Source organism: Haliotis rufescens, unplaced genomic scaffold (assembly GCF_023055435.1).
Source record: "Haliotis rufescens isolate VD_foot unplaced genomic scaffold, xgHalRufe1.0.p SCAF_14, whole genome shotgun sequence".
In the NCBI taxonomy this organism is placed as follows: domain Eukaryota; kingdom Metazoa; phylum Mollusca; class Gastropoda; order Lepetellida; family Haliotidae; genus Haliotis; species Haliotis rufescens.
The window spans coordinates 22,472,495-22,544,583 of NW_025963824.1; the positions used below are offsets into that span (position 1 = coordinate 22,472,495).

Sequence of the window (72,089 nt, forward strand, 5' to 3'; positions counted from 1 at the left end):
AGTCACTTAGACATTGTTTAGCTTCATAAACTGTTCATAAGAAACATGTCAGACAGCTTTGACATGATTGACTTAGTCTTATGAGATGTGTAAACCTTAGGGGAAATGAGCTCAAGTAAATACAGAAACAGAGGGTCTAAAATTGCCACAGTGTTAGGCCCGAACGTCTGTTTAGGATTTAAATTGTGATTAAGGAAGTAGAGGGTAGAGAGAGAACAAGATAACAAATCTTAACAAAACCTACCTGCCAAACAAGTGCTAGTTCGTTCGTATCCGTAATCCGTCACAAACTTGGATGAAGGCATAGTGTGTTCGATGAAGGAAATACAGCCCTTCAGATCTTTGTTTACTGAATACACCTTGACCTGTGTCCAGTGATATACTTTATAAGATATTGAAGCTACATGGCCGCCCATAGTTTCGATGAAATGTCCTGGCCACACTTCAAGGTTTCGTGCTCAACAAATCTATATGAATGTATATGATGTCTCATCTTGATGTACTTTAATAATGCAATTCGACAAAGAAGATGTACAGATGCCTCGACAGCATTTTTGGCAGTCAACTACAAGTACAGGTAAACATGGCTATTAATGCTCATGTGTGTCAGGTTGCCCTTACCTCGCCGTCACATCTGTACACAAAGCAAGTGCATAGTCTAAACTAGGCTACATTTGCATTTCTTTAGCCGTTTACAGATGCCTCGACAACATTTTTCACACATGAATGACTTCAACCTTGGCTCTCAACTAGTATAGGTAAACATGCCCCAACCTCGCCGTCGTATCTGTACACAAAACAAGTGCATAGTCTAAACTAGGCTACATATGCATTTCTTCAGCCGTTTCAATGATGCAGTGCGCTGTCACAGCATGCTGCGTAGGTCTGTACAGCACAATGTATTTTATTAGTAATTGGTCGATCCTTCATAAATCATATTTTTGCCATTCATTTCACACATGCCTCGGTAGAATTGAGGTAGGGGAAGGACTTCTGGTCAGATAACAAGGTATTCAGATATCCAGAAACTCGTTTATCCGGACAACATTTTAGAAAAAGCAATTGTCCGGATAAGCGAGGTTCGACTGTATAGCGCGTGATACATGACAAAACAGATGTGTTAGGACCTGATTCGCACTTGCTGAAAGGATACCAATGGACCCTGATCATAATACATGAAAATTAACAATTTACAGTTGAAGCATCACATTGTGGAAACATAGTGCGCAATATAAATTTATATACAGTGATCATATGAAGGATATGTACAATGTGCTGGAAAGTGAAGACAGTGTGCATCTCATACATATGCTAATATTATACATGTTAGTGTTGTATATAGATTTAACAATATTAATGATTAACAGTTTGGAAACAATAATATGCTAGCTACTGAATCTGTTAGTCGTTTCTATAAATTTGTGTACAGACAAGAATATTTTTGTATTCAGGAAAACATCTAAGTTTGGATCACAAAAAAAGAATACTATTTAGAGTTTTTTGTCCTCCAAGATTATCGATAGCTGTCAGTAATGTCTCCCTAATATCATCATATAAAGTACATTGGAAGAAGAAATGGAATACATTTTCACAAGGAGCTCCGCATTTACAGGAAATAGTATCAGATAATTAACACGAAACAGGTTGGAATTTAGTGTGCTACAATTGTGTCTCAATCTAGTGTGCAATATGTTTGTAGATCTCTCACCGCAATTATAGTGCATAGGTGGTGATGTAGGCTGCTCAGATGCGACAGCTTTAAAATAAGATATTGACGGACTATCCCTGATTCCTGATGATAGATTATTCCATTGGCCTAATGTATCTATAATATAAGACCTTTTAAACGTAGATGTTCGTGCAAATGGAACTACAAAATCATGGCGGTTTCTGAGATTATAACTGACCTTCTGTGACACAGCTGGTGGTATAAGATCAGTTATATATGAAGGACATGGCTTATTTATTATTTTATACATAGTTACAAGTTTGTTGACGTTTCTTCTATTCGCTTATATATATGTATCCACGTCACACACACCTAGAACAAGTAAACTTATTTGAATATTACTAATATTACATGAATGTTACTGAGCAGTCAGTGAGAGTTTATATCTTTGCGCTTAATCAGCAACATTAAGCCTTTCACGTACATTACAACTTTGTAAGTTAACTTTCCTTTCCAGAAATACCATAGCATGGTGACAGAGATGACCTTCTACCCCAAGAGATGTGTCATTGACTAAAATCTGCTTTGTTAATTTGATTTTAAGTGATGGCCTTCATCTGGAAGGAATTTATATTTGTATTATTTCAATTTTTCTTTTCATATATATCCCTCTGAATTTTGGGTTTTGAAATAGCATGTCGCAGAAATAACTCCAGTTGGACCCTTAGACTTGCAAGAATACTCTAATCATTGGCCGAAACATGCCCCATTTGTGCTTCTTGCTTTGTCAGACCAAACCCATACTGTTGAATTTCTTTAAAAGGGCTAAAGCTATTTTTGGAAGTATAAATGGGTTGATTGGTGACTACCACAGAAGTAGCAAATGGAGTTATGTCCGATGAAATTCTCTGTTTTGACTGTTGCTAATCGTTTCCGTGTTTTTCGGGTTTCACAACTAACTTGCCTTTGCGTGTGTTTGTCCACCGGTGGTGCAGGATACGCTCATCTCTATGCAAACACCTGTTATCCTCACTGTTTGATAGTAGTTTATACACGTAAGTATGTATAAGTTGTATGTCATCTTAATATATCACTTGTGTTATCCCTCTTTTTGGGGTGTACTACAAACATAAATCAAAGGTTTTTTTTTAGCTATCATGAATATCATAAAATACTTAGCAAGTCTATGCTTATCATTCCCTCTACTCCTACCAAAGGCTCTAATTGTGGCTAATTGTTACATATTCTTCACGAATACTGTAAATCATGAAACGTGTAACCAAATTAATGCGAGTTTAGACCGCTGGCTAGACTAACATCTAGTTTCTGAAATGAACATATTTTACAAAAATAAAAACAATTGTTTGATTATATTGATAAAATATATAACTGCAGTAATCTAGTCTTGCCAAATATGATTGACTTGCATCTGCTGTATTGGATATATTTGTTTCAGGAACTGTATGACAGGCCTAAAATGCGTCACGAAACTTTGCTTTTGACCTGTAAAAGCTAACCAGAAAACGAAAACACGGCGCCGTTGTTTACAATGAACGCATGTCTAAACAAACATCCTTTTTTTATATACTTAAGTAGAAGTATACAACTGTTTGGCAAACAATATCAAGCAATATTTTAGATTCAGAATCAACATACCATGACATAACAGAAACATATATATTAAATTGTATATATATTCATATTTGCCGCTATTCACGATAAATTTATTTTACCGTCACTGTTTAAAACTACTCTGAACTACTTGTATGCATAGATCATCTTATTTGTAAACAGTAGGCGGACGTATTATATATCTAACAGTTACAAAAGTCTGCTGAAATCTTCTATTTCTTTAATTGTGTAAAACACTCCAAATGTATTTGTCATAATGAACATAGTTTAAAAGTATATTTGTCACATGCAATAATACTGTCCGGTATTATTAGTAATATTTTCAATATCAACCACATATTGTGAGAATCTAGTAAAAAGGAACTGAGTAAAGCAATGGTAAAATCTATCCATATATACAAAATTGTATATTTTTGGATATACCATATATATACAAAATTGTATATTTTTGGATATACCATATATACAAATTGTATATTTTTGGATATACCATATATACAAATTGTATATTTTGTATATATTGGAATTTTCCCTTGTGATACTTTCACTGGCCACTGACAAAGATTAGCAGTATTAGAATAAGAAACTAAATTAAATCCAGTATGACGTGATGATGTGTAAGCATACAGAATACTAAGAGAGCCCAACTTACCTCAGTTTCTGTACCGTACTTGCGCTTACCTCCTTTTGCATCCTGCGTATCATTCAACCTGTCGGATCGACTTGTCCCGGGTAGTTAATAATCTTAAACATCACGACTGTAAAACAAAGTTGCTTACTTACTTACTTTGGAGATTTAACGTGCGCTTTCCGACTGATGTGTATTTCGCACACGTGCCCGGCCAGGCCATTTAATGTGTTTCCGAAAGGTGCGAAAGTGGTGTGTGCAAACCAACAGGGGGCTTTAGGGGTTGCTTATATACAAAAAGTTGCTAGATATATAGAGAACTTAAATTTATGGCGTCTTTTAACTATCACGACAATAATACTGAGTGGTCCAAGTCAGGTTCAGGAGAAGTGTGTTTTCACAGAACGAGCTGCTCGGAGATGCAGCACGTATTCTCGCGGTATGGCAGATTACAACTGTCTCAGATAATCCTGTTTTCCTAAACACACTCATAGATAATAGAAGCATTAAGCAGGGTTGAGGGAGAGGTTTATCCTGAAATGCAAAGTGTCTCACCTTACCTTCTCCAAGTGTTACCCTGTGAGTATGATCCTTGAAAAACCCCACGACGGATTAGGTAAAAGCAAGGGATTTTCCGACCAGACACATACCATGAAAAAAGGGCTTCACTTTAAAGAGTATACTTCACTCCAACACATTTGGTGAAATTTTCTTGAGAAGATACAGTGAAAGTGCTCGACTTTAACAGACCAGTTTTCTTTGAGTTATCGTGCGCCATTATTAAGTGTTATATAGGTAGATATAATACTAGTCATGTTGAGAATGTAGAGGAATGTGAAGGGCTTCACTTTGAACTCATGGTTTTCTTTAAATGCGATAAACTGTGACATTATAAAGTGGTACATAGGTAGATATAACACTAATCTTAAGATGTAAACACATTTGAAGATAGATCTGTGTGTTTAAAGTTGCTTTTGACAGCCCGGGCCAAGTCGGACCCAACACTTCTGACAGAGATTTTCTTAAGAAAATACAGTAAAAATGCTTGACTTTGAGCCCCTTGTTTTCTTTAAATACGATGTACCGTGACATTATAAAGTGGTATATAGGAAGATATAACACTAATCCAAAGAAGTTAACACATTTGAAGATACATCTGGTGTGTTTAAAGTTGATTTTGACCGCCCGGGCCAAGTCGGACCCAACACAAGCCAAACACTTCTGATAGAGACTATGTTGAGAATGTAGAGGGAAAAGGGCTTCACTTTGAGCCCCTTGTTTTCTTTAAATGCGATCAACTGTGACGTTATAAAGTGGTATATAGGTAGATATAATACTAATCTATAGATGTGAATCCATTTGATAATACATCTGTGAGGTTTAAGATGATTTAGACAGCCCGGGCCAAGTCGGACCCAACACTTCTGACAGAGATTTTCTTACGAAAATACAGTAGAAATGCTTCACTTTGAGCCCCTTCTTTTCTTTAAATACGATGTACCGTGACATTTTAAAGTGGTATATAGGTAGATTAAACACTAATCTATAGATGTAAACACATTTGAAGATACGTCTGTGTGTTTAAAGTTGATTTTGACCGCCCGGGCCAAGTCGGACCCAACACAAGCCAAACACTTCTGATAGAGACTATGTTGAGAATGTAGAGGGAAAAGGGCTTCACTTTGAGCCCCTTGTTTTCTTTAATTACAGCGATCTGAGACACTATAAAGTGGTATTTAGGTAGATATAATACTAATCTATAGATGTGAATCCATTTGATAATACATCTGTGAGGTTTAAGATGATTTAGACAGCCCGGGCCAAGTCGGACCCAACACTTCTGACAGAGATTTTCTTATGAAAATACAGTAGAAATGCTTCACTTTGAGCCCCTTCTTTTCTTTAAATACGATGTACCGTGACATTTTAAAGTGGTATATAGGTAGATTAAACACTAATCTATAGATGTAAACACATTTGAAGATACGCCTGTGTGTTTAAAGTTGATTTTGACCGCCCGGGCCAAGTCGGACCCAACACAAGCCAAACACTTCTGATAGAGACTATGTTGAGAATGTAGAGGGAAAAGGGCTTCACTTTGAGCCCCTTCTCTTCTTTAAATACGATGTACCGTGACATTATAAAGTAGTAAATAGATAGATATACTACAGCCCGGGCCAAGTCGGACCCAACACAAGCCAAACACTTCTTATAGAGACTATGTTGAGAATGTAGAGGAAAACAGTTATTAACACGTGTGGCACGGGTGGCCCAGTCGTGTAAGGCGCCGCGATTCGCTGGGCAGAGTTGCGTCCCTTAGGCACGCCAGAAACCTATGATTGTGGGTTCGAAACTCGAGTGACTAGACTTACATCTAGTCTCTGAAATAATAATATTTTACAGAGACTTTCTTCCTTAAGGAATATTCTTCTATATAAGGATTATTCTTTTACGACAGTCACATGGGGGTCTTAGATGTGAACTGTGAAGGAATCGGAAACAGAGTCCATGTACAATATATTTACCCCGCATTAATTCTCCAAGACGCAAGGAATTACTTCCCCTCATCGTTGAACACCCAAAAACAAGGATGTTACGTTTCCAAGATTCTCATCCTAAAACTGATGTAGAGATGTGAAAACATTTTTGTACAACTCGCCTTTAAAACTGTGCTGACCCCCGCTGTAGCCTGTGTCTACACCTACCATATCCGTCTGTCAATAAAGCTGGATCGTGTGTTGACCTGTCACACTATCGCCATAGAAACCCTTCTAATACAGTACTATGAAGAGGGTGTGTATAATATCACCAAGTGACATTTGCCATAACGAACCCCTTTCTAAATTATGTTTTTGTATGTGGAAGTGTTGTTTAATGTTTTTGTTTTAGCCAAATTGCCAGTACTCATTTCCTCATTTATACGTAACAACGTATGCTGCTTCATAAACACTTATGCCCAGTGTTGTTTGCAATTAACATTCGAAAGAGCTCGTGTTTTTACACAAGGTTGAGCCTTGAAATCTCTTGTCTCACGTACAAGCCGAGAGGGTTTCTATTTTTAGCGTAGCATCTGGTTTAACGACATTCTTGCACAAGCACAATGTACAAACCGCATGCAAAGGTTATCCAAGTGCATAAGTGAATTGAAACTGTTACATCGCATTGGCAATATTACAGAAACGAAGAGACGACAGAAAGCAATATGAAATAAAAAGTAAATATCTTCAAGGCATGATATCCACCGGCATGTGATTCACATGAAACGACAAGTATGTCCAAAACAGTAAACAGACATATTCATATTAATGAGTGAGTGAGTATGATTTGACGAGATTCTGAGCAATATTCCAGCAATATCACGGCGGAGGACACTAGAAATGGGCATCAGACATTGTACCCATGTCGGGAATCGAACCCGGGTTTTCCGCGAACGCTTTAACCACTAGACTCCCCGACCGCCCCTCATATCATAGAGAAATATTAAGGCATCATACTATGAACATCCGTGTTCAGATAAGATCAATGACAAGCATAAGGAATACACTTGTTTATCCTTGTTTGTTTATTTATTTGTTTGTTTGTTTGTTGTTTAACAACGCACTCAGCAATATTACAGCTTTATGACGGCGGTCTGTAAATAAACGCATCTGGCCCAGACAATCAAGTGATTGACATCAAGAGCATCGAGCCACGCAATTGGGATCGATGACATGCATCAACCAAGTCAGCGAGCCTGACCACCCGATCCCGTTAGTCGCCCTTTACGACAAGCATAGTCACCTTTTATGTGTTACACATCGCGTCGTGAACAAATATCTCGGTACGCACCAAGACGGAGTTTGGCGTCTGTTCGAGTCACGCACGCACGCACGCACGCACGCACGCACGCACGCACGCACGCATACATACATTCCTATGAAGATTTATAAACAAACTATTGGAGAATTCATATTTCACACATCGCAATTGAACCCACGTTACACATTGCAATACCAGCCCTGTACATTGTGCCCTGGAGCGCAACATACATGTACCTTGCACACCGACGGCGGGGACAATACTAAATGTAAAATCTCATGTGTCACATATTCAGTCACGTGACATGTTGCGCAATAGAGGCTATACACCACCAGGGCCGCATTTGCCTGTTCTTTGTTTCTGAACTAGCACATGTTTGCACGTTTTAGACCGGAATAGTTTTCTTCAACCAGTAAACAGGTCCGGTTCTGGGAAAACCTTGATCCCGCTGTACACCACACGTGACGTGGAGGACATAGCATCAGACCAGGGGCAGAGTTCGGCAGTACATCAACATGGCGGCTACCACAGCGGTTCTCGTCATCGTGATGGCTAGTTACCTGGCAACAGCCGAGGACATAAATGGTTAGTGCGTACTCTCTCTCTCTCTCTCTCTCTCTCTCTCTCTCTCTCTCTCTCTCTCTCTTCTGTCCTGTAGTCAACGCTCACAGTTTACTATGATGTAGATTGTTTTCACTTTCATGTTTTGGGGGATGTGAACAAGGGAGAAGTTTTTCATGTTTGTTTTTGGCAAGAAATAAGGAATATTTGGGAGAATTGCTTCTAATGGTCTCTTTGAAAGGTATCGAGGTGCTTCATTGCCATTCTAAGACAACGCATGAACACACAATGCCATTTAGAAAGTGGTCATACGTAACAAATATTTATTTGGGATAACACACACACACAGCCTGGCGATTAGGTGACTCATTCTGGCAGTGAGGGTTCGTATCCCCCCCCCCCCCCCCCCACACACACACACACACACCACACACACATCCACACACCCACACAAAAAGTAGGAGAATATATCCATATATATGCAACAAACAATTATTTTAAAAAATAAACCCTAAAATGGCGCGGCCTACAGAAGTCACGAGGGACATGATATATGTAATCTTCTAAAGAAATATAGTCTCCACTCCCTACCATTTCAGTTTTGAAAAAAAGGTCCAGAGTATAAAAGCGACAAAACACTTTCAATATTCCGACTGTATCAGGAGAATGTGTTTACTTGTACGAGGGCTGTCTGATACATTCTGCGCCCCACACGGAGGGAATTGCGTAATAGTGTACTCTTTTGTTGTGGATAGTACATGATGTCATAGATGTTTATCAACAATACCTTGACAAATCAGTTAAATAAACAGATTGCTGTTGACCTTTGGAAAGTGAACAAACTTGGAAACGTGTATTGATCAAGTACTTCCAGAAAAGGGGTTAACGCCGACAGATATGAGAACAACACAAGAGGAGGATGCTCCTACCAATGCCACTGTAAAGAGGTGGGCAGGAGAGCTTAAGTTGTTGCAACGGTCTGTGCCTATGTACGAAACCCGGGTTTACCACTTCCAGTCCAAACAACAATCAAAACAGTGGAAGCAGTTGACATCACCGCCACCAAAGAAGGCAAAGAATGTCCATCAGCTGAAAAGGTTATTACCTCTGTGTTCTGGGATGCAGAGGGTGGTATCATGGCGTCATCATCTTCAAAGGGCAAGGCAATAAACGGAGCATAGAAAGCTGCACTTGTGAGGCAATTGCGGGTTTAAGACTACGAGACGGGGGAAGCTGGGACAATCTATGCTCGTCCATCAGGACAATGCACCAGTGCACAAGTCAATCATTGCCCTGGATACAATCTAGGAGTGTTTCTTTGAACTCCTTCAGCATTCACCGTTATTCTACAAACACGAAGAAAGCTCTCACCGGAACCCATTTCGACTCGACCGATGACGTCATAGCAGCTGTGGGAAGGGCTCCTACTATACTGGGATAAAGTCCCCCAACATCGTTGGCAAAAAATGTATCAATGTGGAAGGAGATTGTGTTAAAAAATAAATAATTTAAATGTCTTTAGGTCAAGCCTTTTTATTATTTCAATCGCCTCTGGTATACATGTATTGGTTTAACTATGTTCCCCTTTTCAGAAAAGACAAAACAAATAATGACATATCAATAACAGAATATTACGAAGACGAACAGACAATTATATTGACTATTGTAATGTAGAAACTGCATATAAGAAACATACTGAGCACGTGAAAGTTCCTTAATACGTTTCATATTTCTTATTGTTGTGTGCAATTTTTTATTTACTCTGAAGTCAGCAATATTCCAGCTTTTTTGCTGGTGGCGTACATAGTTAAGTCTGAGCCAGACAAGTCGGTGGTTAAAGTACTAGCATGGTCGAGGTCCAACTGCTTCGGCTGCTACAGTATTAAATCAGCCACCCAATGCCAATACAAGTCTGTGGTAACTGCGACATATTCTGGATAGCCACTGGGTAGCAATAAGTGAATATTTAAATAGCATCATAGTGTGTATCGGAAAATAACATCCGGACTCAAAGATAGGAAAAGACGTGTGCAGCTTCAATGTCTCGCTCAAACATTTATGAAAACCTTTTAAATTATATCACGCTGGGACTGGCTGTAATATCCGTACATCCGGGTCGTTAAAGTGTTTATGAGGCTGAACGCTTGTGGCACTTGTAAACTGATATTGTCAAGACCGCGAGGTTGTCCCGACCTCGTGTGTGTGTCCTATGTCACTAGATATATTCAACATTCGTCAGCCGACGCGAAAACAAGGAAGTTCTGCTGGCAGTCACGGGGCTTCGCGGACATTTTTTCCCTTGTTCTGCATTGCGTAATTCATGTTTTGGATGAAATGTGCCTTGATTAAACAAAGCCTACACATCGAAAGTAAACCCGCTACAATACGTCAATAGTAAATTGTTTGGACACAAGAAGCCATGGTCAAACGCAAAATTTAAACTCAGAATTTGAATCTGCACTGTTGACCTAAGATTGAAAATACCGATGTCTTTGCGGACATTTCATGTGATTATCTGCCATTGCGTGAGTAAAGTGAGTGAGCGAGTTTCGTTTTACGCCGCTTTTAGCAATATACCAGCCATATCATGGCGGGGTACACCAGAAATGGGCTTCACACATTGTACCCATGTCGGGAATCGAACCCCGCTCTTCGGCGGAAGTAAAGCGAATGAGAAATTGGTAAAGTCACGTTACCATGAGAAAGTATGCTGCACGACAGTGCATCTTGCAACACTTGGCTAAAAATTGCCTTCGACAATAATGCAACCATCAGTTCAAATCTCATTGTTCGTGGTCAAAGTTTAAGCTAACAAATTCCAAATCAAGCTATAGCATTCTGCAGGATAGCAGATCACAATGATATGCAGCCAGACGGTTCGGGGTGTCCCAAAAGGTTATGGAACCTTTGGATTCGGTTCAAACAGACAATTCCGTGAGTGATCTTCCTCGATCAGTTCGCCCAAATGCCTCCACAAGAAAGGATGACTAGTACCAGTAGACGTCGACTGCGTTTGCAGGACAAGACATCATCTGCAATGGGAGCATCACAGGTGGTCATAAGTTCTCTTTTCGGATGAATCCCGTTTCAATTTCCTGTTAAAAGATAGACGGAGAAGGGGTTATTGACGCCAAGGTGAACGTTACATTGACACTGCAGTTAACGCTGGAGCACAGCACACACCCCCAGCGTCAGATCGGGATGCTAATTCGCGGGATGCAGAGGCGATGTAGAGCTTGCATCTTGGCCAGAGGTGGTCATACCCGATGTTATGTTTGTGGTACCACCACCTGTTGTTTGGCATATTGTCCGTTCTGGATAAACTGTCTTTTGCCTTTTGATTTTCGAGCCTGTGACTTTGTCACATTGTGTACAGTTAATATCATGTGTTATGTTCATCCTATTCCCAGACTGTGATCATAAACCCTTAGTTGTGTCACTGAAACGTGTTTTGTGTCATTAAAGATCCATCTAGTCAGTTGGCCACCAGCGGAAAAGAGGCTTAGTTTAGATTTTCGTTCCCACATTTTCCTGTATACCTTAAACCTTTTCTATTGCATAAAGGAGGTATCTGTACACAATTTTCATTGGGTAGTAAGCTTGCAAGTGTGGGCGTGAATTTTCAGGGGGGTCAAAATTGCATAAATTGAAGGGAAAATGCATAATTTGACAAAATTGGCTGTAACATATTTATTAAGTTATTAAACTATCCAAATTATGTCTTTGATTACAGGTAATGTGTTCAGTTATCTGAAATTGGCAAACATTTTGTTTCATTTAACTGTTATTCTAATTCTCAGTGGAAACATTGATAAAAATATGGGTTTTTTTACTTCATTTTCAAATCTTGTGAGTAGGTAAAACACTAATTCCATTGAATTGTGACAATAAAACCACTATAACTGGTTATTAAGATTTGCCTGAACCATGGTTGTTCACCATGAGTAACTATACTTGAGTCTAAACATTGGACGCCAAGTACAAATCCAGTATTGTTTTCAAACAGTGTGTTTTCAGTGTGGTTGGATGTGACACCGAATAGAAAGACTATCTCCACATGCATGTTGCGGTCCCAAGATAATCAGTATAATTAGGCACCCGGCTTTGCATTTATTGGAACAGAAGGGCGCACATGTCACGCACTACAACACCGTACACTATTATGTAAAACCACGTTGGTCACACCTCGAGGCTGCCCTGACATCGTCGTGAATATGATGACAAATGGTGTTTAGATTAACACAGAATTTGCTAACTGACTCACCGCGTTAGTGTTCGTGAAGTCTCTAATGTTGTTATATACAATGGGAGCAGGTTACATAAAAAATACATAACATGTCTTATGGTTTGTATGATGTGATGTGGTGTGTGGTGTTGTTTGGTGGTGTGATGGTGTGGTGTTGTGTAGTGTAGTGGTGTGATGTGTGGTGTGTGATGGTGTGATGTGTGGTGTGTGATGGTGTGATGTGTGGTGTGTGATGGTGTGATGTGTGGTGTGTGATGGTGTGTAGTGTAGTGGTGTGTTGTATGATTGATGTGGTGTGGTGTTGTTTAGTGGTGTGGTGTAGTGGTGGTGTGTAGTGTAGTGGTGTGTTGTGTGGTGGTGTGATGTGTGGTGTGTGATGGTGTGGTGTTGTTTGGTGGTGTGGTGTAGTGGTGGTGTGTAGTGTAGTGGTGTGTTGTGTGGTGGTGTGATGTGTGGTGTGTGATGGTGTGGTGTTGTTTGGTGGTGTGGTGTAGTGGTGGTGTGTAGTGTAGTGGTGTGTTGTGTGGTGGTGTGATGTGTGGTGTGTGATGGTTTGGTGTTGTTTGGTGGTGTGGTGTAGTGGTGGTGTGGTGTAGTGGTGGTGTGGTGTAGTGGTGGTGTGGTGTAGTGGTGGTGTGTAGTGTAGTGGTGTGTTGTGTGGTGGTGTGATGTGTGGTGTGTGATGGTGTGGTGTTGTTTGGTGGTGTGGTGTAGTGGTGGTATGTAGTGTAGTGGTGTGTTGTGTGGTGGTGTGATGTGTGGTGTGTGATGGTGTGGTGTTGTTTGGTGGTGTGGTGTAGTGGTTGTGTGTAGTGTAGTGGTGTGTTGTGTGGTGGTGTGATGTGTGGTGTGTGATGGTGTGGTGTTGTTTGGTGGTGTGGTGTAGTGGTGGTGTGTAGTGTAGTGGTGTGTTGTGTGGTGGTGTGATGTGTGGTGTGTGATGGTGTGGTGTTGTTTGGTGGTGTGGTGTAGTGGTGGTGTGTAGTGTAGTGGTGTGTTGTGTGGTGGTGTGATGTGTGGTGTGTGATGGTGTGGTGTTGTTTGGTGGTGTGGTGTAGTGGTGGTGTGTAGTGTAGTGGTGTGTTGTGTGGTGGTGTGATGTGTGGTGTGTGATGGTGTGGTGTTGTTTGGTGGTGTGGTGTAGTGGTGGTGTGTAGTGTAGTGGTGTGTTGTGTGGTGGTGTGATGTGTGGTGTGTGATGGTGTGGTGTTGTTTGGTGGTGTGGTGTAGTGGTGGTGTGGTGTAGTGGTGGTGTGTAGTGTAGTGGTGTGTTGTGTGGTGGTGTGATGTGTTGTATGGTGTGGTATGTGATGGTATGGTATTGTCTATATTGCCTTGTGTGATGTAGGTAGTTGTTATCTGGTGTTATGTGATGTGGTGTTGGCTGGCGTGGTGTGGTCTGGGCTGGTGTGGTGCTGTGTTGTATGGTGTGGGCCGGTGTGGTGTGTTGTGGTGCTGTGTTCTATGATGTTGGCTGGCGTGGTGTGGTCTGGGCTGGTGTGGTGCTGTGTTGTATGGTGTGGGCCGGTGTGGTGTGTTGTGGACTGCTGTGGTGTGGTGTGGTGTGGTGTGGACTGCTGTGGTGTGGTGTGTTGTGGACTGCTGTGGTGTGGTGTGGTATGGGTGGGCTGGTGTGGTCTGGTGTGGTGCTGTGTTCTTTGGTGTGGGCTGGCGTTGTGTGGTCTGGGCTGGTGTGGTGCTGTGTTGTATGGTGTGGGCCGGTGTGGTGTGTTGTGGACTGCTGTGATGTGGTGTGTTGTGGACTGCTGTGGTGTGGTGTAGGCGTGGTATGGTGTGGGCTGGTGTGGTCTGGTGTGGTGCTGTATTGTATTGTGTGGTGTTGTGTTGTATGGTGTGAGCTGCTGTTGTGTGATGTGGGCTGGTGTGGTGCTGTGTTGTATGGTGTGGGTTGGTGTGGTGCTCTGTTGTATGGTGTGGTGCTGTGTTGTATGGTGTGGGCTGGTGTGGTGTGGTGTTTTGTGGTGTGGTGTGGTGTGGTGTGGTGTGGTGTGGTGTGGTGTGGTGTGGTGATGTAGTGTGGTGGCGTGGTATGTGATGGTGTGATGGTGTGGTATTGTATGGTGGTGTGCGGTGTGGTGATATGGTGTGGTGTGGTGTGGTGTGGTGTGGTGTTGTGTGGTGTGGTGTGGTGGTGTTGTGTTTTGTGGTGTGGTGTGGTGGCCTGGTGTGGTGGCCTGGTGTGGTGATGTGGTGTGGTGATGTAGTGTGGTGATGTGGTGTGGTGATGTTGTGTGGTGATGTAGTGTGGTGATGTGGTGTGGTGATGTAGTGTGGTGGCGTGGTGTGTGATGGTGTAGTGTGGTGTTGTGTGGTGTGGCGTGACGTGGTGTGGTGTGGTGTGGTGTGGTGTGGTGTGGTGTGGTGTGGTGTGGTGTGGTGTGGTGATGTGGTGTGGTGTGGTGTAGTGGTGTGGTGTGGTGTGGTGTGGTGTGATGTGGTGTGGTGTGGTGTGGTGTGGTGTGGTGTGGTGTGGCGTGGTGTGGTGTGTAGGTGTGGTGTGGTGTGGTGTGGTGTAGTGTAGTGTGGTGTGGTGTGGTGTGGTGTGGTGTGGTGTGGCGTGGTGTGGTGTGGTGTGGTGTGGTGTGATATGGTGTGGTGTGGTGTGTAGGTGTGGTGTAGTGTGTGATGTGGTGTGGTGTGGTGTGGTGTGGTGATGTAGTGTGGTGGTGTGGTGTGTGATCGTGTGATGGTGTGGTATTGTATGGTGGTGTGTGGTGCGGTGTGGTGATGTGGTGTGATGTGGTGTAGTGGTGTGGTGTGGTGTGGTGTGGTGTGGTGTGGTGATGTGGTGTGGCGTGGTGTAGTGGTGTGGTGTGGTGTGGTGTTGTGTGGTGTTGTGTTAAATGGTGTGGTGTGGTGTGGTGGCGTGGTGTGTGATGGTGTGGTATTGAATGGTGGTGTGTGGTGCGGTTTGGTGATGTGGTGTGGTGTGGTGTGGTGTGGTGTAGTGGTGGTGTGTAGTGTAGTGGTGTGTTGTGTGGTGGTGTGATGTGTGGTGTGTGATGGTGTGGTGTTGTTTGGTGGTGTGGTGTAGTGGTTGTGTGTAGTGTAGTGGTGTGTGGTGTGGTGTGTGTGGTGTGGTGTGTCGTGGTGTGGTGTGGTTTAGTGATGTAGTGTGTTGGCGTGGTGTGATGTGGTGTGGTGTGGTGTTGTGTGGTGGCCTGGTGTGGTGGCCTGGTGTGGTTTGGTGTGGTGATGTGGTGTGGTGTGGTATTGTATGGTGGTGTGTTGTGGTTTGCGGCTGTGGCTGATCCATGTTACCCGTTAGCAGATGCTTCCAACCATGACCCTCATTCAATGTGAACAGCGTCTCACCTCCTCGATCATAGTGTCTCAGTAGCTGTATATGCATTTGTTTCAGCGCGGTTCTGTGTAACCTCCGAACCAGCCATGACTAAATGTGCGGACATGAAGAGTGCCTTTGCTGACGCTGGACTAGGCAATATCGGCTGTGTGAAGGTGAGTGAGTGAGTGAGTGAGTGAGTGAGTGAGTGAGTGAGTGAGTGAAAATTTCATGATGCATGATACCTGTGCATATCAAGTATGAAAACGGTGCCATGGCAAAATAAAGTCGTCAGTCAACAACAATACACCGTAAAACATATGAAGTATGGGGCACGCCCACGTCACAATAATCCTGAACACGACGGTAGCCACGTTTATGCGGCGTTACCGCGTGACTGGCAGGAAGACCCTGCGAGACAACAGCCGCTGGGGACCGCTACCTGCTGCGACTTCGCTTTGACGTACAATCCGTCGAATGATAGCGGAGTCTGTCGTCCCTGAACAGAACCTGTGCTTTTTTTCTGATGAGAACATGTCCCAGCTGCTCCGAGACGACGTCAGGACACATCTACCGACGTCGCCACAGAATTCGACGCTGCCCCAATCCTCGAATGGGCAGAGATCTGATTGTACAGGCACTGAGAGTGGACATTTGCACTGATTCATTGACATTCATTTTGTGATGATTTTCTTGATAGTGCTATGTGAAATCGCATATTTTCCACTTGTGCCGTTTGTGAACAGGCGTTGACATTTGATTAGAGTTCTTGTGTATACAGTGTAACACTTTAGAAATACAACGTTTGCTCAGCTTGTTTGTGGCAACTTTTATCGTTTCGATGCTATGAAACTGTGGAGGTTATCCTACGAAAAGCTAGATTGTACAATTTATCAAGTACCCAACAGGAAGCTGTTTGATGCCATTGTAACACCTGTATTAACATACGGTTCAGATATTTGGGGCTTTGAAATCTTAAGAATGATTGAAAATGTTCACTTGACCTTCATAAGAAAATTACTTCGTGCAAAGAACGCGCACCTCTATATATGATGTATGGTGAAAGTGGAAGAAAACCTTCAGATATTGATGTGTACTCCACAGTGATCACATACCGGGCTAAATGTTTAAGTAAAAATACATTTTTTTTACTTTAAGACAATTCAAACTTTCAAACCACCGACTACCAGTGGAGCTTGGTCGGTGGCACCATATAGCTCTGTGTTTCTTCTGCCAATCAGATGATATTGTATCACTATTTATTTGTTTTTGCGAATATTTTGTAGATACACATGTATAATAGAGAAATTATTCCCATTATACTGTCTGAAGAACCCTTCTATGTTCACAATGATAAATGAATTTAAAAGTAAAAATACTATTTTATTAAAGAAGTTTTTTTTAGATTTTGCTGTCAAATAATAAATAAGTGTAAGTATAATTAACTCTGCCGCCATATGTCTGTATACTGATCTCTGATAACTGCCGCCATATGTCTGTATACTGATCTCTGATAACTGCCGCCGTATGTCTGTATACTGATCTCTGATAACTGCCGCCAAATGTCTGTATACTGATCTCTGATAACTGCCGCCATATGTCTGTATACTGATCTCTGATAACTGCCGCCGTATGTCTGTATACTGATCTCTGATAACTGCCGCCGTATGTCTGTATACTGATCTCTGATAACTGCCGCCATATGTCTGTATACTGATCTCTGATAACTGCCGCCGTATGTCTGTATACTGATCTCTGATAACTGCCGCCGTATGTCTGTATACTGATCTCTGATAACTGCCGCCATGTGTCTGTATACTGATCTCTGATAACTGCCGCCATATGTCTGTATACTGATCTCTGATAACTGCCGCCGTATGTCTGTATACTGATCTCTGATAACTGCCGCCGTATGTCTGTATACTGATCTCTGATAACTGCCGCCATATGTCTGTATACTGATCTCTGCCGCCATATGTCTGTATACTGATCTCTGATAACTGCCGCCATATGTCTGTATACTGATCTCTGATAACTGCCGCCGTATGTCTGTATACTGATCTCTGATAACTGCCGCCGTATGTCTGTATACTGATCTCTGATAACTGCCGCCGTATGTCTGTATACTGATCTCTGATAACTGCCGCCATGTGTCTGTATACTGATCTCTGATAACTGCCGCCGTATGTCTGTAAACTGATCTCTGATAACTGCCGCCATATGTCTGTATACTGATCTCTGATAACTGCCGCCATATGTCTGTATACTGATCTCTGATAACTGCCGCCATGTGTCTGTATACTGATCTCTGATAACTGCCGCCATATGTCTGTATACTGATCTCTGATAACTGCCGCCGTATGTCTGTATACTGATCTCTGATAACTGCCGCCATATGTCTGTATACTGATCTCTGATAACTGCCGCCGTATGTCTGTATACTGATCTCTGATAACTGCCGCCATATGTCTGTATACTGATCTCTGATAACTGCCGCCATATGTCTGTATACTGATCTCTAATAACTGCCGCCGTATGTCTGTATACTGATCTCTGATAACTGCCGCCATATGTCTGTATACTCATCTCTGATAACTGCCGCCATATGTCTGTATACTGATCTCTGATAACTGCCGCCATATGTCTGTATACTGATCTCTGATAACTGCCGCCATATGTCTGTATACTGATCTCTGATAACTGCCGCCGTATGTCTGTATACTGATCTCTGATAACTGCCGCCGTATGTCTGTATACTGATCTCTGATAACTGCCGCCATATGTCTGTATACTGATCTCTGATAACTGCCGCCATGTGTCTGTATACTGATCTCTGATAACTGCCGCCGTATGTCTGTATACTGATCTCTGATAACTGCCGCCGTATGTCTGTATACTGATCTCTGATAACTGCCGCCATGTGTCTGTATACTGATCTCTGATAACTGCCGCCGTATGTCTGTATGCTGATCTCTGATAACTGCCGCCATATGTCTGTATACTGATCTCTGATAACTGCCGCCATATGTCTGTATACTGATCTCTGATAACTGCCGCCATATGTCTGTATGCTGATCTCTGATAACTGCCGCCGTATGTCTGTATACTGATCTCTGATGACTGCCGCCGTATGTCTGTATACTGATCTCTGACAACTGCCGCCATGTGTCTGTATGCTGATCTCTGATAACTGCCGCCATATGTCTGTATACTGATCTCTGATAACTGCCGCCATATGTCTGAATGCTGATCTCTGATAACTGCCGCCATGTGTCTGTATACTGATCTCTGATAACTGCCGCCATATGTCTGTATACTGATCTCTGATAACTGCCGCCGTATGTCTGTATACTGATCTCTGATAACTGCCGCCGTATGTCTGTATACTGATCTCTGATAACTGCCGCCATGTGTCTGTATACTGATCTCTGATAACTGCCGCCATATGTCTGTATACTGATCTCTGATAACTGCCGCCGTATGTCTGTATACTGATCTCTGATAACTGCCGCCATGTGTCTGTATACTGATCTCTGATAACTGACGCCATGTGTCTGTATACTGATCTCTGATAACTGCCGCCATATGTCTGTATGCTGATCTCTGATAACTGCCGCCGTATGTCTGTATACTGATCTCTGATAACTGCCGCCATATGTCTGTATACTGATCTCTGATAACTGCCGCCATATGTCTGTATACTGACCTCTGATAACTGCCGCCGTATGTCTGTATACTGATCTCTGATAACTGCCGCCATATGTCTGTATACTGATCTCTGATAACTGCCGCCATATGTCTGTATACTGATCTCTGATAACTGCCGCCATATGTCTGTATACTGATCTCTGATAACTGCCGCCGTATGTCTGTATACTGATCTCTGATAACTGCCGCCGTATGTCTGTATACTGATCTCTGATAACTGCCGCCGTATATCTGTACACTGATCTCTGATAACTGACGCCATATGTCTGTATACTGATCTCTGATAACTGCCGCCATGTGTCTGTATACTGATCTCTGATAACTGCCGCCGTATGTCTGTATACTGATCTCTGATAACTGCCGCCGTATGTCTGTATACTGATCTCTGATAACTGCCGCCATGTGTCTGTATACTGATCTCTGATAACTGACGCCATGTGTCTGTATACTGATCTCTGATAACTGCCGCCGTATGTCTGTATACTGATCTCTGATAACTGCCGCCGTATGTCTGTATACTGATCTCTGATAACTGCCGCCATATGTCTGTATACTGATCTCTGACAACTGACGCCATGTGTCTGTATACTGATCTCTGACAACTGCCGCCGTTTGTCTGTATACTGATCTCTGATAACTGCCGCCGTATGTCTGTATACTGATCTCTGATAACTGCCGCCATATGTCTGTATACTGATCTCTGATAACTGCCGCCATATGTCTGTATACTGACCTCTGATAACTGCCGCCGTATGTCTGTATACTGATCTCTGATAACTGCCGCCATATGTCTGTATACTGATCTCTGATAACTGCCGCCATATGTCTGTATACTGATCTCTGATAACTGCCGCCATATGTCTGTATACTGATCTCTGATAACTGCCGCCGTATGTCTGTATACTGATCTCTGATAACTGCCGCCGTATGTCTGTATGCTGATCTCTGATAACTGCCGCCGTATATCTGTATACTGATCTCTGATAACTGACGCCATATGTCTGTATACTGATCTCTGATAACTGCCGCCATATGTCTGTATACTGATCTCTGATAACTGCCGCCATATGTCTGTATACTGATCTCTGATAACTGCCGCCATATGTCTGTATGCTGATCTCTGATAACTGCCGCCGTATGTCTGTATACTGATCTCTGATGACTGCCGCCGTATGTCTGTATACTGATCTCTGACAACTGCCGCCATGTGTCTGTATGCTGATCTCTGATAACTGCCGCCATATGTCTGTATACTGATCTCTGATAACTGCCGCCATATGTCTGAATGCTGATCTCTGATAACTGCCGCCATGTGTCTGTATACTGATCTCTGATAACTGCCGCCATATGTCTGTATACTGATCTCTGATAACTGCCGCCGTATGTCTGTATACTGATCTCTGATAACTGCCGCCGTATGTCTGTATACTGATCTCTGATAACTGCCGCCATGTGTCTGTATACTGATCTCTGATAACTGCCGCCATATGTCTGTATACTGATCTCTGATAACTGCCGCCGTATGTCTGTATACTGATCTCTGATAACTGCCGCCATGTGTCTGTATACTGATCTCTGATAACTGACGCCATGTGTCTGTATACTGATCTCTGATAACTGCCGCCATATGTCTGTATGCTGATCTCTGATAACTGCCGCCGTATGTCTGTATACTGATCTCTGATAACTGCCGCCATATGTCTGTATACTGATCTCTGATAACTGCCGCCATATGTCTGTATACTGACCTCTGATAACTGCCGCCGTATGTCTGTATACTGATCTCTGATAACTGCCGCCATATGTCTGTATGCTGATCTCTGATAACTGCCGCCATATGTCTGTATACTGATCTCTGATAACTGCCGCCATATGTCTGTATACTGATCTCTGATAACTGCCGCCGTATGTCTGTATACTGATCTCTGATAACTGCCGCCGTATGTCTGTATACTGATCTCTGATAACTGCCGCCGTATATCTGTACACTGATCTCTGATAACTGACGCCATATGTCTGTATACTGATCTCTGATAACTGCCGCCATGTGTCTGTATACTGATCTCTGATAACTGCCGCCGTATGTCTGTATACTGATCTCTGATAACTGCCGCCGTATGTCTGTATACTGATCTCTGATAACTGCCGCCATGTGTCTGTATACTGATCTCTGATAACTGACGCCATGTGTCTGTATACTGATCTCTGATAACTGCCGCCGTATGTCTGTATACTGATCTCTGATAACTGCCGCCGTATGTCTGTATACTGATCTCTGATAACTGCCGCCATATGTCTGTATACTGATCTCTGACAACTGACGCCATGTGTCTGTATACTGATCTCTGACAACTGCCGCCGTTTGTCTGTATACTGATCTCTGATAACTGCCGCCGTATGTCTGTATACTGATCTCTGATAACTGCCGCCATATGTCTGTATACTGATCTCTGATAACTGCCGCCATATGTCTGTATACTGACCTCTGATAACTGCCGCCGTATGTCTGTATACTGATCTCTGATAACTGCCGCCATATGTCTGTATACTGATCTCTGATAACTGCCGCCATATGTCTGTATACTGATCTCTGATAACTGCCGCCATATGTCTGTATACTGATCTCTGATAACTGCCGCCGTATGTCTGTATACTGATCTCTGATAACTGCCGCCGTATGTCTGTATGCTGATCTCTGATAACTGCCGCCGTATATCTGTATACTGATCTCTGATAACTGACGCCATATGTCTGTATACTGATCTCTGATAACTGCCGCCATATGTCTGTATACTGATCTCTGATAACTGCCGCCATATGTCTGTATACTGATCTCTGATAACTGCCGCCATATGTCTGTATGCTGATCTCTGATAACTGCCGCCGTATGTCTGTATACTGATCTCTGATGACTGCCGCCGTATGTCTGTATACTGATCTCTGACAACTGCCGCCATGTGTCTGTATGCTGATCTCTGATAACTGCCGCCATATGTCTGTATACTGATCTCTGATAACTGCCGCCATATGTCTGAATGCTGATCTCTGATAACTGCCGCCATGTGTCTGTATACTGATCTCTGATAACTGCCGCCATATGTCTGTATACTGATCTCTGATAACTGCCGCCGTATGTCTGTATACTGATCTCTGATAACTGCCGCCGTATGTCTGTATACTGATCTCTGATAACTGCCGCCATGTGTCTGTATACTGATCTCTGATAACTGCCGCCATATGTCTGTATACTGATCTCTGATAACTGCCGCCGTATGTCTGTATACTGATCTCTGATAACTGCCGCCATGTGTCTGTATACTGATCTCTGATAACTGACGCCATGTGTCTGTATACTGATCTCTGATAACTGCCGCCATATGTCTGTATGCTGATCTCTGATAACTGCCGCCGTATGTCTGTATACTGATCTCTGATAACTGCCGCCATATGTCTGTATACTGATCTCTGATAACTGCCGCCATATGTATGTATACTGACCTCTGATAACTGCCGCCGTATGTCTGTATACTGATCTCTGATAACTGCCGCCATATGTCTGTATACTGATCTCTGATAACTGCCGCCATATGTCTGTATACTGATCTCTGATAACTGCCGCCATATGTCTGTATACTGATCTCTGATAACTGCCGCCGTATGTCTGTATACTGATCTCTGATAACTGCCGCCGTATATCTGTACACTGATCTCTGATAACTGACGCCATATGTCTGTATACTGATCTCTGATAACTGCCGCCATGTGTCTGTATACTGATCTCTGATAACTGCCGCCGTATGTCTGTATACTGATCTCTGATAACTGCCGCCATATGTCTGTATACTGATCTCTGACAACTGACGCCATGTGTCTGTATACTGATCTCTGATAACTGCCGCCATGTGTCTGTATACTGATCTCTGATAACTGACGCCATGTGTCTGTATACTGATCTCTGATAACTGCCGCCGTATGTCTGTATACTGATCTCTGATAACTGCCGCCGTATGTCTGTATACTGATCTCTGATAACTGCCGCCATATGTCTGTATACTGATCTCTGACAACTGACGCCATGTGTCTGTATACTGATCTCTGACAACTGCCGCCGTTTGTCTGTATACTGATCTCTGATAACTGCCGCCGTATGTCTGTATACTGATCTCTGATAACTGCCGCCATATGTCTGTATACTGATCTCTGATAACTGCCGCCATATGTCTGTATACTGACCTCTGATAACTGCCGCCGTATGTCTGTATACTGATCTCTGATAACTGCCGCCATATGTCTGTATACTGATCTCTGATAACTGCCGCCATATGTCTGTATACTGATCTCTGATAACTGCCGCCATATGTCTGTATACTGATCTCTGATAACTGCCGCCGTATGTCTGTATACTGATCTCTGATAACTGCCGCCGTATGTCTGTATACTGATCTCTGATAACTGCCGCCGTATATCTGTATACTGATCTCTGATAACTGACGCCATATGTCTGTATACTGATCTCTGATAACTGCCGCCATATGTCTGTATACTGACCTCTGATAACTGCCGCCGTATGTCTGTATACTGATCTCTGATAACTGCCGCCATATGTCTGTATACTGATCTCTGATAACTGCCGCCATATGTCTGTATACTGATCTCTGATAACTGCCGCCATATGTCTGTATACTGATCTCTGATAACTGCCGCCGTATGTCTGTATATTGATCTCTGATAACTGCCGCCGTATGTCTGTATACTGATCTCTGATAACTGCCGCCATATGTCTGTATACTGATCTCTGACAACTGACGCCATGTGTCTGTATACTGATCTCTGACAACTGCCGCCGTATGTCTGTATACTGATCTCTGATAACTGCCGCCATGTGTCTGTATACTGATCTCTGATAACTGCCGCCATGTGTCTGTATACTGATCTCTGATAACTGCCGCCATGTGTCTGTATACTGATCTCTGATAACTGCCGCCATGTGTCTGTATACTGATCTCTGCCGCCATGTGTCTGTATACTGATCCCTGATAACTGCCGCCGTATGTCTGTATACTGATCTCTGATAACTGCCGCCATGTGTCTGTATACTGATCTCTGATAACTGCCGCCGTATGTCTGTATACTGATCTCTGATAACTGCCGCCATATGTCTGTATACTGATCTCTGATAACTGCCGCCATGTGTCTGTATACTGATCTCTGCCGCCATGTGTCTGTATACTGATCTCTGATAACTACCTCATTATGTTATGCTATGTGGCCTTGAGTGAATAAAGTTCTGTTCTGAAAAACTGATCGGTATACTTTACTTTTGTCCTGAATTTTATCAGGACCACTCAGTCGTGAAGAAAACCTTTGACCATAGATATTGATTTCACGCGTTCAACTCAACACGTTTCTTTATGAGGGTGGAAAACATATCATGTGTGCAAACCTGATGTATCTATGCACACAAATACTCAAAAAAAATTATTGATGAAATACCGCGCTTCTTTAAAGTTCAGTTACGTATTGACGTATGAGTAGATACCACCTACCTATATATAACACAGGTAATAAAGAACTCTAAACGTGTCTCTCTTGGTGACCCAACGGAGGGGCTGGATATTGGGACTTGATGTTTTTAAAATCAATAGTTCATTTACATTGAATCAAGCAATTAAATATTACCGGTGCCCCAATTTGACCGCAAGTTATCAAACCTCAACAGGCAGATGACCGGTACCAGTGTATGAAGAAGGTGAAGGACGGGCAGGCGGAGGTCATGCGCGTCGACGACACAGATATATACGCAGCTGGGAAATATTTTGGATTGGTCCCGATCCTCAAGGAATCCCACAGTCTGAGTAAGTAGTTGAGAGAGAGAGAGAGAGAGAGAGGGGGGGGGGGAGAGAGAGAGAGAGAGAGAGACCAATATTCGGGTTCACACTAACCATTTACGTCCTCGGCTGCTGCCAGGTAACAGAGAAAGAGTTAGAGACTAAAAGAGAGACAGAGATGGGAGGGTGTGTGTGTGTGTGTGTGTGTGTGTGTGTGTGTGTGTGTGTGTGTGTGTGTGTGTGTGTGTGTGTGTGTGTGTGTGTGTGTGTGTGTGTGTGTGTGTGTGTGTGTGTGTGTGTGTGTGTGTGTGTGTGTGTGTGAAAAAAGATATTACCTTCAAGAACAAAACAATACATTGTTGAAATGTTCTTTTCTTACATAAATTCCGGTTCATAGTTTTAAATAAAAACATATCTGGTTTTGTAGCTGTTGCTGTAAATATATCTTTACAAAATCCTCGATACAATATCCCAGCCACTTGTCGAAAGTGACGAGACTTTGGTGTACATTTCAGGTGCCAATGATGGGTTGTTTCTGTACAAGGCTGTGATCGTCATCCGCAAGGACAGCCGTATCACGTCACTGGAGGGGCTGCGGCAGAGGAAGTCGTGTCACACGGGGGTGGGGCGGACGGTGGGGTGGACGGTGCCGGTAGCCAACCTGCAAGCAAAAAAGCTCATCACAATCCAAGACTGTGACAACACTGTCAAAAACGTGGCCAACTACTTCCGCGAGAGTTGCGCCCCAGGCGCGTTCGACACGAAAAATAATCTTTATGGTAGGTACTCCGTGGGGATTCTAGGGACGGTAATGTCCCAAATACCAACGCTTGTCGCTAGACCCGACTAAGAGAATTGGTTGTTTACCATGGGTGAACTGGTTGATTGTGTGTCATCGTACATCCTTGGTGCGGATTGAATGGTTATAATGTGTGAGCTGGTTGATTGTGTGTCATCGTACATCCCGAGTGCGGATTGAATGGTTATAATGTGTGAGCTGGTTGATTGTGTGTCATCGTACATCCTTGGTGTGGATTGAATGGTTATAATGTGTGAGCTGGTTGATTGTGTGTCATCGTGCATCCTTGGCGTGGATTGAGTGGTTATAATGTGTGAGCTGGTTGATTGTGTGTCATCGTACATCCTTGGTGCGGATTGAATGGTTATAATGTGTGAGCTGGTTGATTGTGTGTCATCGTACATCCTTGGCGTGGATTGAGTGGTTATAATGTGTGAGCTGGTTGATTGTGTGTCATCGTGCATCCTTGGTGCGGATTGAGTGGTTATAATGTGTGAGCTGGTTGATTGTGTGTCATCGTACATCCTTGGCGTGGATTGAGTGGTTATAATGTGTGAGCTGGTTGATTGTGTGTCATCGTCCATCCTTGGCGTGGATTGAATGGTTATAATGTGTGAGCTGGTTGATTGTGTGTCATCGTGCATCCTTGGCGTGGATTGAATGGTTATAATGTGTGAGCTGGTTGATTGTGTGTCATCGTGCATCCTTGGTGCGGATTGAGTGGTTATAATGTGTGAGCTGGTTGATTGTGTGTCATCGTACATCCTTGGCGTGGATTGAGTGGTTATAATGTGTGAGCTGGTTGATTGTGTGTCATCGTCCATCCTTGGCGTGGATTGAATGGTTATAATGTGTGAGCTGGTTGATTGTGTGTCATCGTGCATCCTTGGCGTGGATTGAATGGTTATAATGTGTGAGCTGGTTGATTGTGTGTCATTGTGCATCCTTGGCGTGGATTGAGTGGTTATAATGTGTGAGCTGGTTGATTGTGTGTCATCGTGCATCCTTGGCGTGGATTGAGTGGTTATAATGTGTGAGCTGGTTGATTGTGTGTCATCGTGCATCCTTGGCGTGGATTGAATGGTTATAATGTGTGAGCTGGTTGATTGTGTGTCATTGTGCATCCTTGGCGTGGATTGAGTGGTTATAATGTGTGAGCTGGTTGATTGTGTGTCATCGTGCATCCTTGGCGTGGATTGAGTGGTTATAATGTGTGAGCTGGTTGATTGTGTGTCATCGTCCATCCTTGGCGTGGATTGAGCTGTTATAATGTGTGAGCTTGTTGATTGTGTGTCATCGTGCATCCTTGGCGTGGATTGAGTGGTAATAATGTGTGAGCTGGTTGATTGTATGTCATCGTGCATCCTTGGTGTGTGTGTGTGTGTGTGTGTGTGTGTGTGTGTGTGTGTGTGTGTGTGTGTGTGTGTGTGTGTGTGTGTGTGTGTGTGTGTGTGTGTGTGTGTGTGTGTGTGTCGAGCGCCAGGCAGGGTAACAATTAGTACCATTTTTTAGGGTGTGGTAAGACGCGCCGGAGATCGACGCCCCAAACTTCCACTCTCTGGGCAGGCTCTCTACCAGTAAACCACGGAGCCGTTAGAATAACGTTAATGAGTACATGTATCAGACACTAGATCTCCAGGACTAGTATTTCGGTAAACCTACACCAACCCCTGGGTTTATGAATGATAGGAAACGTCCGCTGGTGATTATGCATGTTGCTGTTCATTGAAGACGTTGTATCATAATAGTATGTGGTATACTAGTATTTATTTGTATATATTTTGTTTGGATAATGTTTCATAAAAAAACAAACAAATTAAACTTATATGTTGCTGCATTTAACCCTGTTCGTACTTGCTTCTGTAATGGCTTGGTCTCGCGGTCACAGCTCTCGCTCGTCACGCTGGAGGCCAGGGTTTGATTCCCCAAATGGTTGTAATGTGTTTAGTTAGTGTTCCCCGCTCTGATATTGCTGGAATATTACAAAAGGCGTAAAACCATACTCACTCACTCACTCACTTACGGTACATACTGGTCGTATCAAACATACTCTATGTCGATTGAACCTGTACATTTCCCCCCGCAGGAGACAACCCTGACAAAGTGTGTAAGATATGCGGCAACCCTCGGTGCCCGTCTAACGACACCTTCAGTGGCTACACAGGCGCCGTACAGTGTCTAGTCCAGAACAGAGGCGAAGTAGCTTTCGCCAAACACTCCACCATCGATGAACTTGCTCGCGCGAGCACAAGTATCAGGAAGGATGATTTCCGTCTTCTTTGTCCCGACGGTCGGGTTGTACTTGTTGACGAGTGGGAGTCCTGCTCCTGGGCAACGAGACCTACTGACGCCATTGTGACGTCGCCAACGTTACCCCGGGCAACGACAGACAAACTACGGGACATCTTTGAAAATGGCGCCAGACGGTTTAATGGATCTGGATCGTTCAAAATGTTTACTTCTACCGGAGGAACTGACTTGTTGTTTACAGATGGAACAAAGAGACTGCTGGGAGTAAGCGAAACTAACTACAAAGATTATTTAGGTAAGTGATTAAGCATGGTGGAGTGTACCCACTCTTAATATTTTTTGGTACACGGAAGGCTAACGTCATGCAAGACAAGACAAGGCAATTTATTCAACATATATGCAGAGGCCACTGTCCCCAAATACAGAAATATAGAGGGTAGTTTTCTTACCGCTGCAATTTATAGATACACGGAGAAAGTACTTGGGGTGTAGTCAGTATTTGTCTTTGTACGAGGTACACAAATATACACACATACAGCACAGACACACATATCATTTGTATTTTTCTAGACAATTCAGAATTATAAATGGTATTAAACTTATTTATTTCTTTTTTGCAGATTATATAGGAAAATGTGTGTTTTCAGTGTTCATTATGTTCATGAATGTATTTACTGCTCTGTTACCCCGGACATTCCCCCACATATTGTTTATGCAACACACACAACACACACATGAATTTCATCTTCCACGTACTTAGTGTCAACAGTCACATATGTGTTGAACATGCTATTTCCAGGTTAAATAGTCAAACTGCCTAAAACAAGTTTGTGTTAACCTCTCGCCCACAAGATAGTTCCGAATGTGAAGCACTCGTTGGTGCCTTCTCTGATGATTTACTAACCTTCAACACATTATCAACATCGGGGTTAGACAAGAATGTATTTTGTCTCCTACATTATTTAATATACACCTCAATGATCTTCCACATTATAACAAATCTCATAGTAATAATATAACACTTTATGGTTTATGCATTTGTCATTTGTTGTATGTCGATGCCTTAATACTATTTGCCGATTCAAAAACAAACAACAAGTGTTACTTGATGGTCACAGTGTATTTTGTGCAACAAATAACCTAAAGATTAATGGTGACAACACAAATGATGTAGTGTTTGGCAAATCAAGTAAAATTAAAGAAATGAATACCTGGACGGTGTGTGATGCAAAAATACTAGTTACGGATAGATATAACTACTAAAAAAATACTTTTGAAGCAAATTGTAAACTTCTAAATAGTGCTAAACGTCTCCTGAAAATGTAAAATGGCCTACCACACGCTTCAGTCTACCATATTTTAACCATACCTATTGCTCTTGCTTGCAAATTAATCGAAACATTAATCGAGCCAGTGAAATAATTAATACTGAAATCTCGGGTCCTCCTGAACAACTGTGATTTATTCATCATTGAGAAACTGCAGCACAGATTTTGTAAATCCATGTTAGTCAAGTCCAGCAGAACTAGGATTCTATCCTCTCATCTACACAGTACAAATAAAAATAAATGAGTTCCTATCACCATGCATCTTCCCGAGGCAAGGGTGTGAACTGACCATAAAAGTATATTCAGTCCAATCAAAATCGCGCAACAACAAGGATTATTTCAACGATTTCGGTCGACTGACGGATTTGCAAAGCATGTGTACCGCCAACTGGGCGTCGGCAGATATCTTGCAATCCTTTAATCAAGGTGCTCAAGTGAGTTCATGTACTTCGCGAGGTGAGGCCCGTTTTATTACAATATTGTTCCTGTTAAATAATCATAACAAGCAGAGACACTGCTTACCCATGCACGACCAACAACAGTCGTAGTGAATACTGAATAGATAGCACTGCTCATTAACCTCACATTCATGGGTGACCTCTGCCGTCATGGCAGTTCTCAAAGTCCCTTTTCTATGTTTCGTGGTGCATTCCGCATCTCCAATACAATAACCCTCTCCTGTCTTTATCTTGCTGATTGTATACATGAAACCACAATCACATCAGTAACTGCAACCTCTTGACGTTGGAAGAGATATTGAATGTGAGGCACATAACTTCAACAAATTATGTATCTAAATTAGAATATATATACATTAACGTTTTCATTACACAGATTAAGGTAAGGTGAAGGAAGTTTAGTCATCAGTTCTAAAAGTTCTAAAGTTTTGGACACGCAGCTAACACCGGTGAGCGCAGGTCAGTTGTTCACACCGCCCCTCAATCATAAACCCTTAAATAAACACAAGCAAAACAACAAAAAACTTGATAATGCACCGCAATTCACCTTCATGCGAATACCTAAAATTAAAAATTCACCTTTATACGAAGACCCAAATACAACACATGGCTTCAGACATGGTAGAGGCCTTGGATAACGTTAGCGCTTGGGGGACAAGATGGAGGTGAAGGAGAGCAGCGCTCTGATTGGTTAAATGGCTCCCGGTCGGAACTGTGTGTCACTTGGCGCCGCCATTTTGTTAGAAACAATTGCAAGTGATAGTAAGGGTGGAATCTGATTGGACAATAGGAGAGACATAGACGGGATGTAACTCGTAATAGCCATTGGTTGCGCAACGATCGAGCCAGTAAAGTCAAGCCTAGTTCGGCAAGGGTGGAAATTGGACTTTTATAGTAAGTTAACGCCCTTGCCTCGGAAAAATGTCCAAAAATGTAATACTTCAGAATACTTTAGCTGAAAGTAAATCTTTGGTGAATAAACCAATAGGATGGGTATACCATCTCTCTCTATTCTGAGAAAAACAAAAATTATAAGTACATTTATAAGATTTCCTATGACCAACATTCAAAGAGACAATAGAGTCAAAATGCGACCCCCTCTTCAAGGAACCTCTTCAAGATGCTAATTAACAACTAAAGGCACAAGAAACAGACTTAGGGTAGTTAAAAATGAAATTAAATTAGAACCTCAGTCACCGTAAAGTAAGAAAATATCGAGTGCACTTTGCTAAACTAAGATTAAGTAACTATAAATTAACTATAGAACTTGGAAGACATACACAACCAACCACCCCACTGCATGTTCATCAACTAATGATGAAACATATATGGTCCTTGGAAAATTGTCCACACAAAAAGTAAATGTCATAATAATGAAAACACATTATTTCTCTTCATCCTCTCAAGGAATGAAGCCATCAACATCAATTGCAAAAGTTTTCATATCTATAATTTCAATAAATACCCATTGATCATAATCAACCTATTTTATGTATATCATCAAATCTGTAATACTGATTTTTTCTTTAAATGATCCCTTTGTGTTTACATGTTTGTCTGTATATATGTATGTATGAAGCATAATGTTTTGGCATCTAAATATTGCATCTGGAATGTTTTCTGCAATAAATATTATCGTATCTTATCTATCTTATCTTATACCAAGTACATACATGGTGAATAGTACAATATACAATGACAGTATGTGGACGAAAGGGTGTTTATGATTTTGTTTCTAATTATTAGAGAGGTAAAAGATTAATATGTGCATTGTTTGCAAATGCTTAAATATTACCAAAGTAAAGTAGAGTACACACGCAGAAGGAGACCAGGCGATGTATAGACTAGACAAGTACAATTACGCAAACAAAAGGTTCAGGTGTGAACAAAATATCACTTTGTTATTTTACGAGCCCTATATAAGGTATGATAGAGTGTATTCATTCCTATCTGCTATTGAGTGAGTACTGGCGCGTTTAGCAATATTCCAGCAATATCACGGTTGGGAACACCAGAAATGGGCTTCAGACTATGTGTTATTTGTTAATGTTAGTTATCTGTTAAACTACCTCGTGAATCAGGATACTTAGTAATCTCCATCCTCATTGTCTGCATGTGATCCCGGGCCATGTGGGCTATGTGGGTGGGTAAAGCACTGGGGAACACTTTGTTTGTTGATAGTAACATTATATATTCTGTGGCTAGTTCCACACTTAGAGTGATGTCTGGAGAGTGGGAGGCGTCCTACAATTACTGGATGACACTTTCACTGTTTCTGTCATATTCTACAAGATAGGCACTTTCCTTGCATTTGGTCTGGGACTAGGACATTTTGAATAATCTGAGACTTACATTATATATTTAGAAATGTAGGCTGGCACCAAACGTAATTGTGCATATGTTCCTATCAAAATATCTCTGGTCCATACCCCTTTTCAACAGCAGGAATATGTACTTCCGGATTACGGCGTAAACAACATGCAAACATAACCGCGTCGGACAAACCAGTGGTTGATAGTATGAGCACCAAGCAATGTCTCACGACAACAACCCTATATTAGTCGGCTCAGAAAAGTTTAAGTCTCCTGCCGCCCTGGACTTAAGGCAATATGAATGGTTCCGTTATATCACGGTGTTTCATCGTAAACCCCATAATGGGGGCAGTGTTATGATGCAGACAAACCAAAGATCATGTTTTGGATTCGTACACACGATCATCGTATCCTGGCACACTAGGCGCCACAATTCGCGGCGTCTAACATGGTTGGTGAATACCTAACCCCGACTTCACACATTGTGGTACATGCAGCCTCGGCTTTACATGTCTTTACATGACTTTACATGTTTCCAGGGGATGGCTACCTGAACACGCTGGAGAACTACGTCAAGTGCAACTTCACCAACAGGTGGTGTGTTGTCTCTGACGCGGAAGCAAACAAATGTTTACAAATGAGTGCAGCGTTCGCCGCCGGGCGGATCAGCAGCCAGCTGACGTGTGTGCGCGCCGAGTCACACAGAGAATGTATGGAGAAGATTGAAGCGGGGGATGCTGACCTCGTCACCTTGGATGGAGGAGATGTGTACACGGGCGGGAAGTAAGGACACTTATTTTTTCTCTTATGCTAGACGATTTTCTGCTTTCCATTTAACTTGGGTCGACATAACAGTAATACAACTTGACAAAATATTGTATGCTAAAGGTGAGACTCAAATAAACTGTCTGTCTGTCTGTCTGCTTGACTAGAGAATCTGTTACGTAGAGATATGTTCCAGGTCCCTTCATTTCTAGTTATCAGGGATTCACTGTTTACTGTTTATTGCAGAATGTTTTATATTTTTGCCGCAACATGTATATATATTTAGTTCAGAGAAGGCTCTGATCTTATACTTTTCATAAGATATTTGCAGTGGCATGAGATTACAATCACTATATCTGATCAAATATTATTTTAGAAGTTAATGATTACATTTTTATTGAATTTGTGGTTGTTTCGTATAATCTTTAAGAGTTCAGGGATGGAGTGTTTTTTTATTTTAACTTAAATTTTTATTGTTGCTTTTGTCTCAAGTCCGATCTGTAAACCGAAAAATAAACAGTGCGGCCTTACCAGGATTTTGCCATATATTTCTTTACAACGTCAAGTTGTTCCCGACCACAAATGTGTTGCTCTGAAATGTTTTAACGTGTTATATGGGCTGGATTCAAGTCACTGAATGTCATTTGATTCTGCAGGCCAGAAGTAAGTCGACATTGCGTCTTCATTATGCTTGATAATTATTAAAAAAATATAACCCACTGTCAACGTAATACGCTTGATACTTTTACTCACCGACCTTTGAACTGCTAGCTAGTCTTTGAAACCACTTGAATTATGAAGCTGGGGATTTGTGTGTACATGGTGGTAGCAATGGGTGTCTGCAATCACCCTGAATCCATTTACTTGGTACTGGAATGTCAAGAGCATGCCGGGCTCGGTCAAAGCAAGACTTCAGTTAGATCCGCTATCTGTCGTAGGTATCCTAAAGCCAAGAGATGCAATAGCGAAGGCCATCTGACTCTATTTCTGAGAGATGGACAGCTAATCGACCGAACAGCAAAACATAAAAAAGAAATCATGTCAATACTTGTATACGAAAATAGAAATCTTATCAATTCAAAAAGAGAAATGTTATCAATGCTAAAACTCTGCGGCCTCTTAGCCAATTAAAGCAACAACGAAAGAAGTGTATCTTTCGCCATGGATTCCTAGACAGTTTACGGGTCGTTTTGTTACTGGGTGGTCATGTCCAAAGTTAGTTTCGCTGATAAGTAATTATGGAGCAATTGTGACATAGGACTGACTTACTTCTGATGTTACTGGGCTAAACCTCGGATGTAATATCGTAAACAACCTTTTAGTAGTAATCCGTGAATAACCAATTTTCCAGGGAATGCCTAGTTTAGGTCAAGTACCTTTTTATTGCCGTGAGTCTAGTCCAAGCGACTTTAGTCTATAAGGCTATATTGTCATTCAGGCGTATTGGTGTGTCTTAAGACCACCTCCGTGGTCTAGTGGTAGAGTGTCCCCCCGGAGAGAGGAAGGTCCGGGGTACGATCCCCGGCCGCGTATACCAAAATACGTTAAAAGATGGTACTTGTTGTTACCCTGTCTTCCGCTCGGCATGAAGGGGTTAAAACAAGGACAGGTCGGCTCGGAGTCAGTATACTGGTATACTGGTGTCTGAGTGGGGTATTCATGTTAAACTGCGACTGTTGGCTAGAACTACAAAACTGGCATTATTCTGGACTAGTACAAGCACACACATGCATGCACGTCGCTATATAAGTCCAGTAATCTTGAGTGCGATGTTAAACCCCATTTCACCTCACTTCACCTCATACAGAGTTAAAAGACCTTTGATCAATGTTTAAACACGCCGAATAGTGCGAGCTATACTTTGGATGGTACCCTGTCTGGAGAGCAGCATGCTACTGGGGAGGGGTGGGAGGGGGGGGGGGGGGGGGTGTCCTCGGTACCACATGCTTCTCACGTAGTCTACGACAACGAAGCTCAGGTAGTTATAGTAGTTGACCTTGGTGTGTCAGTGACTCATGATATCGACCACTGGTTTTCCCAACCCTCGTGAAAACAATACGGTGACTTACTTCCCTCGCAAGCGCAGCATAACATTTGGACTATGTGCTTTAACACGAGGGCTACGGAAAACACGCAATTCCCAAAATATTTTTGTCGCCTACAAAACCCACTAACCCTTGTTACAGACTCCTCGAATTCCTGTAAGATTTCTGATGCGGCGTTTAGTTATATTCACTCACTCCTTGTTTCAGATACCACAAGCTGGTTCCACTGATGGCGGAGAACTACGAGGGCACAAGTGAAGCGAGCTACTGGGCTGTAGCCGTCACCAAGAAGAGCAACACTGGGGTCAGCTTTACTAACCTGAAAGGTAACCAGTAGTTATCTCCTGAACATAGAACATGCGTTTATCCATCTTGATCAGAGATTGTACGGAGCTTCGGGAAATACTGTAGCCCTTACCTCGCGAGTGGAAGGCCCGGTCAATGTTTCCACTATGAATGGTGAGGACTCTTCTGTAGCCATGCCCCTTGTTTCTGACTGTCCCACAGTGTCGAGGGAGTTGTAGCGGTCATCATGTCAATCTGTAGTGTCAGTCATGGTCAACATGTTTCTGTTGCATGAAATCAAAACTTGTACAATGTGGACTATGACATATTGTATCATAAAAAATATTTTATTTTGAAAAATCAAATGGACTAGGCATAAGTGACACACTTACGAGACTTACGATTTGTTTTGGATTCGCGATTTATTAAAAGTACATTTTCCTGACCATGTTACATTTGCTTCCATGTTAAATTTAATCTTGTGAGTCTGCAATGTCGATATGTCCAAGCAAAAGCTGACGATTTAAAAAATTATTATTACAAATTGAATACACTATTCTGATAAACATTTAGAGCCTGAAAAAAATATAAATACTATGATTTCGGATATGATCTGTGATAGCACAGATGGATGCGATCTCATGTTTCACATCGCCCGGGCAATTACCGTTCTGTATGTGAAAGGAAATTCATACATACCCATGTTTCCTTTATCCAGAATTGTGTTAATCCGGATTATTTCAATCGGAACGATACCGTCCGGATTAACGAGGTTTGGCTGTATTGTGTTGTGTGTATTTCAGGGAAGACCTCCTGCCACACAGGCATCGTGAAGACGTCGGGCTGGAATATTCCCATAGGAACCTTGATTGAGAAGGGGGCAATAAAGTCTTCGTCCACACGGTGTGGCATCATTGAGGAGGTGGGGAAATTCTTCTCCAAGAGTTGTGTCCCCGGGGCACTGGACACCAAATACAACCCAACCGGAAACAACCCCAGTAATCTCTGTGAACTGTGCGGGGGGAAACAGTTCTGTCAGAGAGACAGTTCCAACAAGTACTACAGCTACAAGGGGGCGTTTCGGTGCTTAGTTGAAAAAAATGCTGACGTTGCTTTTGTAAAACACTCCACGGTCCAAAGTTACACGGATGGTAAACTAAACGAGGACTGGGCGAAAACTCTTAACTCCGCGGACTTCGAGCTTCTTTGCCCTGACGGGTCTCGGGCGTCGGTGGATAAATGGAGGCAGTGCAACCTAGCTAAAGTTCCCTCTCACACTGTCGTCACAAGTGGCACGAAGACGGCGTCAGAACGACGTCACTACTCCACCATATTAAGGAAAGGTCAGCTCAAGTTTGGGAAGAACAGTGATGTTTTTCAAATGTTCGCGACATATGAAGGGAAGGACGCCATCTTTGATGACTCAACCACATTCCTGTCTGTTGTACCGCAAGACAAGCAAGAATACACCATGTGGCTCGGTAATGAGTACGTTGGGGCTACGGCTGCTTTGGACAAGACAGTGTGTACCAGCGGTGGGCGCGGACTTGATATAGTCCATACCGTTATGGCTGTGCTCGTGTTGGTTAACCTCATGTAGTCCATACCGTTATGGCTGTGCTCGTGTTGGCTAACCTCATGTAGTCCATACCGTTATGGCTGTGCTCGTGTTGGTTAACCTCATGTAGTCCATACCGTTATGGCTGTGCTCGTGTTGGTTAACCTCATGTAGTCCATACCGTTATGGCTGTGCTCGTGTTGGTTAACCTCATGTAGTCCATACCGGTATGTCTGTGCTCGTGTTGGTTAACCTCATATAGTCCACACCGTTATCGGCATGTACCTAATACCACAAGTCACATGAGGCACTTCCTGAAACTATTTTATAACGGTTGGCTGTGTCATAATTATACAAATGACAATACTGCGACCTTCGGAAATAAATCATTTTGCTCGGTTTCAGATAATAATAATTTACTTGTGAACTCTTGGAGTAAATGCTTTGTGTAATACTGTAACACATTTTAACCATTTCTTACCATGACATGCAAATATCAACGAAAAGGGCAACCTTTTTATCACATTTGATAAGTCAATGTAATCCATACGTCGAGGCAAAGTCCAACCTTCGTTTTGATATGCGTTTGAGATGCTGTTACAGCAAACGTTCTATTCAAGACCTTTAAGACATAATATATAACCGTTAGGAATTGAATACCGCAATGAAGATGTTTTGTGACTTGTTGACAAAGGACGTCGGTCTATTGTTTCAATAAATGCATATGCCCTAAAGAATAATCAGTTTTGTGTATCAAAGTGTCACCTGTATTGATAAAACATGATCGATCTTTAGAAATCCCCATCAAATGATATGTTGTTAGTTTACCGATAAGACATCAAAATGATGAATCAGAGCAGTCTGTCTGCCACTATAATATTCTATGGGTATTGTAAACGCCTCTTGAACAGTATTTCATTTATGTTACGGCGTGTCAGGTTATGGGGGAACATCACAAAGGGAAATAAATGGTGGACCTTTTTTTGTATTTCGTGATCCTCACCAGCACGGGTTTGTGCTGACCGACTAAGGATTACCACCAGGACGAGTCTGTTTTTCGAACCCTAATATTGTAAACAATCCTCAGCAGAATAGCTTGTGAATGTACTCGGTTGCGTATTGTTTTTGTAGATTCGGTGCGCTTGCAATTGTTATATATATTTGACAAGTTTTGTATATGATTGCCTAGTATTGAATATACAGAAATTTTATCTCTACTGCTCAGAGATATGGGGCTTTCACCAGTCTCAGGATGTCATCAATGTACATGATAGATGCTGTAAGAATATTTTACAATATGGGAGATTTGTCCCCAATATAGTTGATCGTGGTGAGCTTGGACGTTATTCTCCTAAAGTCAATTGTCAAATATTAGCTCCGACTTGTTTCTCAAAAAACTAATATAATCATTAGCCATGCTTATTCATATCAATACAATCTGGCAGAAAAAGGAATAAATTGCTAGGCACTAAAAGTAAAACAACTTCTTTATTCATATGGTTTTGGCCATGTTTGGAATAGTCAAGGAGTAAATCATATTGGTTTTATTGATAACTTTAAAACAAGATGTATTGATATAGATAACCAACAATAGTCTAGCAGTTTAAGAACTTAAAAACTCAAAACTTTCTTTTTATTCTTGTATTAAGCAATATAATGTATTTGAAATATATCTAGATTGTATTCCAGTAAGTGCCTATCGTATTGCTTTGAGTAAATTTAGATGTTATGGTCATACTTTACTAATTGAAAATGGAAGGAAGTACAACATACCTAGAGCGTAGAGACTATGTCCATTTTGTGTAAGACCTGAAGTGGAATCTGAATATCATTTTATCCATATTATGACAGAGACGTAATGGTCTACCTTATTATTTTTACACAAATGTATATTTTGATAAATTTGTAACACTCTGTACATCTAAAACCCCATGCATAATTAATGCTTTAGCTAAATTTATATTTCTTGCTTTTAAAAAGCGTAATAACTTTCTCATTGACGCTGAAATTGTCTACTTCTGATATCATGTATTGTATAATGGGCTGGTGGCCCCCTTACTGAAATAAAGCTCTCTCTTTCTCTCCTAGTATTGAATGTATTTCCAATTTAACGTAGAAGAAAATGACACGAATCAGGCAATCATTTTGAAGTCTTAGAATAAGGTTTGCAAATGGGGGGGGGGCGCCAATAGTGAAGTTAGACATTTGTCGGTTCGGTGAAAACCCACGAGCACGGATGCTGACAAATCAGGACACAACTGGAATTAATATCTTGGGCAAATTGCGCCCCATATATAGTGTTCAGGAATAGTTGTACACCTATCAAACCGAATAGGAATCCTGCTGAGTAAAACCCCATTAATTCGAAGTCCATTGACTATACTGACTTATCCGTAGCTCGAGGCAAGCGGATGCAATACAATAGGGATTCTGGAGGGGACTTCACCTTACATCGTCTGATCGATGAAGATGGAGGTCGTGTTAACGAGGTTGCACTCTATACAGCTGTAACAATTGTTTCGTATTTAAAAAAAGACACCATGTTACTGTATTATTTAATATGTTACTTTTAATGGAGATACGTACAGCTCTATTTGTAAAGATCTAAAATAAATTCAATAGTACTATGTTCAAAGAAAACCAATATTTTGAACGAAACTGAAAGAATCAGATGTGTGTTTATTCAGAAATCATTTAGGTTAACGATTCGTTTTGTCCTCGTACCGTCGACCCAAGATTGAAGATTTCTGCGTTTGCTTAATGTCGATGCATAAACATTGAAACCTAGTTTGTCCGGAATCCTTATAAAACGGACTTCTATTTTTAAAGGGATGTCACTTGGCACCCACGATTCGGTTAACTGGACTTTCTTTTTAAAGGACAGTTACTAGGTATCCAAGATTCGGTTATCCGGACTTCTATCCTTAAAGGGTTGTTACTAGGTTTTCAAGATTCGGCTATCCGGACTTCTATCCTTAAATGGTTGTTACTAGGTATCCATGATTCGGCTATCCGGACTTCTATCCTTAAATGGTTGTTACTAGGTATCCAAGATTCGGTTATCCGGACTTCTATCCTTAAAGGGTTGTTACTAGATATCCAAGATTCGGTTATCCGGACTTCTATCATTAAATGGTTGTAACTAGGTATCCAAGATTCGGCTATCCGGACTTCTATCATTAAATGGTTGTTACCAGGTATCCAAGATTCGGTTGTTCGGGGTTCTATCCTTAAAGGGTTGTTACTAGGTTTCCAAGATTCGGCTATCCGGACTTCTATCCTTTAAGGTTTGTTAGTAGGTATCCAAGATTCGGTTATCCGGACTTCTATCCTTAAAGGGTTGTTACTAGATATCCAACATTCGGTTATCCGGACTTCTATCCTTAAAGGGTTCTTACTAGGTATCCAAGATTCGGCTATCCGGACTTCTATCCTTAAAGGGTTGTTACTAGGTATCCAACATTCGGTTATCCGGAATTCTATCCTTAAAGGGTTCTTACCAGGTATCCAAGATTCGGCTATCCGGACTTCTATCCTTAAAGGGTTGGTACTAGATATCCAAGATTCGGCTATCCGGACTTCTATCCTTAAAGGGTTGTAACTAGGTATCCAAGAATCGGTTATCCGGACTTCTACCCTTAAAGGGTTCTTACTAGGTATCCAAGATTCGGCTATACGGACTTCTATCCTTAAAGGGTTGTTACTAGGTATCCAACATTCGGTTATCCGGACTTCTATCCTTAAAGGGTTGGTACCAGATATCCAACATTCGGTTATCCGGACTTCTATCCTTAAAGGGTTCTTACTAGATATCCAAGATTCGGTTGTTCGGGGTTCTATCCTTAAAGGGTTGTTACTAGGTATCCAAGATTCGGCTATCCGGACTTCTATCCTTAAAGTGTTGTTACTAGATATCCAAGATTCGGCTATCCGGACTTCTATCCTTAAATGGTTGTAACTAGGTATCCAAGATTCGGTTGTTCGGGGTTCTATCCTTAAGGGTTGTTGCTAGGTATCCAAGATTCGGTTATCCGGACTTCTACCCTTAAAGGGTTCTTACTAGGTATCCAAGATTCGGCTATCCGGACTTCTATCCTTAAAGGGTTGTTACTAGGTATCCAACATTCGGTTATCCGGACTTCTATCCTTAAAGGGTTGGTACCAGATATCCAAGATTCGGTTATCCGGACTTCTATCCTTAAAGGGTTGGTACTAGATATCCAAGATTCGGCTATCCGGACTTCTATCCTTAAAGGGTTGGTACTAGATATCCAAGATTCGGTTATCCGGACTTCTATCCCTAAAGGGTTGTTCCTAGGTATCCAAGATTCGGTTATCCGGACTTCTATCCTTAAAGGGTTCTTACTAGGTATCCAAGATTCGGCTATACGGACTTCTATCCTAAAAGGGTTGTTACTAGGTATCCAACATTCGGTTATCCGGACTTCTATTTCTAAAGGGTTGTTCCTTGGTATCCAAGATTCGGTTATCCGGACTTCTATCCTTAAAGGGTTCTTACTAGGTATCCAACATTCGGTTATCCGGACTTCTATCTCTAAAGGGTTGTTACCAGGTATCCAAGATTCGGCTATCCGGACTTCTATCCTTAAATGGTTGTTACTAGGTATCCAAGATTCGGCTATCCGGACTTCTATCCTTAAATGGTTGTTACTAGGTATCCAAGATTCGGTTATCCGGACTTCTATCTCTATAGGGTTGTTACTAGGTATCCAAAATTCGGCTCTCCGGACTTCTATCCTTAAATGGTTGTTACTAGGTATCCAAGATTCGGCTATCCGGACTTCTATCCTTAAATGGTTGTTACCAGGTATCCAACATTCGGTTATCCGGACTTCTATCTCTAAAGGGTTGTTACTAGGTATCCAAGATTCGGCTATCCGGACTTCTTTCCTTAAATGGTTGTTACTAGGTATCCAAGATTCGGCTATCCGGACTTCTATCCTTAAATGGTTGTTACCAGGTATCCAACATTCGGTTATCCGGACTTCTATCTCTAAAGGGTTGTTACTAGGTATCCAAGATTCGGCTATCCGGACTTCTATCCTTAAAGGGTTGTTACTAGGTATCCAAGATTCGGCTATCCGGACTTCTATCCTTAAATGGTTGTAACCAGGTATCCAAGATTCGGTTATCCGGACTTCTATTTTTAAAGGGTTGTTACTAGGTATCCAAGATTCGGCTATCCGGACTTCTATCCTTAAAGGGTTGTTACGAGGTATCCAAGATTCGGTTATCCGGACTTCTATCCTTAAAGGGTTGTTACTAGGTATCCAACATTCGGTTATCCGGACTTCTATCTCTAAAGGGTTGTTACCAGGTATCCAAGATTCGGTTATCCGGACTTCTATCCTTAAAGGGTTCTTACTAGGTATCCAACATTCGGTTATCCGGACTTCTATCTCTAAAGGGTTGTTACCAGGTATCCAAGATTCGGCTATCCGGACTTCTTTCCTTAAAGGGTTGTTACTAGGTATCCAAGATTCGGCTATCCGGACTTCTATCCTTAAATGGTTGTTACCAGGTATCCAAGATTCGGTTATCCGGACTTCTATCTCTAAAGGGTTGTTACTAGGTATCCAAGATTCGGCTATCCGGACTTCTATCCTTAAATGGTTGTTACTAGGTATCCAAGATTCGGCTATCCGGACTTCTATCCTTAAATGGTTGTTACCAGGTATCCAACATTCGGTTATCCGGACTTCTATCTCTAAAGGGTTGTTACTAGGTATCCAAGATTCGGCTATCCGGACTTCTATCCTTAAATGGTTGTTACTAGGTATCCAAGATTCGGCTATCCGGACTTCTATCCTTAAATGGTTGTTACCAGGTATCCAACATTCGGTTATCCGGACTTCTATCTCTAAAGGGTTGTTACTAGGTATCCAAGATTCGGCTATCCGGACTTCTATCCTTAAAGTGTTGTTACTAGGTATCCAAGATTCGGCTATCCGGACTTCTATCCTTAAATGGTTGTTACCAGGTATCCAAGATTCGGTTATCCGGACTTCTATTTTTAAAGGGTTGTTACTAGGTATCCAAGATTCGGCTATCCGGACTTCTATCCTTAAAGGGTTCTTACTAGGTATCCAAGATTCGGCTATACGGACTTCTATCCTAAAAGGGTTGTTACTAGGTATCCAAGATTCGGTTATCCGGACTTCTATCTCTAAAGGGTTGTTACCAGGTATCCAAGATTCGGTTATCCGGACTTCTATCCTTAAAGGGTTCTTACTAGGTATCCAACATTCGGTTATCCGGACTTCTATCTCTAAAGGGTTGTTACCAGGTATCCAAGATTCGGCTATCCGGACTTCTATCCTTAAAGGGTTGTTACTAGGTATCCAAGATTCGGCTATCCGGACTTCTATCTCTAAAGGGTTGTTACCAGGTATCCAAGATTCGGTTATCCGGACTTCTATCCTTAAAGGGTTCTTACTAGGTATCCAACATTCGGTTATCCGGACTTCTATCTCTAAAGGGTTGTTACCAGGTATCCAAGATTCGGCTATCCGGACTTCTATCCTTAAAGGGTTGTTACTAGGTATCCAAGATTCGGCTATCCGGACTTCTATCCTTAAAGGGTTGTTACTAGGTATCCAAGATTCGGCTATCCGGTCTTCTATCCTTAAATGGTTGTTACCAGGTATCCAAGATTCGGTTATCCGGACTTCTATTTTTAAAGGGTTGTTACTAGGTATCCAAGATTCGGCTATCCGGACTTCTATCCTTAAAGGGTTGTTACTAGGTATCCAAGATTCGGCTATCCGGACTTCTATCCTTAAATGGTTGTTACCAGGTATCCAAGATTCGACTTTCCGGACTTCTATCCTTAAAGGGTTGTTACTAGGTATCCAAGATTCGGCTATCCGGACTTCTATCCTTAAATGGTTGTTACCAGGTATCCAAGATTCGGTTATCCGGACTTCTATTTTTAAAGGGTTGTTACTAGGTATCCAAGATTCGGTTATCCGGACTTCTATCCTTAAAGGGTTGTTACTAGGTATCCAAGATTCGGTTATCCAGACTTCTATTTTTAAAGGGTTGTTACCAGGTATCAAAGATTCGGCTATCCGGACTTCTATCATTATATGGTTGTAACTAGGTATCCAAGATTCGGCTATCGGGTCTTCTATCCTGAAAGGGTTCTTACTAGGTATCCAAGATTCGGTTATCCGGACTTCTATCCTTAGAGGGTTGTTACTAGATATCCAAGATTCGGTTATCCGGACTTCTATCCTTAAAGGGTTGTTACTAGGTATCTAAGATTCGGTTATTCGGATTACGTTTATGCAACATCAACACATCAAACAATACCGAAACCTTGAATCTTAAACCTGTTTGCAGGACATCCAAGATTCGAACTAAATGTGTTTAACATACACTACACTTCAAACCTTACGATAGGCGGTGTGGTAGCCTAGTGGTTTAAGTGTTCACTCGTCACACCGAATACCCGGGTTTGATTACCTGATGTGGAAATCACGTGCAGCATATCGTGATAAGAATAAAAACATGCTGTGGTAACACGTGACTGATTGTCAGTCTCACGTTTTGTATCCTGCACATTGTATGTAGACATGCGTGTTTAGTTGTTGAATGTTTAATATTTTAATGTCAAATGTCAAGTATGTGAAACTTTATGTGTTTCAAAACATTCCAGTGTAATTTCGTTTTATATAATGAAATAAATTTGTACACAACATCCACATATTTGTCCATGTACGAGTGTAAGTGTACCATTTTGATGTAAGTCACTTGATGAGACCTGGTAGCCAAGGTGGCGTTATTTTTTTATGTTCTGTTTGTTTGTTTGTTTGTTGTTTAACGCCTCACTCAGCAATATTCCAGCTATATGACGGCAGTCTGTCAATAATCAAGTCTGGAACAGACAGTCCCGTGATTGACATCATGATCATCGGTCTACGCAATTGGGATACGATGGCGTGCATCAATCAAGTCAGCGTGCCTGACCACCCTATCCCGTTAGTCGCCTCTTACAAACATGAGTTTCTGAAGACCTAGTCTAACCCGGATCTTCACGGGTTTTTTATCTTTTTTCTTTCACATGTAGTGTATACACGTCGTTATTATACATTTGGGTAAAAAATCAGTTTGGCTCCGCTTTCAAAGACAGGAATTCCCTTGCCTGACTGAAACAATATTCTGTCTGAAAAAGAACCCACGGGAATATCAAATATTGGGGCATCCACCTTGCCGGGGCAAGGGAGTTAACTGAGTGTAAAGTCAAGTTTCCGCTCTTGCCGAATGAGGCTTGAATTTCTAGGCTCGATCGTAGCGCCACCAGTGGCTATTGCGAGTCTTGTCCCTTCTTGGCTTCCTAACCACGTTGAGATTCCGGGTTAGAATTGGTCGCCAGCAACCCATGGATCGGGTTGTTAGACTCGGTGACTTGGTCATGGCTGATGCCGCCTATTTAACTTGTCCTGTAAATGTTGGTGTCCATTGATGACAGATGAAAGAGTATAACAACAGCAATGACAGTGTTTATTGTACCCCAAGGGCAAAGAAATCTCCAAATCCAGAAAATCAAAATACGAGGTGACTAAGTATCTCTCGGTTTTGGCACTACGGGTGTAATATTATTAAGGATGCTGGTGTTTCTGGTGATGGTGGGGCTATAGTTTAAGGGGTTTTAGCGGCCAATACTTTGACTTGAGTTGCTAAGAATCACAGCAAAAGATTATATTGCAAAAACAACACAAAAGAATTTGGACAACAGGAATTAGATGTCAACATAAGTATTGTGCATTAGATGCATGCATACACGTCAAGTGGAATCTAATGAAATTGGGGGGAAAGACGCGGGGTGGGTGGAAAGAAAAATAACCTCCTGCATGATATGTATGAAAACCGCAGGGCCTCATTTCTAAAACATGAAATATCCGTTCAATACAAACCCCAGGCCAACGAGGGAATGTAAAAATTCTTTAAGATGAGAGAAATGTTATTGATCATGCAATTTAAGAGCCTATTGTGTTATACGCCATTTTCCAGATGCGCAGGCATTACGTAATACTGTTCTTTGCTGAGCCATACACGCTGATAGGCTCCCTAACGTAGCTCAACAAAACTAGTCATCAACTTCAAGGACAGTTCTCCTGAAATTTGGGATTAAGTTATGTTTACCACAACAGTAAATTAGATACAGTCCTATATTGTCAAGCGTCTTGACATTGCAAAGATCACATTATTGGGTCCTGAATTTGGAGTTACCCGCCCTTGTCATAAAAAATGTTATTTACCTTTAGCATTTGTTTAAGGTTTGCGAGTTCTTTCAGAAGTTGTTCTGAAAGCATCTTACTAAAGTCTGATAGATACACCGTTGTTGCATGTAAATACCCGTTTGTATAATCTAGAAGCTAGACTATGACGTCACGGATATGAATAGACGTACATCTCGTTATTTTGCAGATTTTCAACCGGAACTCGTTTCCGGTCACATCTGGTGCTTTTTCCGTTGTCGGCGGTGATGTATCATCATTCCCACCGACAGAATCAGACCTGGAATCAAATATAGCAATTAAATCCTGTAACAAAAAAAGTCTCAATTTCCACATGCATGAAGTATTCGGCTGTATCACTATAACAAGGGTGTGTACACATCCACCCGTGTTTTGTATCAGGAATTACAGACTACACAGTAAGAACCAACTCTATATTTACTGAGCCAACCATTTTAGTGCCGAGTTCTGCTGAAGGCAATGTACTAGCTACTTGCATGTAATACCTCATTGTGAGAGATTTAGAGAGAAAAACAACGAGGAACGAGGAATTACGGAGTATCTGCCGGATTAAGTCCCGAGCTGTCATCTTTCATTTAACGAGGAACATTTAGACATGACCCGACATTCTATACATTACTCATTGTTATAAAAAAAAGAATATGAAGAAAAACGTATGAAGTATAACCGTAACAGAGAAATATGACATAAGACAGCTTCTTGTTCAAATGGTGTCATGATTTCAATTTGTGACGTAATAAACAATGAATGACGTCATATCGTAACCCTAACAATGAAACACTATGATGTCATATCGCTTCAAATGACCAATCAGCACTGAAAATCTAAAATGCACACGTGCAAAATATTGGAAAGTTATTAAGTCGATCTTCCTACGCTTATGGGTAATACAGACGTAGATGTACGCATGAAAAATATACCAATACTGCATGATGTTACATCGTGTTGTCCTTCAAGACTAAAGAAGTCCCTGGGTGAAGAGTAAGGATCTCGTATGTTCACAACTTCACTAGCCTATCACACTAGGTTCGGGGCCCCCACGGAATCTCAGTGCCAACACATGCGTTCCTTCAAAGTCCTCAAATATTTAGTTTCAATCACCACGCATCTCCTCGTTGGTCGTGTTCAACTCATTCAGTTCGAAGCTACCTCTTGGTGGAGCCTCGGGTGAGAATGGGTCCCCAACTCCCCACTTCTGATCGTAAGATACGATTGAACTGGATCAGGCTCTGTATCAAGGCTGATCCCTTGTCATCCTGCCCGATGTCGGGGAGCGCTGCTCATGGTTTCAGTCACTAGTTTGCATGGCCCAGACTCGTATATTTACATGCTGACATGATACACCTGGACTATTGTTACCTGCAGCGTTAAACAACAGTCACTCACACACTCTCTTTATCAGTATGCGTGAGTTGGGGGTTAATTACATACTGAAAAACACCCCTCCTGCTCCGATGTAGAGAATGCCTTTCCACCCGATGGTGTCTTTCAGTTGGGACGTCAACAGACCTCCAGCAATTTGAACCACGATCTGAAATAACCCAAAATGAATTAGAATTCACGAGAAGGTGTAATATCGCTGTTAAAAGTTACCAATAGTTTGGTTGCGAACTTGGATGGCCAACATCAGGGAAGACCGAGTGGCAGCAGGCGTGCAACGGTTGATCAAATTTGAATCTCCATTTATTCTAGAAAAAAATACTGGATTGACCGAGAGGTGAAGTTTTAGATAAGAAACATTGGGTTTAACACAACAGTAGCGGGTTCCTTTCTGTCAGTATATGTAACATTGATAGAATCTACTCACCATAGCCGACATTAAGAGGCCGTAGTTTGAGCTGTAGTACTTGTGTCCAAATATGGAGACGTTCAGGGAAGGCATGATGCAGAAGAACCCGGAGAACGTCCCATAGATCAGACACATCCAGATGATCAGCATCACCTTCCCGCCATACTCACACAAGGTGAAGGTCGCCGCTGCACTTCCCAATATGGCGCAGACAACAACAAGACTTTCCTGTTTAGGTCACAAATAACATTATAGTAAACGTCGTTTATAACGAACACGCTTATAACGAACTGACGGATATAACGAACTGTCTTTGGCCCCGTCCATTTGCTGCATGTGTGCTATATATATCTTTATAATAAACTACGGTTATTACGAACTGATATTAGTGGTCCCTTTGAATTCGTTATAACTGTATTTAACTGTTTTATAAGTGCTTCCTTGTCTTTAGTGTGCTCATCAAGAGCGACCAATAATACATCGATAGCGAACTGTAGGTTGTGTTATATGGCAGTTTATAATATCCATATGAATGAAATACTGGAATTTATCAGTGACGATAGATCAAGTTATCAGTCTCTAGTGACTGATATAAACAAGGTGCCGGACCCATCTGCACGGTCAGTCGACCTGCCTCAGATGCAGGTGCATAACTTCTCTTCAACTGACCACAGGAACTTTTTGACGAGTCTGATGTCTGGAAATAACATCTATGGCAATGTTAATATCACTCTTGCGCCGGACATGCTTCGCCAGACATTAGGGACAACTGGCGACAGCGCGACGTACCGCCGAGGCGAGAAGCGCCCGCTTGAATTTTCCGAGAATTGAACTTTCCTAATTTAATTCATGACAGCAAGCAACAATGTTTCAGTTAAAATGTTCGGGGTTCTATAAATGTGTTTATGTCAACTTTCATACTTATCTGTGAGAAAATTTCATCAAATTTGGCGGATTTTGTAAGCCTGGAGAGCGCTCAGCTGATCGTTCGACATGGTCACAGTACTAACTGTTTTTGTATTCCTACGCCAATAAAATAATCGCTGTTTGAAAATGATTTCTGTTTTCATTTTAAACAGGAATGTTTAATTATGACAAACAAAAATGTCCATGGAACTTAATACTCGATATGAAATAATGTATTTCGCATAACATATATTAACAGGGCAAGTCTTATTCACGAACTATATTCTTTTCGCAAACCCCCTTTATACGACGGTGGTAAAGGGGCGACAGGGAGAACTTAGTAATTTATCAGACACTGTTTTCGAAAAAATATATAAATTGCAAGTATTAAAATAAAAATAAAACATGTATATAATAAATAGAAAATTCAATATGTTTTCTCAAATACCACTTTTATCTCATCTCGTGAAAAACTGCGTCACTCGTGAAAATGAGATGAGATGAAAGTGGTATTTGAGAAAACACATTAAATATCCTCCTTGTATTTTAATGTTTAACAATGATTGTGGCTGTGTTACATTGTTTCTGTTGAGATTCGAAAGACGCTCATTGCATTGTATTTGGGCAGTAGTTAGTCGTCAGGAATTTTATACTATTTAAGGTAGGCAGTCGTCAGGAAGTTACTATATCTAGATGCTAGTGTGGTGTGTAAACCTCCGGTATACCGTAGACTGGTACAGCCTGGTTCCCTGGGTATGCTGCGCTGGCGCTACACTGACCCAGGCAATGACTGCACAATGGCCGCCTCCACTAGACGAACAAACATGGCCGACACGCCATGTATTTACTATAGAAAAACTCTAGAACGGGTGGTTAAATTTTTTTCTTAGCATTTTCATGTAAAAAAACCTAGTGTGAAACCTACAAACAAACAACAAATGTTGTACAATCAACAAATGTATTACACAATCCAGTAAGTTTACAAATTCGCACAAATTACTGCACATCAAGTACAATGGCAGTACACAATAGAGTGGCAGTACACGCGTGCAAGCTGGTTCCAAAGCGTTGAAACGCGTGCGAGATTAAATGTGTGCGAGAATGCGTAAGAGATATACAAACAAGCAAATGTCCCCTTATATATAGTCCAACTCGTTTCCAGAACAACACAGAATATCCCATACCAGTCTCAGCCTGGTTCCCTGGGTATGCTGCGCTGGCGCTACACTGACCCAGGCAATGACTGCACAATGGCCGCCTCCACTAGACGAACAAACATGGCGGACACGCCATGTATTTACTATAGAAAAACTCTAGAACGGGTGGTTAAAAAAAATTCTTAGCATTTTCATGAATGCCCTTGCAATGTATATGTCACGGGAATAACGTCCATTCTTACTTTTAGTGAAGGAAAACATTATTTAAGCTGTTTCGAGACTCGAAAGTGGTCGTCACATCGGTGAAATGTAAACAATGAGACACACCCCATTTCCAACAGTGATGTGCGTTAACATTTCGTGTCACCTCACTGTTGTCACGAAATCGTATACATAATACATGGAATTAAACGACCACGTCAATGAAATATCGTTGGCATCTTTATTTTAGCAAATTTGATGAAGCAAATGTTGCCGATTATGCCCCGTTTTCTCCCATTGTAAAGTGGTGGGTTTAGCGGAGTTAGCGCCCAGTATAATAACTAGAAAAATCAAACACTTTTGATCCGTAATAATGGTATTTAATAATAGGGTCTGTCATTGGTTCTGACATTTGGCCTCTGAATTTTATTTACATGAAAAGCCATTTATTTGGCATTTGTTATTAATCATAAATAGATCTAATAATTTGGGAAAAATAATTGATTAATTCCAATCTATTGTTTTTTAACTATGTGTGTGCTTGTAAAAATGCCGGGTGTGAATGGCATAATAATAAAAAATATGTTCATTATTTTAAATTAATTTGGCATAGTGGCATACACATCCATGTGTATTCTCTTTTTCACAGGATGAAAAAAATAAAAATGTAACAGTAGTCATGGTGTGGCAATTAATCAACTGACGACACTTAACCATGAGGTTGTCGAAAATTTTATTATAAATTACACCATTGTTAGGATTTTATAGAAAATCACTATGCCATGAAATTCTACTAGATATCAATGCCATGTTTGAAATCCAGACACCCAAACAGTTTGTCCTGAAAGAGACAACTGATTTGTCAAGAAAACCATATAGGAAACTATGTTTGAAACACACACTTTCAAGGGCTGTAGTTTATCAAAGACATATTTGGTAAAAAGTTAAGCAGTTGTTAAAATTTACTAATGTTCCCATCTGTCTATTGTCATCAACATGATATTGGGGTGGAGGTTGTCACCAAGTTATGATGAAACATATTATTTATTATCAAAATCCAAATAATGCTTTCTAAGGAACACACATGCAAGTAACAAATAACCATAACTTTCAAGCAAATTAAAAATAATTGTAATTTAACATGTATCTTCTGACCAATATACATTAAGTCCAAAGGGTTTTCAACAATCAGACATCTGAGAAAATTCCATCTTGTTTTCTTTTTACTTCAAATTGAACAATAAAAAAAAACATGCAAAGCTGATGAACATGATGTCCTGAAGAAAAGCAAAAACAAGAATTAACATAATCTGTTTGGAACTTGTTACTATGTAATTTACAATGCAAAATTGGTCAACAAGTTTAGTATAAATTCTCCTGAATTCAAAGCAAAATCACTGATTGTGTGTTGATCCAGGTATGGAAGCAGTACTGTTTGGCATAAGAGTGTGAAGCAATGCATCATTTTATCCACTGGCTGAATAAATGATGACATCATATTACATGTATGTGATTAATTACTTCTGTCAGATCTACATGATTATCATGCTCTGAATGATGTCAGTATATGCTTTGATACTGGTTTCAAGCCCCCAAAACTATGGTACTCATAGACAAGACAGGTTCCATTGGTACCGGTAATCATTACCCCTAGTTAAACAGTTCACAAATAAATAGTGGAAAGTACACATTTGTCTCCAGCTTTCATCCTAAAATATTACAATTTCTGTGCACTTTTAATGTTATGTATTACCATCATGATCATACTGGGTTTTTTCTTTGCTTGAACAATAATGTAGCTTAACTTCTTTTATTGAGTAGTTTATTGGTAGTATATTCGTACACAGATATTTCATCTAACATGATGATTATAATCATAACTATTTTTCAATAATAATGGTATGCACACTTCTTTATGTTGTTCTCTACAGGATTCCCCAGTGTCTATATTGCATCATATAGAATACTCATGGATGTGTATGCCACTGTACCAAATTCATTATGATTATATTCTTTATTATAATCCCATTCAGACCCGAGATTTTAACAAGCACACACAAAGATCTAGTTCAGAAACAATAGATTGAAATTAATCCAATATATGTTTAATCCAACAAATGCCAAATAAATGGCTTTTCATGTGAATAAAATTTAGAGGCCAAATATCAGAACCAATGACAGACCCTATCATTAAACAACATTATTACGGATACTGGGCGTTAAATAATTCAGCTAAACCACCATTTCACAAGGGGGAAAAACGGGGCATAATCGGCGACATTTACAGTAATTTGTGCGAATTTGTAAACTTACTGGATTGTGTAATACATTTGTTGATTGTACACCATTTGTTGGTTGTTTGTAGGTTTCACACTGGATTTTTTTCACATACAGGACAGATTTCTTGATTAACATAGTGTTTCAATTTGGGAATCGACACGTAACAGTTGCATTAAATGTTCGTATCAAGGTTACCTATGAATGTATTTGTGTGACCACATTGATCTTTCACAAATATTTGTGTAACCTATAGATTGCCCTATCCACTTTTATTGAAGTTTGACAGACCAGCTTGATACGTGCCTTTGTGACCCAGTGACGCAAAACAGACATTAAAAAATAGTGAAATGGGCATGATTTTTCTACCAACTTCTACTATAATATCTAGTATTAGAAATTCCGTGAATCAAGATGAATGTTTCACCATATGTGACCCTCGAGGAGAAAGGGCCCTTGTGGTTGCTAGGATACAACTATCAGAAACAAATGTGACGTCATAAGAATGACGTTTGACGTCAATTTACCTCCGTATAAATCGCTATGTGTGTGGACTGTACAAACATATCTTATTTTTCTGTCGTTATTTTGTAATGTAATAAAAACATTTCAGCATGCATATCTATTTTTAATTAATCAGACGTTATACCTAAAAACTGGTATCATTAAATTACAGTTAAAAGTCAGAAAATGGGACTTTGCAGAAAATGAGTCCAAATATTTCATGCCATCTATCTCTGTAACAAATATAAATTGCAGGTTATGAATATATTGTATTTGTGTGGTCCTAAGATACTGTAGTTTTAAAATGTAATATGAAGTCAAAATGTGATTTTTCACCAATTTGTCTCATGGTAGGAAACATATGTTTGAACTCTACTTTTGTACATCTCCTAGAAACTCAGGTAAGGACAAAGGATTTTTCATTTTCAAATATTAGAAAATATCTACAGGAAACCTGTCGCATCAACCCCTTACATATAATGTTGTTATACGACAAAACGTGCAAGTGTTGAAATGAACAAAGCCTCATTCTCTTTCATATGAACACATCTGCACATCGTCTTTTAGTGTTGCTAATTAATTACCTCCGTTATGTAGGTCCTGCATACCAGGACATGCCCTTATCATACCGTGTCCTTTCAAGCTGATATCGGTGAGCTGTGCTGTTGTCTTTGGGAAGAGGAGAGCACTTGTTGTAATGTGCTCGGACCATGCATTTATCATACTGGATAGTGTTATCGATGTGATAGGCCAATCCGATAAACTTGATATCAAGATCCGATACATATGCAAATGAGGTCAGCAAGCAGGACACACCTTCAATCTCCATACTTGGATACAGTGTCTGCTTTCTCAAGACACTACTGAGTAACACACGTGTATCATATATGTTCACAAAGTTTTTCTCTGATGTTTCTGCAGACAAACATGGCTGCAAATAATTTGGAACCATATGGTATATGGGGCGGTTCACTCAAATACTGTATCCATACGCTGTTTCTAACAGTTACTTCATTGAGAGAACTGTCGTCTCAATCGTCGATTATATTAAGAATGGCATTATATCACTACGGGAGTGTTACCCTTTCTCTTTTGAAAATATCAATGAATAAATGTCAACAAATGGGCGAAGACCACGTACATGTGTATATAATGTTCATTACACCTGATACTGAGTAGCACTGTGCAGTGTGGGATGGCCCTGGTACAACTAGGAGCCTTCATGACTAGTACTGGTGTAAGTGGGTTTCTTTGATACCCGGGTTACAGTCGCTTGTTGCGAGGAGGAGCATCAGGACAGATCTTTGTTCCATGAAATCCACCATACTCGAGCACATTCATCTGACATGCATTGTACCTACTGTTGTAACAGTCTTAAACAATCTAAAACATTCAGACACCACCAACCTGTACAGAATATTCACATCATGCCATGGAAAGACATTAAAATACGATCGCTGATTACAAACAACGAAAACAACCCTACAGTCAGGCTCACATTAAGTTTTAATGGAAGGCGAAGACTGACTATTATTTATACCAAAGTAGTTACTTCTAAAGCCAACTGAACTTTAATTTATGTAGGACTGTATTAAAGAAACATCTTCCTGTCAATGTGGTTCGCCCTACCAGAACTGTTTTTTTTATTTCTTTCGTGTGAACATTTGTATTGAAGATTGTTATCCCCCCTTAGCCATGCCAGGATCCGTTGTTCCTTGGTAATACACCCGGATTCACCATACTTAAAGTCAAACACCGTTGTGTCGAACTTTGATGTGTCGAAATTACGGTTGTCTCAAAGTAAACATTCCCTACGTATTGCTTCTTTATTCATCATTTTTCGGTTGTGTCGAACCTCGGATATCTAAAGTATTTACGAAGGTCCCTTCAACTTCGACACAACGGTGTTTGTCTGTATATTTGAGCTATCAGCTCTTAGTTTCCATACATCCATTGGCGTTCCACAGACAATAGGCTGACATGAGGCCTTATAAACAGCTTTCCACTCACGTGTACACACTACACTTACCCTATAGCCAAGCTTGTCACCAACTGCTCCCCAGAACGGTCGACCCAGAGCATTTAAAACTGAACTGACTGACCCAGCTAGAGACAGGAAGTGATCGTCTTTTATGAATGTCTGGGAGAATGTCTGCAACAAATACGGTTCTCTGAACAGGGTTGGCAACCATAGTTTTCAGACTGTTAGTACTGGGCAGTATTAGTAGATACATGAATGAGTCAAGAAGCAGTGCCGGGAAAGTGGTGCTGGCGTGTAAATACCAGAGCTGGCATCAAAGTACCAAAGCATATATTTAGTATAGGCATTGAAGTACAACCATTTAAGTACTGTTATTAGCAATAAAGTATTAGAGTATCATATAAGTACCAGTGGTTGCATTGAAGAACCATTTTACACTTTCAGTACTCTTGGGTGAGTGAATGAGTTGGGTTTAACGCCGCTTTGAACAGTGTTCCAGTTATATCACGGCGTGTCAGCTTAATTTGGGAGGAAAGCCCGAAGTGATGCAGGCCTCAGATGATTACCACTTCGATGAATCCCACGAGCACGGGTATGGTGCTGACAAACCTAGAACATATTCGGGGCGAACCGGGAACCCACAATCATAGGTTTCTGGCGTTCCCAAGGGACGCAACTCTGCACGGCGAATCGCGGCGCCTTAGACGACTGGGCCACCCGTGGCCCTAAGTACTCTTGGAGGTATTGAAGTTGCGATGTGCGATTTACATACCAGTGGGGTTGTTAAAACATTACTTTATCATTCAAATACTGGTGATGGCATTGAAGTATTAGTGTTTCATATTTGCACTCGTGAAGGAGTTGTAGTACTATTTACCATTTAAGTGCAAGTGGTGTTACTGAAGTACCACTTTGGCATGTAAGTGCTTGTTGTGGTATTGAAGGACCCCTGCGCCAATTTTGTATTTCGCCCGTCCACAGAGAGAGAGAGAGAGAGAGAGAGACAGAGAGAGAGTGAGTGAGTGAGTGAGAGAGAGAGTGAGTGAGTGAGTGATTGAGAGAGTGAGTGAGTGAGTGAGTGAGTGAGTGAGTGAGTGAGTGAGTGAGAGAGTGAGTGAGTGAGAGAGAGAGAGTGAGACAGAGAGAGAGTGAGTGAGTGAGAGAGAGAGAGAGTGAGTGCGTGAGTGAGTGAGAGAGTGAGTGAGTGAGAGAGAGTGAGTAAGTGAGTGAGTGAGTGAGAGAGTAAGTGAGTGAGAGAGAGAGAGAGTGAGAGAGAGAGAGAGTGACTGAGTGAGAGAGTGAGTGAGAGAGTGAGTGAGAGAGAGACAGAGAGAGACAGAGAGAGAGAGAGAGAGAGTCCGACTGATACCTTATAAAAGTTGGTTATGAAGAAGATGCCGAGAACGACACACACGTATATTGCCCACATGAGGTAAAATATCTTCGTTCGTAGAACCTCCCAGGGTGCATAATCGGTCTTCTCTTCAACGCTGAAACGAAATATAATTTGCACATAACATTCGGGTTCTTGGTGCATGCTGAATGTATTTGTAATATCATCTGACAAAGTCGTGGGTGTTGTGAGCGAACATTTGAATGAGGCCCAGACACTCACTAACAATCTGATGTTAAGGGGATACAAATACAAAGGCCAGTAGTTTCGTTTGACTGATCTAAAAACACTAACAACAAAAAGTTGACTTGTCTTGCAAGAAATAATAATAATGTACGGTATTCAAAGTAACTAAAATGTGTCTTGTGCATAGCTGCAGAGATTTCAAACATGCTCAGGGTCCAATACGAAAGGATAACATGGCTGTCAACCTGATGTCCTACATTATGAGAACCAATATAACCAATCACTGAATTCTAAAACAACCCTCAGAGTAGTCAGTAATGACAAACATCAACATCGACATGACGCACATTTTGGGCAGTCGTTTCTGAGGAAAATAACAAGGTGTACATGTAACCTCGTCTACAACGGGCGAATTAGATGATCGATCAAATACTCAGAAAACACACCAAACAACTGTCATTCACAGGTTTGAGCTTTCTGAACATTGTGTTTATTATTGTTGTTTGAAGTGTTATGTGTTTTTTCCTAAACTTTAAATAATAACTGAGGACTTTCATCCACAATCAGCCTCTCATAAACTTACCCTGATTTTGATTTCGCCCCTAATCCTTCTCCGTCTTCATAATTCTCCTTGTTTACAGGACAGTCAAGGACGTGGTCCATCTGTGTCTCTTCTGTGAGAGCAGAGTTCTGGTAGATAGATCAATGTGTCACTGCTGGTACATTTACAATGAAAGTAGTATCAGTCCGCCGTGAACAGACACAAGAAAGTAGTTCGTCAAATCTACAGCTACACAGTATTGACATTATACTCAGTGCAAATGCCCGTGATTTTCTTTTCTCACTCTGTCCACACCAATAACAGATAAATAAATCAGGCAAAAATTCTGAGACATGCTTATAAGATCATGGCCAATCATCATCTTCCGATGGATTTCTTTCGTCTCTCACTGAGAAAAGGAATTACTTGAGTATATTTTAAGTGATCAAGGAAATATCAATTTAAGACAATTCCTTCCTTAAGATATGTTTACCTATTGCACTAGATACTAACTATTGATGACCCTAAGGTTTGGGTTTTTTGTGTATTCACGGAATCAGTACAATCTGCATATACGTGATCTGTATGTAGGCCACAGACCCCTGAACATAACAAACCACACGCGTGACCAATCACATTTTGACTTCTTATTATAGCTTAAAGCTACAGTATCTTGACACCACCAACATACAATTGATGAGCTTCCATTCATATTGATTAATGAGATAGATGGCATCAAACATTTGGACTCATTTTTGGCAAAGTCCCATTTTCAGACTTATGACTATTTACGTGATAATAGCAGTTTTTGGATATAATGTCTGATAAATTGGAAGTAGACATGCATTCTGAAATGTTTTGAAATAATGTTTTTATTACATTACGAACTAACGGGAGACAGATAGTTTTTACATTCCGCACACATGGCGATTTTTACGGAAGTAAGTTGACGTTAAACGTCGTTCTCAATAACGTCATAGCACAATTGTATCATGGCACCCATAAGGTCCCGTTTCTCCCGGTGGGTCACATCTATACCAAGGTATCAGGAGGCTGCACTCTTCAATATGAATATCTGTACACCCCAAACCTCCAAGTCATATAGAAGTATGATTTGTATTTGGACGTCAAATATTATTAAGAAAACATGTGAGAAAACTCTTCCTGCTGTGATAACCTCCATTGCTGCGCTTTTCCTTCTAAGTGTAAGATGTGTTTTACAATTACCCATCTTTAAGGTTTTTTTAGACTGAAATGGTATATGTACTTGTTAAACACTGATACAATTTCGTCTTTATATTGTCATACTTCAAGAAATTGTGGTCAGTGGCCAGTCATGTAAGTATCGCATTCCGGGAACGACATGGCTGGTAAATATAAGATGTCAATGCAAGTGAATAACCAGTGTTGATTATCCGCCGAAACAGATTCCATTTGGCCTAAATGGCAAAATATTTGTGAAAACTTTACGAATGGACCACTGAATATCAGTGATGACACCAGGTGTTCGCGAAAAGGGTGAGCATGTCCCTGACCCGGGTTCGAATCCCGACATGGGTACAATGTGTGAAGCCCATTTCTGGTGTCCCCCGCCGTGATATTGCTGGAATATTGCTTACAGCGGTGTAAAACAATACTCACTCACTACCCTTTCACAGATTCATCCCGTGGCGACTCCGGTTTGGAAGATCGGGTAATGAGACTATGGGACTGGGTTGGGTGCGTGTCATCATACTCCGACTACAGGGGAGGTTGCACCTGAGAGCACTGACTTGCCTGGTCCACGCTTATTATTCACATTCTCATATAGCTGGAATATTGCTGAGTGAGGAGTTAAACAACTCAGGAACAAACTCTTAGTTATAATACTGACCTCTGGTGCTGGCGCTGCCGGTTCGTGCTTGCCAATGAGGAGTACCGCCAACAGCTGTATACCAGCATCAACACCGCCCAGTAGAAGGAAGCAGTAAGGGACCTTATCGAGTAGTACAGCCTGGCTAAAATATCTGTAACAGAATCGTTGATAAGCTATGATAGTGATTGGTTAATTATATATATGCAAGTAGCCTTTCATCAATGCAGTAAAGACAAGACAAACATGTGACTGATACCCTTTGCAAGGATGTCACAAACATAACCAGTTCGCACAGGTGACAGACCGATTTGGACAATTTCACGATTAATGTGCTGAGATGGTAATTCGGTTTGTTATCTTGTTTTAGACTGACTGTTTTCAGGCTACCGTGGGGGTAACGCCGGTGCCGTTTCAATAATTGTAGTGACATACGTAGCTCAAGTCAACAGCGGCCGTCCATCTGCCACCCACGGCCAACTGTTTCGTGTCACAACTGCAGTCTAACACAATGTTTCTGGCAATTTCAAAGATGTACTACGCCCTAAGTTACATGTTACATGTTCTTCATAAGTTAACGCTACAGTTTCGGGAAGATATATTAGCATTAAATGCAATCTCGGTGAGTGAGTGAGTATGGTTTTACGCAGCAATATTCCAGCAAATTATCGTGGGGGGGGGGGGGGGGGGGGGGCAATAGAAATAGGCTTCACACATTGTTCCCATGTGGGGAATCGAACCCGAACCTTCGGCGTGATGAGAGAACACTTTATCCTCTTGGCTACCGCACCGCCCCCAGTGATGTCAAAAAGACCAGAGAGAGTCTCGCAGTAACTAGTCACAAGTGCTACGTACAGGTCGCCATGATGGGAGGTTTCCGGCAAGGAGGTTGTTGGTGTAACTATAGCAGGTACTACTTACAAGTCGCCATGATGGGAGGTTTCCGGTCGTAGGTTGTTGGTGTAACTATAGCAGGTGCTACTTACAAGTCTCTATGATGGGAGGTTTCCGGTAGTAGGTTGTTGGTGTAACTATAGCAGGTACTACTTACAAGTCGCCATGATGGGAGGTTTCCGGTAGGAGGTTTTTGGTGTAACTATAGCAGGTACTACTTACAAGTCGCCATGATGGGAGGTTTCCGGTAGGAGGTTGTTGGTGTAACTATAGCAGGTACTACTTACAAGTCGCCATGATGGGAGGTTTCCGGTAGGAGGTTTTTGGTGTAACTATAGCAGGTACTACTTACAAGTCGCCATGATGGGAGGTTTCCGGTAGGAGGTTGTTGGTGTAACTATAGCAGGTACTACTTACAAGTCACCATGATGGGAGGTTTCCGGCAGGAGGTTGTTGGTGTAACTATAGGTGGTGCTACATACAAGTCCCTTTGATGGAAGGTTTCCGGTAGTAGGTTGTTGGTGTAACTATAGCAGGTGCTACTTACAAGTCACCATGATGGGAGGTTTCCGGTAGTAGGTTGTTGGTGTAACTAAAGCAGGTGCTACTTACAAGTCACCATGATGGGAGGTTTCCGGTAGGAGGTTTTTGGTGTAACTATAGCAGGTACTACTTACAAGTCGCCATGATGGGAGGTTTCCGGTAGGAGGTTTTTGGTGTAACTATAGCAGGTGCTACATACAAGTCGCCATGATGGGAGGTTTCCGGTAGGAGGTTTTTGGTGTAACTATAGCAGGTACTACTTACAAGTCACCATGACTGAAGGTTTTCAATAGGAGGTTGTTGGTGTAACTATGGCAGGTACTACTTACAAGTCGCCATGATGGGAGGTTTCCGGCAGGAGGTTGTTGGTGTAACTATAGCAGGTGCTACTTACAAGTCGCCATGATGGGAGGTTTCCGGCAGGAGGTTGTTGGTGTAACTATAGGTGGTGCTACATACAAGTCGACATGATGGGAGGTTTCCGGCAGGAGGTTGTTGATGTAACTATAGCAGGTGCTACTTACAAGTCGCCATGATGGGAGGTTTCCGGCAGGAGGTTGTTGGTGTAACTATAGCAGGTGCTACTAACAAGTAGCCATGATTCGAAGTTTCCGGTAGGAGGTTTTTGGTGTAACTATAGCAGGTGCTACTTACAAGTCTCCATGATGGGAGGTTTCCGGTAGGAGGTTGTTGCCGTAACTATAGCAGGTACTACTTACAAGTCACCATGATGGGAAGTTTCCGGTAGGAGGTTGTTGTGGTTACTATAACAAGTGCAACTTACAGGTCGCCTTGATGGGAGGTTTCCGGCAGAAGGTTGTAGGGGTTGATGAAGTGTGTGATGACTTCATTGAAGACAAATGTTCCTCCGCCTATTCCAGCAATGATCAGACCGGTTACCAGACCCTTCCTTTTAGGAAAGCACTGAATCGGGACAACAACATATCAACATGAACAGGCTTGTGAGTATCAACATGAACACACTTGTGAGAAGCAACATGAACACACTTGTGAGTAGCAACATGGACACACTTGTGAGTAGCAACATGAACACACCTGTAGGTAGCAACATGAACACACCTGTGAGTAGCAGCATGAACACACCTGTAGGTAGCAACATGAACAGACTTGTGAGTAGCAACATGGACACACCTGTGAGTATCAACATGCACACACTTGTGAGTATCAACATGAACACACTTGTGAGTAGCAGCATGAACACACTTGTGAGTAGCAGCATGAACACACCTGAAGGTAGCAACATGAACAGACTTGTGAGTAGCAACATGAACACACCTGTAGGTAGCAGCATGAACACACCTGTAGGTAGCAACATGAACACACTTGTGGGTAGCAACATGAACACACTTGTGAGTAGCAACATGAACACACTTGTGAGTATCAACATGAACACACCTGTAGGTAGCAACATGAACACACTTGTGGGTATCAACATGAACACACCTGCAGGTAGCAACATGAACACACTTATGAGTATCAACATGAACACACCTGTAGGTAGCAACATGAACACACTTGTGAGTATCAACATGAACACACCTGTAGGTAGCAACATGAACACACCTGTAGGTAGCAACATGGACACATTTGTGGGTATCAACATGAACACACCTGCAGGTAGCAACATGAACAGACTTGTGAGTATCAACATGAACACACCTGTAGGTAGCAACATGAACGCACTTGTGAGTAGCAACATGGACACACCTGTGAGTATCAACATGCACACACTTGTGAGTAGCAACATGGACACACCTGTAGGTAGAACATGAACACACTTGTGAGTAGCAACATGAACACACTTGTGAGTAGCAACATGAACACACCTGTAGGTAGCAACATGAACACACTTGTGAGTAGCAAAATGAACACACTTGTGAGTAGCAACATGGACACACTTGTGAGTATCAACATGAACACACCTGTGAGTATCAACATGAACACACCTGTAGGTAGCAACATGAACGCACTTGTGAGTAGCAACATGGACACACCTGTGAGTATCAACATGAACACACCTGTGAGTATCAACATGAACACACCTGTGAGTATCAACATGAACACACCTGTAGGTAGCAACATGAACGCACTTGTGAGTATCAACATGGACACACCTGTGAGCATCAACATGAACACACCTGTAGGTAGCAACATGAACGCACTTGTGCGTAGCAACATGGACACACTTGTGAGTATCAACATGAACACACTTGTGAGTATCAACATGAACACACCTGTAGGTAGCAACATGAACGCACTTGTGAGTAGCAACATGGACACACCTGTGAGTATCAACATGAACACACTTCTGAGTAGCAACATGAACACACCTGTAGGTAGCAACATGAACACACTTGTGAGTAGCAACATGAACACACTTGTGAGTAGCAACATGAACACACTTGTGAGTAGCAACATGAACACACCTGTAGGTAGCAACATGAACACACTTCTGAATAGCAACATGGACACACCTGCATGTAGCAACATGAACACACCTGTAGGTAGCAACATGAACACACTTGTGAGTATCAACATGAACACACCTGTAGGTAGCAACATGAACACACTTGTGAGTAGCAACATGGACACACCTGTGAGTATCAACATGAACACACCTTTAGGTAGCAACATGAACACACTTGTGAGTAGCAGCATGAACATACCTGTAGGTATCAACATGAACACACCTGTGAGTAGCAACGTGAACACACTTGTGAGTAGCAACATGAACACACCTGTAGGTAGCAACATGAACACACCTGTAGGTAGTAACATGAACACACTTGTGGGTAGCAACATGAACACACTTGTGGGTAGCAACATGGACACACTTGTGAGTAGCAACATGAACACACCTGTAGGTAGCAACATGAACACACCTGTAGGTAGCAACATGAACACACTTGTGAAAAGTAACATGGACACACCTGTAGGTGGCAACATGAACACACCTGTAGGTAGCAACATGAACACACTTGTGGGTAGCAACATGAACACACTTGTGGGTAGCAACATGAACACACTTGTGGGTAGCAACATGGACACACTTGTGAATAGTAACATGGACACACCTGTAGGTAGCAACATGAACACACCTGTAGGTAGCAACATGAACACACCTGTAGGTAGCAACATGAACACACCTGTAGGTAGCAACATGAACACACTTGTGGGTAGCAACATGAACACACTTGTAGGTAGCAACATGAACACACTTGTGAGTATCAACATGAACACACTTGTAGGTAGCAACATGAACACACCTGTAGGTAGCAACATGAACACACTTGTAGGTAGCAACATGAACACACCTGTAGGTAGCAACATGAACACACTTGTGGGTAGCAACATGGACACACCTGTAGGTATCAACATGAACACACTTGTAGGTAGCAACATGAACACACTTGTAGGTAGCAACATGAACACACCTGTAGGTAGCAACATGAACACACCTGTAGGTAGCAACATGGACACACTTTTGGGTAGCAACATGAACACACCTGTAGGTAGCAACATGAACACACCTGTAGTTAGCAACATGGACACACTTTTGGGTAGCAACATGAACACACCTGTAGGTAGCAACATGAACACACCTGTAGGTAGCAACATGAACACACTTGTGGGTAGCAACATGGACACACCTGTGAGTAGCAACATGAACACACCTGTGAGTATTAACATGAACACACTTGTGGGTAGCAACATGAACACACCTGTAGGTAGCAACATGGACACACCTGTGAGTAGCAACATGAACACACTTGTGAGTAGCAACATGAACATCACTTGTGAGTAGCAACATGAACACACCTGTAGGTAGCAACGTGAACACACCTGTGAGTATTAACATGAACACACTTGTAGGTAGCAACATGAACACACTTGTGGGTAGCAACATGGACACACCTGTGAGTATTAACATGAACACACTTGTAGGTAGCAACATGAACACACTTGTAGGTAGCAACATGAACACACCTGTGAGTATTAACATGAACACACTTGTAGGTAGCAACATGAACACACTTGTAGGTAGCAACATGAACACACCTGTAGGTAGCAACATGAACACACCTGTAGGTAGCAACATGGACACACTTTTGGGTAGCAACATGAACACACCTGTAGGTAGCAACATGAACACACTTGTAGGTAGCAACATGAACACACTTGTGGGTAGGAACATGGACACACCTGTGAGTAGCAGCATGAACACACCTGTGAATATTAACATGAACACACTTGTGGGTAGCAACATGAACACACCTGTAGGTAGCAACATGGACACACCTGTGAGTAGCAACATGAACACACCTGTAGGTAGCAACGTGAACACACCTGTGAGTATTAACATGAACACACTTGTAGGTAGCAACATGAACACACTTGTGGGTAGCAACATGGACACACCTGTGAGTATTAACATGAACACACTTGTAGGTAGCAACATGAACACACGTGTGGGTAGCAACATGGACACACCTGTGAGTAGCAACATGGACACACTTGTGAGTATCAACATGAACACACTTGTAGGTAGCAACATGAACACACTTGTGGGTAGCAACATGAACACACTTGTGAGTATTAACATGAACACACTTGTGAGTATTAACATGAACACACCTGTAGGTAGCAGCATGAACACACTTGTGAGTATCAACATGAACACACCTGTGAGTATCAACATGAACACACTTGTGAGTAGCAGCATGAACACACTTGTGAGTAGCAACATGAACACACCTGTAGGTAGCAACATGAACACACTTGTGAGTAGCAACATGAACACACCTGTGAGTATCAACATGAACACACCTGTGAGTATCAACATGAACGCACTTGTGAGTAGCAGCATGAACACACTTGTGAGTATCAACATGAACACACCTGTGAGTATCAACATGAACACACTTGTGAGTAGCAGCATGAACACACTTGTGAGTAGCAACATGAACACACTTGTGAGTAGCAACATGAACACACTTGTGAGTAGCAACATGAACACACCTGTGAGTAGCAGCATGAACACACCTGTAGGTAGCAACATGAACACACGTGTGGGTAGCAACATGGACACACCTGTGAGTAGCAACATGGACACACTTGTGAGTATCAACATGAACACACTTGTAGGTAGCAACATGAACACACTTGTGGGTAGCAACATGAACACACTTGTGAGTATTAACATGAACACACTTGTGAGTATTAACATGAACACACCTGTAGGTAGCAGCATGAACACACTTGTGAGTATCAACATGAACACACCTGTGAGTATCAACATGAACACACTTGTGAGTAGCAGCATGAACACACTTGTGAGTAGCAACATGAACACACCTGTAGGTAGCAACATGAACACACTTGTGGGTAGCAACATGAACACACCTGTGAGTATCAACATGAACACACCTGTGAGTATCAACATGAACGCACTTGTGAGTAGCAGCATGAACACACTTGTGAGTATCAACATGAACACACCTGTGAGTATCAACATGAACACACTTGTGAGTAGCAGCATGAACACACTTGTGAGTAGCAACATGAACACACCTGTAGGTAGCAACATGAACACACTTGTGAGTATCAACATGAACACACCTGTGAGTATCAACATGAACACACCTGTGAGTATCAACATGAACGCACTTGTGAGTAGCAACATGGACACACTTGTGAGTATCAACATGAACACACTTGTGAGTATCAACATGAACACACCTGTAGGTAGCAACATGAACGCACTTGTGAGTAGCAACATGAACACACTTGTGAGTAGCAACATGAACACACTTGTGAGTAGCAACATGAACACACCTGTGAGTAGCAGCATGAACACACCTGTAGGTAGCAACATGAACACACCTGTAGGTAGCAACATGGACACACCTGTGAGTATCAACATGAACACACTTGTGAGTAGCAACATGAACACATCTGTAGGTAGCAACATGAACATCACTTGTGAGTAGCCACATGAACACATCTGTAGGTAGCAACATGGACACACTTGTGAATAGCAACATGAATTAGTGAGAGGGGCTACCGCATGTGAGAAATTTTAACAAAATTTACGGTAGTAATCATAAAGTAACTTCCTTTATGTTTAGTGGAACTTGGAATTTTGATATAGCTTCCCCCTTTGTCTATACGAGTTGTCGCATGCCTAGGTCTAGGCCATGGCCCACATTGTACATGTGAATGTGAAAATTCTTTCCACTAAGTTAATAGTCAACCAGGCTTCAGTGAGTCTCTCGATCCTCTTCAGGTGTTCGTCCTACACCATAGAATGATTGATGACGATGTCAACGTAGGCTTCGACACCCTCAGGATTGGCTGTAATGTCATTGCCCAGCATACATTGAATTTCCTTCTTCAGAGCTTCAAGCTTGATTGGATTCATCCGGTAGGGATGTTGTTACACAGGCACAGCGTCGCCCACATCTTCATCGTGAGACACTAAATCTGTACATCCGTGAACACGTGAGCAAACTCTTGAATTAACTCTGACACTTGAGCCGTTTGCTCAGATGACAAATGACTTAACTTAGCAGCCAAGTTAGCTAAAACTTCAGAATTGTTTCGCTTAGGGCTAGTATAGTCAGCGATGCCTTCAAACCTGACAAAGTAACAATTCTCATCAGCATCAAACTCTGATACAATATCCACAGGTAACACAGTGGCAGCACACCGAGTAGGTACATTGTCATTTCTTTCATGATACTTTCCAATCATATTGACATGACAAAGCTGTGTCTTCTTGCGATGGTCTGGTGTTTGTACAACATAGTCAGTATCACTGACCTTTCGGTCAATCACATATTGACCGTGTCTAGGGCAAACTAATCATGTTGAAGAACTTTACCAAGGCCTTGATAAAAACCTGAGCTGTAAGTTTCCGTAAAGGAAGAGCCTCTGAAAACCTTGTGGAAGCAAACATGATAGGAAGCATGTGCTAATTTCCTGACTTAGCTTTAGGAATCAATGATGACCCTGCTGAAACGTTCTTGAACTGGGTTCAAAGGTGCGGCTGGGATTTTCTGATTAGGTTTGCAAAAATTGCTTTGAGAACTTTGAGTTCTGGATCTTCCCCCGTAACTTAACTAACTGCTTCCTACCCAGAACTGGTTCCTCAACAGCTAAACTGTCAAAATATTTAGTACTGTCCCTCGAAAAGTTGGACAGGTCAAGAGGATCCACGAACGTGCCAGCTAAATCATAACTGGAATCATTCCTAGAAGAACGTTGCTTAGCCATAGCAGAAATAACATACACGAAGGAAAAATACCTGGAATATCTTTAATTTTCAAGATTTTCGTTACTTTCCGAAGTGCTAAGCTCAAGAAAAACAACAGGATCAGCAAAACATTTTCCCCCTGCCAAATCATTCCCAATGAGCAAATCTACACCTTTTACAGGTAGAGTTTCTACAACCCCCACCTTCACTGACCCAGAACCAAATCTGTCTTCAAAGTCACAAAATGGAGAGGTACAACCACATAAACCCTCTAACAAAAACTCTGATAACTGATAACTCCTCCGAAAGTGGCAAAATACCAGGGGGTGAACTATCTGTTCCTGATTTGTAACGCTGCAAACTCCTGCTTGTAAACCCAGACTTCTTAAAACTAACCCTTAGTTAGCGAATAATCATCAGCCAAAGTAGCAGCCTTATGTAATTGATCCACTTTCTGCTCACCAAGATATGTCCGAATGTCCGTTGACACACACTGCTTTAAATCCTCCAGCAACACCAACTGCCTCAAACTATCAAAATTCCCATTGACCTCCTTTGAAGTACACCACCTATCAAACAGAGGTGAGGTGAAATTGGGCTTAACGTCCAAAATTATTGCACTTATATAGCGACGTGCATGCACGTGTATGTGTGGCTGCTTGTACTAGTCCGGACTGATGCCGATTTATAGTGCTATCACACTGAGATACCATGCCGAAGTTTAACATGAATACCCCACTCAGACACAGTATACTGACTCCGAGCCGACCAGTCCTTGTTTTAGCCCTTTAGTGCCGAGCGCCAGAGAGGGTAACAACAAGTTCCATCTATTAACGTCTTTTGGAATGACGGGGCCGGGGATCGAAACCCGGACCTTCCGCTCTCCGGGCGGACGCTCTACCACTAGACCACGGAGGCGGTCTCTATCAAACAGAGTTTCCTTCTCCCTTGCAAACTTAACAAAAGTAGAAACATCTCTTTTCCTAGCAAACCTCAACTATTGCCTGCAGGCTTCGTGAGCTACTTCATAAGCCTTCAAAACTTCATCCTTAAGAACCTGATAATCAGAACTCCTATCAATAGGTAAGGCAGAATTGAATTTCTGAGTTATCCCCTTAACACACTTTGTAACATCGTGGTCCACTGATTCTGAGGCCATTTCAAACTGTGAGTTATCCCCTTAACACACTTTGTAACATCGTGGTCCACTGATTCTGAGGCCATTTCAAACTGTGAGTTATCCCCTTAACACACTTTGTAACATCGTGGTCCACTGATTCTGAGGCCATTTCAAACTGTTAACTACCTTTTCAAACTTCTCAAGATCTCGTTCAGAGGAGCCGGAACAAGTCTAATTAATCTGCTTAGAAGATCAAACAATTCATCACCTGATGAGGTACAGTGAGAGAGATCATTCCGTAATTCAAGTTCTTTTAGCCTAATTTCTTTATCAGCTTTCAATCTCAATTTTTCTTTTTCTCTCTCAGCTTCCATTTCTTTAAGCCAGAATTCTCTCTCTCTCTTTTTCTCCTTTTCTGCTTTAATTCTCAATGTTTCTGTTTACATTTATCTTTCCAAGCCGCGTTTCTTTTTCAATTTCCATAGTCAATTTTTCTCTTTCAAATTCTAATTTCTTCACAGCCAAAACATCAGTTTTTTCTTCATTCAAAATCCAAAGCATCATCATCCAAAATTTCTTCCTCAACCAGGAAAGTTTTCAAAATGTTCTTGACACCAGCCTCAAGCATACCCGATTTGACGTCAAGTTTGTAATGTTTGTACTGTTTGTAATGTTTGGCCAATTCGACCAGTTCAGACCTTTGGATCATAGAGACTTGTTCCGTAGAAGGTTGGCTAACGAACTCATTTACACTAAACACCATAGTGAATGTTGGCTTCACACAATATTAGACAATAAAATGTTTATCCAGTAATTTGACAAATGATTTATGGTATATTAAATTTCGATCCCAGACGAGCCCCCAATTTCTGTTACGTGTGGATTCCCAAATTGAAAACAATATGTAAACCCAGAAATCTGCACGTAAAATAATTTAGTGTGGAACCAACAAATAACCAACAAATGGAATCAACAAATATATTACAAAATCCACAAAGTTTCCAAATCAAAAGTAATTACTGCACAGCAATTACAATGGCAGTAAACAACAGAGTAGTAGTAATATATCTAATAGTACAGTATATATTGTGGTGACAGTGATCAGTATCAAATACATAATACAGTTGTAATAACAAAAGTCAGTGATAATAATACATAATAATCCCTGATAAGTCTTGATGTAATGAAATGTGTGAGAGATACGAGAGGCACGCTCTTGTCCCCGTATACAGTCTAATTAGTAACTGAAAATTTCAACACAGTGCCATCACAACATAGAATATTCTACACGTGTCTATAACACACTATCACAGTCCATGGTATTCCAGAAGTTTACACATCACAGGAGCATCTAAAAATAGTAACTTTGTTACATCTGCTTACATTAAATAGTACTACATGTCTGACACCTAATCACTGTCCATATCCAATATATACAATGCAATGAGCTTCTACAGAAATAATATAATACAGTTACAATCATTGTTTATAACAATAAAATACACTGTAATATAACAATACCTACAAGTGTGTTCATGTTGATACTCAAGTATGTTCACGTTGATACTTCACAAAAAAGGTGATATCACAATTCGATAACATATCATAAACTTGATTATTGATATCACTAAATCGAAATTGTTACATCAAACTGCTGTAACACTAGTTTACTTCACTATTTCCATATAATCAGTTGTATGTTAATGTCCTTAGTGACAATCAACCTACCTCAAGGCCACATTTGACGGCTGCTGGGTAGGCCATTCCTTTGCCTGCACCGTGAACAACGCCATACGTCAGGATCGTCAATCCCAGCGAGTGGCGGACCGTCCAGTAGGTCAAGGCCATGCCTAGACTGGACAACATTGCGTCATGCTATTAGACACATAGATAACAGCACGACATGTCATTTAGCGACTCTCAGGTTACAAGGCCGTAGTTAACTTTTTTTGACTGGGTGGGGGCAGATATTTGTACAAGTATCACTTGTCCTCAACTTGTATTTTCATGAGTCAAATAAAAACTGTTTTCTATACCGTGATTCTGGCATCCCTGATATACGTGACGTAGATAATCTGGCAGTGATAAAAAGCAACCCTGACACCTGTTAGGTCTTTATTCTGGCATCCCTGATATACGTGACGTAGATAATCTGGCAGTGATTAAAGCAACCCTGACACCTGTTAGGTCTTTATTCTGGCATCCCTGATATACGTGACGTAGATACTCTGGCAGTGATTAAAGCAACCCTGACACATGTTAGGTCATTAATCCGGCATCCCTGATATACGTGACGTAGATAATCTGGCAGTGATTAAAGCAACCCTGACACATGTTACGTCTTTATTCTGGCATCCCCGATATACGTTACGTAGATAATCTGGCAGTGATTAAAGCAACCCTGACACATAATAGGTCTTTGTTCAACCATCCCTGATATACGTGACGTGGATACTCTGGCAGTGATTAAAGCAACCCTGACACATAATAGGTCTTTGTTCAACCATCCCTGATATACGTGACGTAGATACTCTGGCAGTGATTAAAGCAACCCTGACACATGTTAGGTCGTGTTTCATGCATGTCTGGTATACGTTAAATGGATAATCTAGCAGAGATTCTGCTGTGTAACACTAACATACGTGGAGAGTATAGAGTATAAACGTGAAGCATGTAAATTGCCGCGGTACGTTTCCGGAATTATCGTACCGTTGTGGTATCGCAAAAACCGGGTTTAAAGTGCTTGCTCACTAAAATACCCTGCCGCAGTCAAACAGAAATAACTCTCACACATTGTATTGACTGTGAGCCGACCAGTCCTTGTTTTATCCCCATAATAGATGGGTAACATCAACTGCCATCTCTTAACGTCTTTTGGTTTGACGCGGCCGGGGATCGAACCAACGACCTTGCGCTCTCCAGTCAGATGCTCTACCACTAGACCACGGAGAGGTTATTTTACTTGGGAGCGATATCTGTATGCACATAATTAATTTCACAGGTGCGTGTTA

General features: G+C 41.6%; 2 protein-coding genes across 3 annotated transcripts in view; one reads left to right on the plus strand and one right to left on the minus strand.

The window, feature by feature from the left end:
- The first annotated feature begins 8,028 nt into the window (after positions 1 to 8,028).
- LOC124115127 (melanotransferrin-like) lies at positions 8,029 to 39,256 on the plus strand. The gene is made up of 8 exons (XM_046475954.2): positions 8,029 to 8,312; positions 15,917 to 16,014; positions 25,266 to 25,401; positions 25,890 to 26,153; positions 28,260 to 28,718; positions 33,061 to 33,304; positions 35,539 to 35,657; positions 36,420 to 39,256. The coding sequence occupies exons 1-8, from the start codon at positions 8,243 to 8,245 to the stop codon at positions 37,214 to 37,216; spliced, it is 2,187 nt and encodes a 728-aa protein (XP_046331910.2). The 5' UTR covers positions 8,029 to 8,242; the 3' UTR covers positions 37,217 to 39,256.
- A 6,423-nt stretch (positions 39,257 to 45,679) lies between these two features.
- LOC124115128 (L-lactate transporter-like) overlaps positions 45,680 to 72,089 on the minus strand; it is a 27,686-nt gene continuing 1,276 nt past the window's right edge. The window contains exons 3-11 of one of the 2 annotated variants that reach the window (XM_046475956.2): positions 70,807 to 70,933; positions 61,467 to 61,606; positions 59,267 to 59,399; positions 57,436 to 57,542; positions 56,643 to 56,763; positions 55,322 to 55,444; positions 48,266 to 48,475; positions 47,890 to 47,989; positions 45,680 to 46,717 (exon numbers count right to left, since the gene is read on the minus strand). In XM_046475956.2, the coding sequence (XP_046331912.1) occupies positions 46,653 to 46,717; positions 47,890 to 47,989; positions 48,266 to 48,475; positions 55,322 to 55,444; positions 56,643 to 56,763; positions 57,436 to 57,542; positions 59,267 to 59,399; positions 61,467 to 61,606; positions 70,807 to 70,933 (1,126 nt within the window). In that variant the 3' untranslated portion in view covers positions 45,680 to 46,652. The remainder of the gene's footprint in view (positions 46,718 to 47,889; positions 47,990 to 48,265; positions 48,476 to 55,321; positions 55,445 to 56,642; positions 56,764 to 57,435; positions 57,543 to 59,266; positions 59,400 to 61,466; positions 61,607 to 70,806; positions 70,934 to 72,089) is intronic. The other variant, XM_048395157.1, reaches the window with a different exon arrangement.

What these genes read in the sequence shown, in the direction of transcription:
- LOC124115127 (XM_046475954.2), top strand. Translation starts at nt 8,243, where the DNA reads ATGGCGGCTACCACAGCGGTTCTCGTCATCGTGATGGCTAGTTACCTG. An exon ending in CACGAAAAATAATCTTTATG is followed by an intron (nt 26,154 to 28,259) that starts GTAGGTACTCCG and finishes TTCCCCCCGCAG; the next exon opens with GAGACAACCCTGACAAAGTG. An exon ending in GATGTGTACACGGGCGGGAA is followed by an intron (nt 33,305 to 35,538) that starts GTAAGGACACTT and finishes TCCTTGTTTCAG; the next exon opens with ATACCACAAGCTGGTTCCAC.